The 72,089-nt window shown below is 45.1% G+C and overlaps 1 protein-coding gene across 1 annotated transcript; it reads right to left on the bottom strand.

Moving 5' to 3' along the window:
- Positions 1 to 36,011: 36,011 nt before the first annotated feature.
- On the bottom strand, positions 36,012 to 56,401 carry LOC142256424 (phospholipase A2 inhibitor and Ly6/PLAUR domain-containing protein-like). The gene is made up of 5 exons (XM_075328104.1): positions 56,251 to 56,401; positions 50,390 to 50,503; positions 50,158 to 50,304; positions 36,397 to 36,579; positions 36,012 to 36,222 (listed from the first exon to the last, which is right to left on the bottom strand). Exons 1-5 carry the CDS (start codon positions 56,366 to 56,368, stop codon positions 36,107 to 36,109), a joined length of 678 nt encoding a protein of 225 aa, XP_075184219.1. The 5' UTR covers positions 56,369 to 56,401; the 3' UTR covers positions 36,012 to 36,106.
- Positions 56,402 to 72,089: the final 15,688 nt, after the last annotated feature.

Here is a 72,089-nt window from a genome sequence, read left to right as displayed (position 1 = left end):
ACTCCAATGTACGTGGTCGGGGTCGGAAATTGGATATGCACAATTGACATTTCTCCTGACCATCAGTCATCAGTCAACTGACACCCCAATGCACATGGTCGGGGTTGGAAATTGGACATGCACAATTGACATCTCTCCTGACCATCAGTCATCAGTCAACCGACAACCCAATGCACGTTATACCACCAGTCAAAGCAATTGAATTAGTCAGAATAAGGGGTGTCTTAACACTCCTCATTGTACTATATACAGCATATGATGTGCAGGTTCTACAATAGTCTTACCTGAGCTGCCAAGAGCCGAGATCATGCAAAGCAAAGCAACCAGGTCCTTCATCGTGGATAAATGGGTGGCTTCTCGAATTCTCTTCTGCTCATCATATAAATACCATTTGAAAGGCTTCATGGGATGGATGATATTACGTCTATAACATCATAGCCCACCCCACCTTCCAAGTTTTCCAGGATAAATATTCTTGCCCAACAATGACGTTATGACCAATAATACCAGGAATTAATCAAAATTTGTGTCAATGTGATCTTGTCCCCAAATAAAGAACACTACGTCTCATTTCTCTTTTACATTCTCTGAAAAATTATAACAGGATCTATTTGATTGTTTGCACAAGTTGCTTATTGTTTGTTTCTCTCTCAGGCACTTAAAGTAAGTTTCCAAACACTGGGCAACATTTTTTCTTTTCATTATTGAAATATATTTTGGTCATATTACAGTATATCTCTGAAGGAGTTGCAGTTCTGTGTGTCTGATGCGAAGCTCCAAATTGACCTGCCTAGATAAGGATGGATTTATTAACAGCTTTTTACTAATTTTGTAAAACCATTGTTAATAAAGGCACTTTCACGATTCCTTTATGCAGAACATTCTGTATTGTTCTGCCATGTTCTCCTGAAGAGCCGGTATATGTCGCCTATGGTGCAAAGCATTTTGTAGGAGGAATGCTCTGCAGGTTGTTTCACAGCACTGGTTTTCACGCTGGTCCTGGGAGATGCTCCCACAGATGCTTCTTGTTCCCAGTGATTACTCTGCTTCTTTATTGAGCGTGTTAGCTTAGTATGTGTTACGAACCGGCGCCGCCATAGCCGCAAGCAGCCTGCTGCGGTTCCTGTTGCGCCCAGGCGCCGGCTGCCGTTCTTGGCCGTGCCTCGGGTGGTCCAGTTGGCTGTTCCTTCCACCACGTCTAAGTGTGGAGAGGCGGCTAGTGCGCATGCGTGCACCGATTTACCCCAGCCAGAGTTTAAGCCCGGTATTTTGCCTAGTGAGCATGCTCAGCCTGTTTGTGTTATGTCTGAGACTAAGTCCTCAGTTCAGGCTACTGAGCATGCTCAAACTGATAGTCTGCTTTCTAAGCCTGTGGCTCAGGCTACTGAGCATGCTCAGGCACTTAGTGCATCAGAGGCTAGGTCCGGTAAGGACCTCACTGAGCATGTCCGTGAGGTGGCAGGCCCTGATAGGGCAGAGGGTGTCAGGTGTCCTGATGACGTGGCAACTCCGGATTGGCTCGCAGAGGCCCGCTCCTATGATCTGGCACCTCAGTATTGGTCGTCAGACGATGACTGGTGAAGTGTTTGGGGCGTGGCTGCCATGAGGTCATCAATGACGTGGCGGTTCCGGATAGGTCGCATGTGACGTCACTGATGACATGGCACTCTGCTATTGGACCTTGGTGGTTCCACCCTGGGTTTGGGGCGGACCCAGGTTATAAAAGGGGCTGGAGACAACATGGAGGTGCGCAGTCTTCACTTTTGCTCAGTCAGAGCACACCTCCATGTTAGAGCTTCATTGCGGCATAAGCCTATGTTGGGAAGCGGTAGGTAGGGTTAGGCGAACGGTGCCTGTCACGCCAAGATTCGTGGCTCGGCACATCAGGGTCAGGCGCCGTGCTTCCCTCCTGCCGTTCCAGTCTTGCTATAGCAGCCCAGTGGCGTTAACTGGGCTGCGGCTGCTGTGCTTCCTGTCCGATTGTGCCCCCTACGCACACGGACAACGCACCTGCTGCACCACCTGTCCGATTGTGCCCCCTACGCACACGGACAACGCACCTGCTGCGCCACCTGCCCGGTTGTGCCCCCTACGCGCACGGACAGCGTACTCCAGGACCCTTGTGGAGTTAACAGGGTGTTCCTTATTTTCCTCAGCTTCCCGGTCAACGCTACTGGTGTACCCATCTGGCCTGACGTGTCCTACACACACGTGGCCAGTCGAGAGGTGGCCGGAAACGCTAATCGGAGGACCGCTCGGCCTGACGTGTCCTACACACGTAGCCGACAGGGCGCTTTCGTGGCGGTCTTCCGGTCAACGCTACCTGGTTACCACCCGGCCTGATGTGTTTCCTGCACACGTGGTTGGTGTAGCGCTAGGTGCACCAAAACGCTAATCGGGTTGTCGTCCGGTCTGACGTGTCCCAACACACGTGACCGGTTCCCAGAGTTCCTGGGTTATCTCAGAGCAGTCCAGCTCTATAGTCTCCGCCTAACCCTCAGGTGCCAGCAGCTCCTTTGTCATCTGGAGCACGGTGGGCCCCGACTGGTGATTAGGATATATACCCCCTGGTCCTAATCTGCCGGTCCCCCCGTAACAGTAAGACTGCGCCAGGGTCTGGCTGGCATGGCGGAGATAGAGCAGCTACGTCAGTTCATGCTGCAGCTTGATGCCAGAGTGAGGGCTCTGGAGAAGTCTGCTCTTGCTGCTGATATGGATGATGTGGTGGCTCAAGCTGCTGCAATGGTGTCAGTCACCAAGCCTACTCCAACCCTCCCTCACCTCTCACTGCCCAACAAGTTTACGGGGAACATCAAGGCATGTAGGGGATTCGTGAACCAGTGCTCAGTCCATGTAGAGCTGTTGGCTGCACGGTTTCCTACAGAGAGGTCGAAGGTGGGGTTTATCATCTCCTTGCTCTCTGATAGAGCACTGGAGTGGGCTACACCTTTGTGGGAGAGGAATGACCCCATAGTACAGGACTCTAAAGAGTTTTTGGAGTCCTTGCGACAAGTGTTCCTGGGGCCTCAGGTCACTCACGACTCGGCCCTACAGCTACTGTGTTTGGAGCAGGGGCGTACCTCCTCAAGTCAATATGCTGTGAGTTTTAGGACACTTGCTGCAGAACTGGGGTGGTCAGAGAGGACTCTCATTCCACTGTTCTGGAGGGGATTAGCCTCGCACGTGAAGGACGCATTAGCGTCGCGTGAGGTACCAACTACCCTTGAGGGCCTCATGTCTCTGGCTACCCGCATTGACCTGCGGACCTCCGAACGTCAGCTGGAGCGCAGGTCAGAGGGTCGTTCAGCCACTGTAGTGGTCTCTCCTACTGCACCTCCCTTAGAGGACATCTCTGTCCCTATGGACATCGCTAGGGTTGGTGTTGCTAGGTCTTCGAGTCGCAAGGGCATTTCCTGTTTCGCTTGTGGGCAGTATGGTCATTATGCTAACTGTTGCCCAAAGCGTCAGGGTAAGAGACCGCGATTGGTGACCATAGCTGAAGGTAGACTGGACTCTGCGTCATCCATTAGGGTGACGTTTCCCGCGTCAATTTCCTTTAAGGGGTCAACATGGTCCACAAGGGCAAGTGTGGACACAGGTGCTGGGGATAGTTTCATCTCCTCCTCTTTTGCCCGGCGGCATGCCATCCCACTGGTGCAAATGCCAAGGCCAGTGAGAGTCCGTGTATTGGATGGATCCTTGTTGCCCAAGGTAATTCACCAGCGGACAGTGCCCATTACCCTTGCCATGTCATCTGGGCATAGAGAGACCATTTCATTTCTGGTTCTCCCTAAGGGTGCAGATGATATTCTGCTGGGTATTCCTTGGTTGAAGCAACATTCCCCACATAACGACTGGTCGTCTGGGGTGATTACGCGGTGGAGCGAGTCTTGTAGCTCCCACTGCATGTCTCCATCTTCCGCCCGTCGCTCAGTGGTATCTGTGGCGACTATAGATCATTCTAGTGGGAGGGCCGCTAGAGGGGGGGTACTGTTACGAACCGGCGCCGCCATAGCCGCAAGCAGCCTGCTGCGGTTCCTGTTGCGCCCAGGCGCCGGCTGCCGTTCTTGGCCGTGCCTCGGGTGGTCCAGTTGGCTGTTCCTTCCACCACATCTAAGTGTGGAGAGGCGGCTAGTGCGCATGCGTGCACCGATTTACCCCAGCCAGAGTTTAAGCCCGGTATTTTGCCTAGTGAGCATGCTCAGCCTGTTTGTGTTATGTCTGAGACTAAGTCCTCAGTTCAGGCTACTGAGCATGCTCAAACTGATAGTCTGCTTTCTAAGCCTGTGGCTCAGGCTACTGAGCATGCTCAAGCACTTAGTGCATCAGAGGCTAGGTCCGGTAAGGACCTCACTGAGCATGTCCGTGAGGTGGCAGGCCCTGATAGGGCAGAGGGTGTCAGGTGTCCTGATGACGTGGCAACTCCGGACTGGCTCGCAGAGGCCCGCCCCTATGATCTGGCACCTCAGTATTGGTCGTCAGACGATGACTGGTGAAGTGTTTGGGGCGTGGCTGCCATGAGGTCATCAATGACGTGGCGGTTCCGGATAGGTCGCATGTGACGTCACTGATGACATGGCACTCTGCTATTGGACCTTGGTGGTTCCACCCTGGGTTTGGGGCGGACCCATGTTATAAAAGGGGCTGGAGACAACATGGAGGTGCGCAGTCTTCACTTTTGCTCAGTCAGAGCACACCTCCATGTTAGAGCTTCATTGCGGCATATGCCTATGTTTGGAAGTGGTAGGTAGGGTTAGGTGAACGGTGCCTGTCACGCCAAGATTCGTGGCTCGGCACATCAGGGTCAGGCGCCGTGCTTCCCTCCTGCCGTTCCAGTCTTGCTATAGCAGCCCAGTGGCGTTAACTGGGCTGCGGCTGCTGTGCTTCCTGTCCGATTGTGCCCCCTACGCACACGGACAACGCACCTGCTGCGCCACCTGTCTGATTGTGCCCCCTACGCACACAGACAACGCACCTGCTGCGCCACCTGTCCGATTGTGCCCCCTACGCACACGGATAACGCACCTGCTGCGCCACCTGTCCGGTTGTGCCCCCTACGCGCACGGACAGCGTACTCCAGGACCCTTGTGGAGTTAACAGGGTGTTCCTTATTTTCCTCGGCTTCCCGGTCAACGCTACTGGTGTACCCATCTGGCCTGACGTGTCCTACACACACGTGGCCAGTCGAGAGGTGGCCAGAAACGCTAATCGGAGGACCGCTCGGCCTGACGTGTCCTACACACGTGGCCGACAGGGCGCTTTCGTGGCGGTCTTCCGGTCAACGCTACCTGGTTACCACCCGGCCTGACGTGTTTCCTGCACACGTGGTTGGTGTAGCGCTAGGTGCACCAAAACGCTAATCGGGTTGTCGTCCGGTCTGACGTGTCCCAACACACGTGACCGGTTCCCAGAGTTCCCTGGTTATCTCAGAGCAGTCCAGCTCTATAGTCTCCGCCTAACCCTCAGGTGCCAGCAGCTCCTTTGTCATCTGGAGCACGGTGGGCCCCGACTGGTGATTAGGATATATACCCCCTTGTCCTAATCTGCCGGTCCCCCCGTAACAGTATGCCACTAGTCGTACTTCTTGGTTACAGTTGTGCTGTTGGCTCCCATGGTGCTCAGTATTCAGATCTTGGTCTCTCGACTCAGCATTGCTGTTTACCCATCTCTGCCTGTCCTCTCCTGTTTCTATTGTGACTTCCCGGCTTCTGACCTCAGACTTCCTCCTAACCACAATCTTGCCTGCTCTCAGTATCTTGTATGTATTCTCATGGAACCCTGACCTTCAGCTTGTAACTCAACCTCATCTCTATCTGCCACCCGTGTACTGTCCTGGCCTCCTGGTTTATGATCCTGGCCTGTCTGACTACCTCTCTATGTACTGAATACTAGTAGTGTCTAGCGCCACCTTGTGGCAGTCATCACAGGCACATATCATAACTGCGCTACAATTTGTGCCTTTAAAATAGTAAATAATGTGCTAAAAAAAAACCTGTCAAAAGGCATTTGTACCATGTGTCGTTCTGCCGTTAGTATAGAAAACACATATTTAATCATTCTTTAACAGTGGAATTATGTTTTAGCAAGTAAAAATCCAGGGACTTCTTCTTCTGGAATTGTAAAGCTGTTGTCAAAGTTAAATTTGCTGACATCCTTATCCCTTTTTTTGATGGAATATATCTAAAATGTATATTCTAACAACATAAAAAAGTAAAGAGTGTTAGATAAAATATTTAGATGCAAATTCTATTTTTTGTGTCCCCGAAAATTATGCTAGTATTACTATACTAGAGAAACATGAAAGGTTCCACATTTTAAAATATGCACAGGAACTTATGGTTGAATGTTTTATAGTCAATATCGGATGTAAATCTCCTTTATTTTTTATATACATACATGTAAAAACAGCTATCCTTTCAAAAATATAGTTCCTGCAATACTCACTTTAATCTATCACTTTTCTTTTACAGTCAAACATCGATTCACGGAGAGATTCCATCGTTTGTCATTTTTAAATTCCTTTACAGTGTCCATAAAATGCAAATGACTAGTTAGTGTGATGCCAAACACCTCGGTGTAATGAGATGTTAAACCAGTAGGAGTCACTAGATACACCAGTGCAGGAAATCTGTGGGGTAGTCGAACAAGCCAGGGGTCCGGAGCTGGGGGATCATGTCAGTAATAGAAAGAGAAAGAGAAGATGAAGTCAATGTTCGAACCGAGGGTCAGTAAACCAGGAAGTCGCATCAAGCACCTGGAAGAGAGTGGAGCCGGGGTCAGGGTATGAGCCGAGGTTGGTAGCCAAAAGAACACATCGGGTACACAGGAGAGAGTAGAGCTCAGGGTTAGGAAACAAGCCAAAGGTCGGGGAATCAGGGAGTCAAGTCAGAGTAGGGGGAAGACATGGGATGGGGTTCGAGGAACTAGGTAGCGGGACAAGATCAGGTCAGTCATTTACGGGAATCAGAGACGGACATTGTTAAACAGTAACTATCCCTGGTGGCATTCCAGGTGAAATAGCTCCCAGATAAAGCAAAGCAATCACCTGGAATGAGGCTAAAAAGACAGGCCTTTCCAACACCCCACAGGACTAGACGAGGAATGAGTTCACCGGAACAAAATATGAGGCCCAGTATAGGCTCTAAAAGAGAGCAGAGCACTGCTAATCAGAATCATAAGAGTTAGGTTCTTGGATTTAGTTTATTACAATGTAATACTTCTTCTATGAAAGACTCTGAACAAATGTTTCTAATTTCTTAACCTTCAACAGTTACTAGGTTAACATGTTGCATGTTAAAATTAATATTTCCACACTGTGACAGCACACACATCTTTCAAAAGAAATTAAAGGAAATAAAAAAGAAAATGGATTGACTTTCATTAACTCTATCCAATAATAAACTCCCTTCTAACATATTTGGACATCTGAAAACCAGATCTAACATGGTGATATTGTATTTTTGGTTAAAGAAAACATTGAGTTGTACTCACTCTTACAGAAGAATTAAGAAACAATCATGCATTGATCTCCAGTGCATTAATTTTCAAACTTTCCAAGTCCATATTTACCATTAGGCATTTGAGGTCAAGTGCCTAAGGCGGCACCTTTCTAGTGGCAACATAAGTAACGGTATAAACAAACAACTTTTTTAAACTTTTAAAGTCTATCTACTGCATCTTGCTGGCCTTTCTTGTAAATCTAAAATTTTTTGTAAGAGTAAGCAGTCAGATTTTCTAGTCTAGTAAATATACTAGAGACATGTGCTGCAATGTGGTCCGATCCTGGCGCTTAGCAATAGAGTCCAATTTGATAGATACTGGAGCCAAACTATGACCTTTGAAAAGGTAATCAATAGTAATGATTGATGTTATAAAATCAAATTCATATGCCTCAATCTGATTCTTTATGAGAACGTTAGGTATTAACAAGCAATATGTTTGATTTGCTAATATACAGTAAAGTGTAATATTGCATTATTGCAGAGTAATTTAGTCCTCAATATTGAAGTTACAACAGAGAGAAGGAGAAATCATGGAATTCTGGAAATCACAGAATCTAAAGATGTGTCAATGATATGCAAGTGACAAAAAATGGAAACAACATTTTCAAAACATCTAATTTATTCATTGAGTGTTAGCGCTTTGAGCAAAATGTATCCACCAAACTCATTGTCATGATATCATGGAAGTTTTAGTATTTGTCTGAGGAATGTTTCCAAAAATGAATGAACTTTGTTAAATTATCAAATGTTCTATCAGATGGACATGTGGGAGACAAGTCTGGAGATGCTGCAGGCTATGGTAGCACATACAAGCCAACTAGGCTGCTCACAGTACCAAAAGCCATGTACTGCCTGATGTTGTTGTGTTGAAAACTTTTTTTTATTTTGAAAAAATGGCAGGACCACTGGTTTCATGCCAAAAAAATGTTATGCCAAGATGTTAATATACCTGTAATAAAGACTAGATGGGAACAACTATGGTCCACAGCATCTCTGATGAGGACATCTGGGGTGCCATTAGTCTGCAGTTGCACAGGGAGCTCCCAGCAGCGGTTCTTGATGATTTACCCAAGGTCACGCTTCAAATGATTAATAATGACCTCATTGATATCAGTCACAGCTTGTAAGTGTGTGTATTTCTGTTTCTGGATGTCATACACAATTTTGAATAAATCAAGATGTTTAGAATGTTTGGGATAGTTATTTATTTATAAAAAGAATAATAGTATAGAGATTGGCTTTAATCAACCTTTCATCAACTCTGCAGCAATGTGCTGTGTGTTACCTAAAGAAATGAGTTCCAGCAGAGTCTGTTGTTGCTTCACCAAGGTGGTTCTGCAGTGTTTCCAGCTTGTGACTGAAAGGGATAACAATTCTTAGATGGATGATAGGGAGGAGGAGGGTTGCCGGAACTGGAGTAGGAGGAGGAGGAACTCCGATGGAACTAAGGCTTGCAATTCTAAGGGTGGCGTCACACGCTACGATATATCGGGCGATATGTCGTTGGGGTCACGGATTCCGTGACGCACATCCGGCATCGTTTGACATATCGTAGCGTGTGACAGCTACGAGCGACTATTAACGAGCAAAAATACTCACCTTATCGTTGCTCGTTGACACGTCGCTCATTTTCATAAAATTGTTCCTCCTTCTGCGCACCGGTTGTTCATCATTCCAGAGGCAGCACACATCGCTCTGTGGGACACCGTGGAAACTGCAGCTTACCTGCGTCCCACCGGCAATGCGGAAGGAGGTGGGCGGGATGTTACATCCCGCTCATCTGCGCCCCTCCGCTTCTATTGGATGGCCGCTGTGTGACGTCGCTGTGATGCCGAACGTCCCTCCCACTTCAGGAAGAGGATGTTTGCCGCCCACAGTGAGGTCGTTCGGGAGGTAAGTACGTGTGACGGGGGTAAACGACTTTGTGCGACACTGGCAACAAATTGCCCGTGACACAAAAACAATGGGGGCGGGTGCGATCGCTCATGCGATCGCACGATATATCGTCTCGTGTGACGCCGCCCTTAGTGTTGGTAACACAACACATGTGCCATCCCATAATCTATCTCAGTCCTGGCCTCCACACATTTTACCCAGTGTGCTGTAAGGGAAATGTAGCATCGCTGGCCACATATGAAATGGGTCTTCCCAGTACCTGTATTCGTAAGCACACAGATGATGTTATGAATAGGGATGAGCAAATCTATTCACCACTATTCGGTATTCGACGGATAACAGGCTATTTGCACCATTTGGTATCTGATGAATAAAACTACATCCCCTCTGATACTTTCAGTTTCATTTCTGATTCCTGGTGCTTGTTTTCCAGTAGAGATGAGCGATGTTTGAATCGAACCATTTGTCAATTTCAAATTCGAGATGTTTTGGGCGATGTTCGAGTTGTTCGACGAACTCGAACGATTTGCTTCACTTTCGACAGTTCGAGTTAATGTTCGATAATGGTTCGATCAGCAAAAGCATGGCTTTTCACATTAAGGCTATGTGCGCATGTTGTGTATTTGCATGCGTCCTGCGTCCCCAGCACAATCCCTCTCTCTTTCCTACTCACCAATCAGCTGCATGGCTGTTACAAAGCTCCGGCGGCTTTTCCTCTTTTGAAAATGGCTGCCGCTCATTATTCAATCTCGTATTCCCTCCTTTCCCCGCTTACCGGCACCCATGATTGGTTGCAGTCAGACATGCCCCCACTCTGAGTGACAGCTGTCTCACAGCAACCAATCACAGCCGCCGGTGGGCGGGTCTATATTGTGCAGTAAAATAAATAAATAATTAAAAAAAAAAATTTGATACCAGCCAAGATAAAGCCACACGGTTGAAGGCTTGTATTGTCAGGATGTGGAGCGCCACGTTCTGGGGAGCCCACCACCCTAATAATATCAGCCAGCAGCCACCCGGAATTGCCGCATTCATTAGATGCGACAGTCCCGACACTCTACCCGGCTCATCCCTAATTGCCCTAGTGTGGTGGCAATCGGGGTAATAGGGAGTTAAATAGCAGCTTATAGCTGCCACTAAGTCCTAGGTTAATCATGGCAGGCGTCTCTCCGAGATACCTTCCATGATTAAACTGTAAGTGAAAGTAAATAAACACACACAACGAAAAATCCTTTATTTGGAATAAAAGACAAAAACCCCCTCAATTACCACTTTAGTAATCCACACGACGCTTTCAGCTCTGCTACATGAAGCTGTAGAACACGAGCGCTCTGTTTTAGCTCCACGCAGCAACTGAAGTGATCCACGCTGTCATCAGGTAGTGCCTGTGTGTGCGGGGATGATTATGGGGGCGGTAGTGCTTGGGTGTGTGCGGGGATGATGATGGGTGCGGTAGTGCCGGGGTGTGCGGGGATGATTATGGGGGCGGTAGTGCTTGGGTGTGTGCGGGGATGATGATGGGTGCGGCAGTGCCGGGGTGTGTGCGGGGATAATGACGGGGTGGTAGTAATTGCGTGTGTGCAGTGATGATGGGTGTTATAGTGCCTGCGTGTGTGCGGGGATGATGATGGGTGCGGTAGTGCCTGCGTGTGTGCGGGGATGATGAGTGCGGTAGTGCCTGGGTTTTGCGCGGGGATGATGATGGGGGCGGTAGTGTCGGGGTGTGTGCGAGAATGATGATGGGGGCCGTACTGTCGGGGTGTGTGCAGTGATGATGATGGGAGCTCTCTCTCTCAGCTTAACGCAACACATTATTTCACAGGAATCCGTTGCCTTTATATCGCACTATTTACAACGCATCCATCACATGCGTCACACAACGCATAGTGACGGATGCCATTCAACGCAAGTGTGAAAGTACCTTCTGTTGTCAGCGGGCATAGAGCCGAGCTGAATGGCAGAGCAAGCATCCAGCGCGCATACAGTCTACATCAATTCTGCAGTCACAATACTTTCACATGCGCTGCCACATTGCTGCAGAATTATACGCATGGACACTACGCAATGTGCGCAATGATAATAATAATATCCAAATTCAGTGTAAAGTGTGGGGGGAGGACGGGGGTTCCTGATATAATGTCGATCTCCATTTTTTTTTCCTAACTACGCTTACAGTGGGGCGGTGCAGGCTGTCAGCCAATCACATACAGCAAAGTGCATTTTTTGCACACAATCAAGGGCATGTGTCATTGGCTATGTATGTCACATGTCCTTGCCCTATCAGGACTTCTTAGTAGTTTCACTTTTGGACAACATAGAAGGAGTTTACTCTGTGTATACATACTTCATACCAGAACTGGCTCATCTGGATCGATCCATGCACCTCCTGATTTGTCCTGTGGCTTCTACGCTGGTAAGCTGAACCTTTTTTTTGTGTTTTCCATGTGTTTGTATGTGTTTGTGTTTGCCTGCCATTGTTTTCAATGAGTTTTGAAGGTGTTCGTCGAACGTTCGTCAAACATTCGATACACACACGCGCCGTTCGATGAACCGAACCAAACTAGAATACTAGGGGGTGGCTCATCTCTATTTTTCAGCCTCCAGGTCCGGCATAATCAACACGAGGTCGAGGTCTAGGTCAAGAAAGAGAGACAGAGAGAGAGACTGTGACCGTACTGTTTCTGCCTTTTCCCCAGTCATCACAGCTTGCCATTAGGTCCATTGTGAAATTATTCTGGTTTCCCATAGACTTACATTGGGCGTCGAATATTTGCGAATAATCGAATAGCCTTGACGAATTCGCCGGATATTTGACGAAGCAAATATTAGGATATTCGATCATCTCTAGTTATGAAATGTGCTTATGTAAAGTTGTAACAGCACATTGGGAGAAATAGTGGTGACTGGGGACTGAGTACCAAGGAATGGCCATTGCCATCAGGTTCCGGAAAGCTTCTGTGTCCACAAGACTAAAGAGCAAAATTTCCAGGGAAAGCAGTTTGGAAATATGTTCATTTAGTGTTTGGGCCTGAGGGTTGGAGGCTGCATTTTTTCGCTTGCATTTTAAGCCTATTTGAATTAGCCCTGAACGATTTTTATTGGTTCGGGGCAGCACCAAGGATAATAAAACAATAATCCCTGACTGAATGCCTTAAATACGCTTTTCCTTTTCCAGCAGCTCTCCCTACACTAATTATAGTTAAGATCAATATTATTAGACAATAGAATCTATTTAAATTGGCAATGAAAGGACGTTTGGTTGTATGTGGCAGTAGCTATGTAGAGATAGACAATATTCCCTGTCTAGATGTTTTTAATACACTTTCTTCTGTAAAAGCCTACCTGACACTAATTGCTCTCTATAAGCAGTATTATTAGAGAATATAATTTATTTGAACTAACCCTGAAAGGATATTTGGTTGTACGTGGCAGCACCAAAGACTATAAATGAATAATTTCTGACTACATGGCTCTAATATGCTGTCCCTTCTCCAGCAGCTTTCTCTACACTAATTGTAGCCAAGAGCAATATTATTAGAACATTGAATCTATTTAAATTGTCCATAAATGGACTTCTGGTTGTACATAGCAGCAGTACTATTCAGAAAGGCAATTTTTCCTGACCAGATACCTTTAATATGCTATTCCTTCTCCAGAAGGTAGCCCAAGACTAATTGCAGACTAAAGCCCCCGTCACATTTAGCGACTTATCAGCGATCCCGAAAATGATGCGACCTGATAAGGAACGCTGCTAAGTCGCTGGGTGCTCGCTGGTGACATGTCACACAGTCAGACCTTACCAACGACTCAGTAACGATACAGGTCGCAGTAGCGACCTGTATAACGATCTCTGCTGTCATTGGGACCCTGTCATAGTGTCAAACATAGTGATGCGTCCTGCCCAGCAGGACATCACTTTTGAAGAAAATGGTCCAGGACATTCAGCAACGACCGGCGACCTCACAGCAGGGGCCAGGTCGTTTCTGGATGTCACACACAGTGACATCACTAGCAAGATCATTGTTGCATCACAAAAACAATGACTCAGCAGCGATGACACTAGTCATGTCGCTTAGTGAGATGTGGCCTTAAAGGCCCCTTTACACACTGAGACTTTCTAACGATCCCACCAGCGATCCCAACCTGGCCGGGATTGCTACAAAATCTCTGGTGAGTCGCTGGTGAGCTGTCAAACAGGCAAACCTGGAAAACGACGCAACAGCGATACGGACCTGCAGAATGACCTAACTAGTCATTGGGGACGTTGTAAAGCAGCTTTTTGAAAGGGAAGTCGCTAACGAAGTTGCTGTAAAAGCCCCATTACACACTTAGACTTTCTAGTGATCATGCTGCACAGCAGGAAACAAAGGACCAAAGAATGGTTCTGAGAGATGTGTAGTGATCAGCAACCTCACAGCAGGGGCCAGGTCTCTGATGTGTTTCACACACTGCAATGTCGCTGGGGAGGTCGCTATTATGTCACAAAACCGGTGACATTACAGCGATGTCGTTTGCAATGTTGCAGTGTGTAAAGGGGCCTTAAGAGTGGTACTTTTAGATAAGCTAATCTGTTTGAGATACCTCTGACAACAACTTTTAGTTGTATGTGGCCAAACCAAGGCCTGTAAAGTTTTAATCCTTTCCTACATGCCGCTAATATGCTGTCCCCTCTCCAGCAGTTCTCACTACACTAATTACAGCTATAAGTGGTGATATAAGAGAATAGAATCTATTTGAATTACCTCTAAAAAGGACTTTTAGTTGTGCATGGCAGAACCAAGACCTGTTAAGTTATAATCCTTTCCTTCTTGTCTCTAATACGCTGTCCCTTCTCCAGCAGCTCTCATTTCACTAATTCCAGCTATAAGTGGTATTATTAGAGAATAGAATCTATTTGAATTTCCTCTGAAAAGTACTTTTAGCTGTGCGTGCAGAACCAAGACCTATTAAGTTATAATCCTTTCCTACTTGTCTCTAATACGCTGTCCCTTCTCCAGCAGCTCTCACTACACTAATTCCAGCTATAAGTGGTATTATTAGAGAAAAAAATCTATTTGAATTATCCCTTAAAGGATTTTTTATTTCACATAGCACTAGTAAGCACAGTAGGAGTATAAAACACTATAAAACATTGTCCCTCCAAAACATGGTCTCCTTACACTTTCTCATACAGTGCAGCAAATATGGCACCTCTGGGTGTTACATAGATGACTAGCAAATCACAGTAATGACAGTCCCCAACATGGCTATAGCATTAGTGTGATTGTCAGGCAATCCCCACATGTTTAGTGGCTAGAACAGCTACAAAATATGTAGGGTAGGGCCTTCAGCATGGTTCCTGAGAATGTGGATGCTAGATCAAGCATTGAGCTTCTTGAGCACCCTAAAGTTCTATCAAGTACTGAGCAGGGCCAAGCACGCTTGCTCATCACGATTAATTAAATTTTTATAGGAAATATTTTTTTCTCATTTCATATTATTTAGCTATACCTATAATATGACAGCTGAGATAATACAACTCTGGTATACTGAGCAATTTACTCTCACAACACTGCAGACCAAAAAGAGCGTTGGTACGTAAACACTTAGATGCCTCAGTGGAAGGCCTTATACAATATAAATTATCTAAATAATCTTTATTAGACAGGCAGAAAAAAAATTATTAGGAAGATCATTGGATTTGATCGTGTTTATTCATTCATTGATTCACTAAAGATGACCAGATGATGATAATGAACATCTAACATATTACTTCTGTCCCTGGTCGTTCTGAAACCCCAATGACATTTCTAAAATTATATTTGCAGGCAATATAATTAGCACAACCTTTGCCGGAAACATTTTTCCATGTAGCCGCTGGGAAAAAAAAAAACAGACAACCTTAAGTAGTTAGAATATGTAGATACTTTAAGTAAAATTCTTTAATTACAGTTTTACTATTCTCTGTCAGTCTTCTGATTATCTAATATGCACAGCGCAGGTGCTCTGTAACCCTATTATATAAAAAATTTCTTGCAAGCACTATAAAATCCTATAGGACATACATATTGCTTACCAGGATACAGCACTTGTCCTCTAAATTGGAAACATTTGTTCATAGATCCAGTGCAGTTCATCACCTTGGTAGTGTTACATTCCTCAATAGGGCCGGTACAGAAGTGGCTAGGACATTTTAGACCATTTGGTGTTGGATCTTCAACAGGAACTGGAGGAATACACACAATAAAGATTAAGTATTTACTAAAAACATTTAAAGGGAATCTGTCAGCAGATTTTTGCTATGCAATCTGACAGCAGCATAATGTAGAAGCTGACACCTTGAGTCTAGTGATGTGTCACTTATGGGTCTGCATGCTCTCTTTTTGATACAATCACCATATTCTTTTCTGCAGTCTAGCAGTGCTCAGATTCTTGAGTCCTGTAAATCACATCCACAACACTGATTGACTGCAACTCTTGTCACTACCTTACGGGGTCACATGAACAGAATGGTGGTCATGAGAACCGGGGTCTAGTAACAGGAGGTTAAGTATAATCACAAGGGGTAAACAGAGACGTAGTCAAGACACAATCCAAGGATCACAATACCGAAAGAACACATAGTAGTAAAAGGGAGCAAGCAAAGACGTAGTGAGATAACAGTTTGGGGTTCAAGACAGGAATGCAAGACAGGAATAGGGAGCAGGCAGAGGGAAGTACAATAACAGTCCGGAGTCAAAATATCAAGATCAAACAAGCAGACCACATACTATGGCAACACAGCAGAACCAGAGAATACAACTGGCAGAGTTCTGGGGGAGCATGTTCAGTAAAGAAGCCTAAGTAATTACATTTTAGATGGAAAAGCTGAGTGACCAGCACCTCTAAGACCCAACCTGAGCTCTAGCAAAGTGACCAAGCTGCCAGTTCATTAACAAGGATGAAGCTGCAGAGCATCTCCAAGGACAAGATGCTCTGCACAAAGGAATAAACACACTGCCAGATCTGTAACAGTGCTCTAACCTATAAAAGTAATTAAAGCTCTACAGAATTTCAATTTTACAATCTTGTAAAAGTTACAGGAATTAAAAATATTTTTTGTAAAGTTGAAGAATTTTTCACTTGAATAAGATTTTTTGTTTTTTTTATCAGATTATTATTCTAATATGATTATTGCCATTGGGACACTCACGTTCATATCCATCAATGTTGCATAGGTGTCCAGTGCAGCATTTGGCATAAAATCGAAAAATGATATGACCTATCGCTACTGAGCCGTTGGTTCCACACAAGGATTCATTTGCGCAACTTTTCAGTATTGATTTGAACACATCTTCTTCTATAAAAAAGTAAACAGGCATCAGAAAACAAAAACTGAGGGGGTGACAATGTAATTTTGTTCAAGAAGAAATAGGTTGAACTCACTTCTGTCAAGATATTGGCAAGTCGTCATACATCGATTTCCAAGACATTCAATCTCAGACTCCTTACATGTTGTAGAATTACCAGAAAAGCCAGAATAACATTTATAGGAAAAGGCTAAAATAAAAGGCGATGTTTCAGTGATATTATGGTTTAAGTCATAAAACAAAGGAGCGCCTTGCTGATTTTGTACTTTTGCCCACTGACAAAGACATGAAAAGTCTACAATTTAAGGGTAGGTTAATGTTAACAGTGAGAGATAGAATATCCAAAATAAAAAAAAACAGAAATCACATTGTATAAATTAAATAAATTTATTTACATTTTGCAGAGAGAAATAAGTATTTGATCCCCTACCAACCATTAAGAGTTCTGGCTCCTACAGACACTTAGATGCTCCTAATCACCTCGTTACCTGCATTATAGACGCTGTCTTACATTGTCACCTGTATAAAAGACTCTTATCTACAGACTTCATTAATCAGTCAGACTCTAAGGGTACCTTCACACTTAGCGATGCAGCAGCGATCCGACCAGCGATCTGACCTGGTCAGGATCGCTGCTGCATCGCTGCATGGTCGCTGGTGAGCTGTCAAACAGGCAGATCTCACCAGCGACCAGTGAACAGCCTCCAGCCAGCAGCGACGTGCAAGCGACGCTGCGCTTGCACGGAGCCGCCGTCTGGAAGCTGCGGAGACTGGTAACTAAGGTAAACATCGGGTATGGTTACTCGATGTTTACATTAGTTACCAGCGCACACCGCTTAGCTGTGTGTGCAGGGAGCAGGAGCCGCGCACACTGAGCGCTGGCTCCTTGCTCTCCTAGCTGCTGTACACATCGGGTTAATTAACCCTATGTGTACAGCAGCTACATGTGCAGAGAGCAGGGAGCCGCGCACACTGCTTAGCGCTGGCTCCTTGCTCTCCTAGCTGCTGTACACATCGGGTTAATTAACCCGATGTGTAATGCAGCCACATGTGCAGAGAGCCGGAGCCGGCAGCACAGGCAGCGTGAGAGCTGCAGAGGCTGGTAACTAAGGTAAATATCGGGTAACCACCTTGGTTACCCGATGTTTATCTTGGTTACAAGCTTACCTCAGCTGTCAGACGCCGGCTCCTGCTCCCTGCTCGCTTCATTGGTCGCTCTCTCGCTGTCACACACAGCGATCTGTGCGTCACAGCGGGAGAGCGCCTTTGAAGAAAACGAACCAGGGCTGTGTGTAACGAGCAGCGATCTCGCAGCAGGGGCCAGATCGCTGCTCATTGTCACACACAGCGAGATCGCTAATGAGGTCACTGCTGCGTCACAAAAAGCGTGACTCAGCAGCGATCTCGGCAGCGAGCTCGCTGTGTGTGAAGCACCCCTAACCTCTACAACATGGGGGAGAGCTTTCTAAGGACATCAGGGACAAGATCATAGACCTGCACAAGGTTAGAATGGGCTACAAACCATAAGTAAGACGCTGGGGGAGAAGGAGACAACTGTTGGTGCAATAGTAAGAAAATGTAAGAAATACAAAATGAGTGTCAATCAACATCGATCTGGGGCTCCATGCAACATCTCACATTGTGGGGTCTCCAGGATCATGAGGAAGGTGAGAGGTCAGGTAAAAGTACATGTGGGAAGCCATTAATGATCTCAAGGCAGCTGGGATCACTGTTAACAAGAAAACAATTGGTAACACATTATGCTATAATGGTTTAAAATCCTGCAGTACCCGCAAAGTCCCACTGCTCAAGAAGCCATGTGTGCAGCCGACCCATCCAAAGAAAGCCCATGTGCAGATGGCCAGTCTAAAGTTTGCCAATGAACACCTGGATGATTCTGAGAGTGATTGGGAGAAGATTCTGTGGTCAGGTGAGACAAAAATTGAACCCTTTGGCCTTTATGAACTCACCATGTTTGGAGGAAGAGACATGCTTCCTATGACCCAAAGAATACCGTCCCCACTGTCAAGCATGCAGTGCAAACATTATGTTTTGGGAGTGTTTCTCTGGTAAGGGCACATGACTACTTCACTGCATCAATAAGACAATGGATGGAGCCATGTACTGTACAATCCGGAGTGACAACCTCCTTCCCTCTGCCAGTACATTAAAAATGGGTTGTGGCTGGGTCTTCAAGCACAACAATGACCCAAAACATTTGGCCAAGGTAACAAATGAGTGGCTCAAAAAGAAGCACTTTATGGTCATGGAGTAGCCTAGCCAGTCTCCAGACCTTAATCCCATAGAAAACTTATGGAGGGAGCTGAAGCTCTGAGTTGCCAAGCGACAGCCTCAACATCATAATAATGAGGAGCAAAATTCCTCCTAACATTGTCGCAAACCTCATCAACTACAAAAACTTTCTGACTACTGGGCTGCCAACAAGGATTTTGCCACCAAGTATTGTCATGTTTACCAGATGGATCTAATACTTATTTCTTTCTGAAAATGGAAATAAATGTATATAATTTATATATGTTTTTTTCTGGATTTAATTTTGGATAATCTATCTCTCACTGTTAAAATTAACCTATCCTTAAAAGTATAGACTATTTATATCTCTGTCTGTGGGCAAACTTACAAAATCAGCAAGGGATCAAATAATTATTTCAATCACTGTACATAATATATAATAATTACATATACATACTTTGTTTTTAAAAATCATACCGAGTGAGACCATGATATTAGTAACTGCCAAAATTTGGACCTAAGTTGACTTAAACCAACAAGTTCTACAGGGTTTTTTTTTAATTATAATAGCTCTCTAAATTTTAATTTATTTATTCCCCCTATATAACTACTATGGGTTTGGGATTCTTTTCAAGCCCAATTGTTTCTGTAAGAGAATTATTGATTGAGATCAACCATAAACCCCCCATTGTGTAAAAAAAACTGGTCAAACTAAAACTATCTCTGGAGTTTGGTCTATGTGAACTCATCACTTTATATGTTTAACGATGATTTCATGGTAAAATTTGGGACACACTTATTACGGGTCTTATTTCACCATTGTTTATTTTTCCATGTATGAAAATTGTTACTGCAAACCAGATTTACCAAATATGTACGAGATCTACACAACATTGCATTTTACATTAGCATAAACCTATTTAAAATGATGGAGGAACTTTGCAATAAAGTTTGAAGACACAATATAGTGCACTATCTGGATATGTTGGGTAGTGACTAGATTAGTCTTACCTGAGCTGAGAAGAGCAGAGATCATGCAAAGTAAAGTGACCAGGTTCTTCATTGCGGATGATTGGGCGTCTTCTCGGATTCTCTTCTGCTTGTCCTGTTGTGTGTACACAGGGATCATATATATACTCTTAGGAAAGGTTAAGAAACTATTGCATCATGGGATGGATGAAATGTAACCTAAACACTTCCCATAGCCAAATTCATGGTTGTCGTAATATAGCAATCAGTGATGATGTGTCTTACAAGGAAACCATTGGAATATCTTTCCATTTGATCTTGCCAAAATAGAACAGTTGTATTGTTTGCTTTTTTGCATTGTTTATATCTTGAAATACATCGGGAGAATATATTTGCCTTCCTTGAGGAAGGTTGGGTGGATTTATATTTATTGTCAACAGAAGCTTTTATTGTTTCTTTCTCTCTCACCAAAAGTCAATTTCCATCTGTTAACAAAATTTTCATTTTCATGATTTAAATAGATTATACCCTTTGTCTGATTAATTCATAGTACTGTTTCTAACCCTTATCTCTATAGGGGTTAGAGCTTTGTATTTTTGATTGTCCACATAAACAATTTTGGGAAAATTAATTGACTTTTTATGTGGTAACAACGTTTAAGCCCTTTTACTTATCTGAAATTGTTTTCCTTTATTGTTTTACTTTCCTGCTGAAATGTAGGTAGGAAGGGGGGGAGGTGAATAGCCTCCCTCCTACCTAGAGGTGTTATTGTAATGTTAATATGATGTATATAAAAAGGCAAATACCAGCAGTGTAGAAACAGGTGATGAGAAGCCGTTCCCAAATTACCTCTCAAAATTAAGATAAATATCAGCAGTGAGAAAGGGAATAATACATAACTTTTATTAGAATTATTAAAAAAATTGCGTAGTGCTGCAATTTATAAATTAATTTTTTGTGCAAAAAAATGAAACAATACTCATGTCCAAGAGGACCAACAAAGATAGCGTTGGAGCCCCCCCGGTGGTGTCCGTCAATGATAGACCATAATCACCAGATGGACATTGAGGGGCTTCGACGCCAAATCAGTGTCCAAGATTCATAGACACTGTAAAGTGATGGCTGCTATGAGCCGGATAAATGGGGCAACAACCTATAATCCTATTAGTCAGGTTAGGGTCATGGGAGGATATATTCCAGTGGGAACCAAGCCCCCCAATAGGACTCACCAGTGTAATATACAGTATGGGGTTACTAAATCCCTCAAAAAACAAGCTTTTCATACATGTAAACACCAACAATTACCAACCATAACCTAACAAAAATCCATCCAAGATCACAGTGGTGTTTCTTGGATTTAATTCAGAGTATAATCACGGCAGTAAACATATAGGTATAATTATTGCCTCTTGCTTATAATGACCAGCTCATTTATACATCATGCAATTATAAATAGAGAAATGGAATGGTCTCACCCAGTTGTATGTGCAGGTCAGTAGTTAGAAGGGGGTCATCAGGATAGATGAATCGGGTGGCTGTCCATGGCCGGGCAGGAGCTCTCTCCCTGGCAGGAACTAGCTGAACCCTCAAGCCCCATTAGCTCCAGCCCTTACAAGGACCGTCCCAAACTGACCCTGATTAAATTGGCCCTAAAGATTCATCACCATGGAACCTCCCGACGCGTTTCCTCCGCCAGGATTCATCAGGGGAGATACTGTAGGTGAAGGGCTCAAGATGCAGGTATAGAGACCCCAAGATACAAGTGGTCAGACCAGGTTCCATGGTGATGAATAATTGCATGATGTATAAATGAGCCGGTCATTATAAGCAAGAGGCAATAATTATACCTATATGTTTACTGCCGTGATTATACTCTGAATTAAATCCAAGAAACACCACTGTGATCTTGGATGGATTTTTGTTAGGTTATGGTTGGTAATTGTTGGTGTTTACATGTATGAAAAGCTTGTTTTTTGAGGGATTTAGTAACCCCATACTGTATATTACACTGGTGAGTCCTATTGGGGGGCTTGGTTCCCACTGGAATATATCCTCCCATGACCCTAACCTGACTAATAGGATTATAGGTTGTTGCCCCATTTATCCAGCTCATAGCAGCCATCACTTTACAGTGTCTATGAATCTTGGACACTGATTTGGCGTCGAAGCCCCTCAATGTCCATCTGGTGACTATGGTCTATCATTGACGGACACCACCGGGGGGGCTCCAACGCTATCTTTGTTGGTCCTCTTGGACATGAGTATTGTTTCATTTTTTTGCACAAAAAATTAATTTATAAATTGCAGCACTACGCAATTTTTTTAATAATTCTAATAAAAGTTATGTATTATTCCCTTTCTCACTGCTGATATTTATTTTATATAAAAAGGCATTGCATAAGATGTAGTATGTAGCAGAGCTAAACGTTTGAGGTGTTCTGTTACATCGAGCAGCCGCAAATACTGTATTATATGTTTTATTTTAATAAAGATATTTGATTATAATGAATGTTGTAGAGAACTGTAAATACTGTGTAATGTGTAATGTAGAGTGCTGGCCCCTCGTGCTGTGTCAGGCAGGAAAAGTAGTGTGAGGTGTCAGGAGCACTGTAGGCAAATGCTTAAGGATATATGTAGTATTAATAATATTGGACAGTTAAGTACTTTATATAGGTAGGATGTCTTAGTTTAGTGCAAATAGGGAAACAAGCAGCAGGAGTGGGAAATCAGTGGTAGCTACTTAATAGGATAGAACAGGGACACACAAAGAGCAGAAAAATGGTTACAAGGGAGATGGAGACAAGAAAGGGAGAGCAGAGAAAGTTTAGAAACACAGGGAAGAGAGGTTAGTTAAGCAGCAGGAGCTGAAGTGTGGAGGCAAGGCCAATAGCTAGGGTCTGTCCAGGAAGGGAGGAATCTTCCCGTGTGCCAAGATCTTATCTTGCAGAAGTTCTTTAGGGTGTCGTGAGACCAATGGAGCGTTGGGGTATAAAGACCGCAGGCGTAACCCTGAACTGGTCAGGAACCGCTAAGTCGTCAGAGGGCCCGAGTGAGGTACTGCAGCCACAGAGAAAGGTTACCAGGGAAAAGAAGCATGGTGTGGACTCAGCAGCTGGAGAAAAGTTCCCAGGGCGAGTGACAGCCAGGTAGAGAAGTTTCACTCAACGGAGAGCAGACACAGCATGAGCAGTCCTAAGAGCCTGTAGTACGCAAGAAGTGTGATCTACAATAAAATGGTTCCTATTTGTTTAGAAGAGACTGAAGTATGCTTTATGTCACCTTCCCTGTCTATGATAAGGACCCAGCAGGTTAACATGGAGGTAGCATCATAAATGCCTTGTGCCCCAATGGGAGCACCATACAAACATATACATTTAATGAAGAGAGTGGAAGCACTGCCGGCCATCACCCTTCTCCCCTCTTCAAATGGCGCTGCAGGCAGGGTGAGCCTGCGTGTCCTGGCTGTTACGGTTGCTGTGGCACTGGAGTCTATGTCCAGATTTCTTGCTACTGCACATGTGTGAGCACTGGAGACTATGTCCAGATTTCTTGCTACTGCACATGTGCAAGCGCTGGAGACTAAGTCCTATCTTGGAGCCATTGCACATGTGCGGGTGACATCATCGCTGACACGAGGTCACATGTCTCTGACACCTTCTATGCCGATTGGCCGCTGGTCATGGGCTTGTGACACGTGGTCACATGTCTCTGACACCTTCTATGCCGATTGGTCGCTGCTCATGTGCTTGTGACGCTTTGCTTGGTGATAGGCCAGCGTGACGTCATTCCTGTCGTTCTGGCAGTGGATTGGCTCTGGTGTCCTCCATCTTGGATGAGGCACATAGTCTATATAAGACCCTGACGCACGACGCACGGCGCACAGTCCTCTTGGTTCATGCATGAGAGTAGACGCTCTGTGCACGTTCCTCTAGGCATCTCTCTGTCTATGCTAGGTGAGCACTACCGGCAGGGTAGCGTTCTTATACCTTACAGCTTCGGCTGCAGTCCGTATCCTTACCTCTTAGGGGAGCGGACATAGGCAGGTGCCTGAGGCACATGGTCCGGCTGGGCATTGTGATTCTACTCGTAAGTGGACGTTGCCGCTAGGGTAACGTTCCTTATACTGCGTCTGGCAGTTGTTCGTATCCTCGGACACTAGGGGAGCGAACAGAGGTAGGAGCTTTGTGCGGCTTATGCTGCTGTCCGTCTCTTTTGCACCACTAGAAGAGCGGACCTAGGCAGGTGCCATATCTAGTGGTTCGTGTCCTCGCACACTAGTGGAGCGAACGCAGGTAGGAGATTTGTGCGGCTTACGCTGCTGTTCGTCTCTTTTGCACCACTAAAAGAGCGGACCAAATTTGGTGCCATATCTAGTGGTTCGTGTCCTCGCACACTAGTGGAGCGAACGCAGGTAGGAGCTTTGTGCGGCTTACGCTGCTGTCCATCTCCTGGCACCACTAGAGGAACGGACCTAGGTAGGTGTCATTTCACACTCACTGCCTTTGTCTCTGTGATTATTAACAGAGACCATTCCATACTCCCTCCAAGTAAGGGAGGAATTGCCTTATTTACTAATTATATTCCTCTGTGAGTTTAACAGAGGTATTGCACTCTGCCATAGTCTGCAGCAGAGTCTTTGCACGGTGGACCCTGACTGTCTGATACTCCTTTAGGTTTTATTATCAGACAGCCCCCTGTAACATTAGGACTGAGCCAAGGGTCTGGCAGTTATGGCAGAATATCAGCAGTTACACCGTTACATACAAGTACTTGAGTCACGGCTCAAGAGTATAGAGGATAAACCTCAGACCATGGTGACGTGACATCTGCACATGATCCTCGACTTGCTCTGCCAAACAGATATTCTGGCGATGCCAGATCATGTCGTGGTTTCATTAGTCAGTGTCAGATACACCTAGAGGTCAACTCTTCTCGCTTCTCTACGGAGAGGTCCAGAGTAGGCTTTATCATCTCCTTACTTCAGGACAAAGCCTAAAGGCTGCTTTACACGGTACGACCGATTGTGCAATTTCACAATCGATCATACCCGCCCCCGTTCTTTTTGCATCACGGGCAAATCGCTGCCCGTGTCGCACAAAGTCAGTAACCCCCGTCACACATACTTACCTCTCGTGCGACCTCGCTGTGGGCAGGGAACGTCCACTTCCTGGAGTGGGAGGGACGTTCGGTGTCACAGCGACATCACTCGGCCGCCGGCCAATGGAAGCGGAGGGGCGGAGATGAGCAGGACGTAAACATCACGCCCACCTCCTTCCTTCACATAGCCGGCGGCGGCCGCGTGACGCAGGTAAGCTGCTGTTCATCTTTCCCGGGGTGTCACACGGAGCGGCGTGTGCTACCCCGGAAACGATGAACTACTAAAGTAAACGATATTATGGAACCTAGCGAGCAGTACACGACTCACGATTTGTGAGCGATACTGCGTCGCTAGGAGGTGTCAAACAGGCTGGCATCGCCAGCGATGCCGGATGTGCGTCACAAAAACCGTGACCCCGACGATCTATCGCACGATAGATTGTCTGGTGTAAAGCAGCCTTTAGAATGGGCGACTCCCCTATGGGAGCGCTCTTATGTGGTTACTCTGAGACATCAAGACTTTCTTGATGCTCTTAAGACGGTATTCATGGGTCCGCAGGTTACCCATGATGCGGCCCTGAGACTGTTAGATCTATCTCAGGGTTCGTTATCCACTAGTTCTTATGCCATTGCTTTTAGAACTCTGGTGGCAGAACTAGATTGGCCAGAGAAGGTGTTGATTCCTATCTTCTGGAGAGGGTTGGCAGGCTATGTCAAGGATGCTCTTGCTACTCGTGAGGTCCCTGCTTCTCTGGAAGACTTGATCACAGTAGCAACGAGGATCGACGTACGCCATAGGGAACGTAGACTCGAGGTCTCTTCCTCACGCCCTAAGCATCGGGCTATTCCAGTTGTTGAGGGTCCATTACCATCTTCCTCAGCATCTGAAACATCTCCTACTCCTATGGAGTTAGGTCATACGTCCTCCAGACTATGCAAGTCTGGTCCTCCTATATGTTACGTATGTCGTCAGGCTGGGCACTATGCCAACAAGTGTCCTAGCCATCAGGGAAACTCCCAGGCCTAGTAACCATTAGAGGGGGGTTACTAGAGACGTCTTCTGCACCCTCTAAGTGTAGTATCCCAGGTCAGCTCTCATTCTCTGAGAATACGTGGCCTATTATGGCTTTTGTGGATTACGGAGCTGACGGGACTTTTGTGTCCTCAGGATTTGTAAAGAGACACAATATTCCCTCTATCATGTTAGAGGCGCCTATTCCTGTCCGTGTTGTTAATGGAACTATGTTGTCTGACTCCATTACATTGAGGACAGTTCCCTTGCGCCTTTCCCTGTCTCAGGGTCACATAGAGGAGATTTCTTTTCTTGTTTTGCCTGAGGGTATAGACGACGTCTTTCTGGGTCTCCCATGGCTTCGGACTCATGCTCCTCACATTGACTGGGAGTCCGACAGCATTATTAGTTGGGGTTCGAAATGTCAGTCCCGATGTCTTCCCTTACCACCTAAGGTCAATGCGGTTGCATCAACTTATCTCTCTCCCATACCTACACCCTATTTGGATTTCACTGACTTGTTCTCCAAACAGGGTGCTGAGGTTCTTCCACCCCATAGGCCGTATGACTGTGCCATAGACCTTATCCCTGGTTCGGTTCCACCTAAGGGCAGGGTTTACCCCTTGTCGATACCTGAGTCGGAGGCCATGTCGACCTATATAAGAGAGAGTTTAGAGAAGGGGTTCATTCGTAAGTCTGTCTCTCCCGCGGAAGCTGGGTTTTTCTTTGTTCGGAAGAAAGAGGGTGATTTGCGTCCCTGCATAGATTACAGGGGTCTCAACGCAATCACAGTAAAGAACAAATACCTGTTACCTTTAATTTCGGAGCTCTTTGACAGACTGAGGGGAGCTCAAGTTTTTACAAAGTTGGATCTGCGGGGTGCGTATAACTTGGTACGAATTCGAGAGGGTGACGAATGGAAGACCGCTTTTAACACCCGAGACGGTCACTTTGAATACCTCGTCATGCCTTTTGGTTTATGTAATGCACCCGCAGTATTTCAGGACTTCATAAACGATGTGTTCAGGGATTTACTGTTATCCTCAGTAGTGGTGTATCTGGACGACATCCTGATTTTTTCTCCTGATCTGGAGACTCATCGTCAGGATGTCGTTCGTGTCCTTTCCCGTTTAAGGGAGCACTCATTGTTTGCTAAACTCGAAAAATGTGTATTCTAGCAGTCATCCTTGTCTTTTTTGGGCTACATTATCTCACAAGAGGGCCTGGCTATGGATCCTGTGAAGCTCTCTGCTGTCCTTGAATGGTCCAAACCTCATTCCTTGAAGGCAGTGCAACGCTTCTTAGGATTCATAAATTATTACAGGCAGTTCATACCCCATTTCTCTACTTTGGTGGCCTTGACTAAGAAAGGTGCTAATCCCAAAGTCTGGTCTACTGAGACATCTCAGGCTTTTGAGGCAGTAAAAAGACACTTTTCAACTGCTCCCGTTCTTCAAAGACCCAATGAAAATAAGCCCTTCCTCTTGGAGGTTGATGCCTCTTCAGTGGGTGCTGGTGCGGTCTTGTATCAAAAGAACGGTGCAGGTAGAAAAAGGCCGTGTTTCTTCTTTGCTAAAACCTTTTTACCAGCAGAGAGAAACTATACCATTGGGGATAGGGAACTGCTCGCCCTGAGAATAGCCTTGGAGGAGTGGCGTCACTTGCTGGAAGGAGCGAAACATCCTTTTCAGGTCTATACAGACCATAAGAATCTGACGTACTTACAAACCGCTCAGCGTCTGAATCCTCGCCAAGCCCGCTGGTCCTTGTTTTTCTCCCGCTTTCACTTCTCTATCAACTATCTGTCTGGGAGTAAGAATAACAAGGCAGACGCCCTGTCTCGCTCTATGGTTTCTACCCAGGAAGAGATTGACGAACCTCGTCTAATCCTTCCCTCCAGGGTTTTTCATACGCTCTCCCCTGTGACGTTAGACCAAATACCACCGGGCAAGACCTTTGTTCTGCCTGATCGTTAGAATGATATACTGTTGTGGGCCCACACCTCAAAGGTGGGTGGGCATTTTGGTATTAGGCGGACACGAGAGTTACTGGAGAGGTGGTATTGGTGGCCACACTTAGCCAGCCACGTCAAGAGATATGTCGGTTCCTGCTACTCGTGTGCTCGCAACCGTCCATTACGGCAGAGACCGGCTGGGCTCTTGCATCCTTTACCAGTGCCAGATAGACCATCGGAGGTGGTAGGCATGGACTTTGTGGGTGATCTTCCGTGTTCACAGGGACATAGATTTGTGTGGGTCATTACGGACCATTTCTCCCAGATGGTTCATCTCGTACCGTTATCGAGAATCCCATCTTCCAGGGTACTAGCCAAACTATTCCTCAAGCATGTCTTTAGGCTTCACGGGATGCCAGATCGTATCATTTGTGATAGAGGCCCGCAATTTGCTTCCCGTTTCTGGCGAGATCTTTGTAGCCTTCTGCAAATTGAGTTGAATCTCTCTTCGGCATACCATTTGGAGACCAATGGTTTGGTTGAGCGTACCAATCAATCCATGATTATATACCTTCGACACTTTGTTGCTGAGAACCACGATAACTGGTCCTCCCTCCTACCCTGGGCAGAATTTGCCCTTAACAATTCGCTGGCTGAGGCCACTGGGCAGACACCATTCGTACTCAATCATGGGCATTACCCTAGGGTACCGGTACCGTTTCCCGCTGCTGCACCTCCTCCTCTTGTCGCCGACTGGGCAACTAATGCCAGAGAGGTTTGGGATCGGACTCAAGAGTCGATCCAAGCAGCTAAGGACCGTATGAAGACGGTGTCCGATCGGTTTCGTCGCCCGGCTCCTGTCTTTTCTTCGGGGGACTTTGTGTGGCTCTCTGCAAAACACGTGAGACTTAGAGTGAGCTCTGTCAAATTTGCTCCTCGCTTCCTGGGTCCTTATGAGGTTCTTCGACAGGTAAATCCTGTAGTCTACCAATTGAAGTTACCCGTCCATCTTAGGATCCATGACAATTTCCATGTCTCACTGCTAAAGCCGGCTATTTTACCTAACGCTCGTGAAGTGCACTCTCCTGCCTCTGATTCCTCTCGCTCTAGCTATGAGGTACGAGCCATAGTTGGTTCTAAGATGGTTAGAGGGCACAGGTTCTTCTTGATAGATTGGGAGGGCTACGGCCCGGAACATCGCTCTTGGGAGCCTGAGGAGGCTGTCCATGCTCCCGACTTAGTTGCCGATTACCTGCGTCGCCTGGAGGGGGGCCCTTGAGGGGGAGTGTTACGAACCGGCGCCGCCATAGCCGCAAGCAGCCTGCTGCGGTTCCTGTTGCGCCCAGGCGGCGGCTGCCGTTCTTGGCCGTGCCTCGGGTCGTCCAGTTGGCTGTTCCTTCCACCACGTCTAAGTGTGGAGAGGCGGCTAGTGCGCATGCGTGCGCCGATTTACCCCAGCCAGAGTTTAAGCCCGGTGTTTTGCCTAGTGAGCATGCTCAGCCTGATTGTGTTATGTCTGAGACTAAGTCCTCAGTTCGGGCTACTGAGCATGCTCCCACAATTAACCCTAACAGCCTCTTTGCACAGGTACTTGGACTTCGTGCTGTGTCTAAGTTCTGGGATGTGCCTACTGAGCATGCTCAAACTGATAGTCTGCTTTCTGAGCCTGTTGCTCAGGCTACTGGGCATGCTCAGGCACTTGATGCACCAGAGGCTAGGTCCGGTAAGGACCTCACTGAGCATGTCTGTGAGGTGGCAGGCCCTGATAGGGCAGAGGGTGTCAGGTGTCCTGATGACGTGGCAACTCCGGACTGGCTCGCAGAGGCCCGCCCCTATGATCTGGCACCTCAGTATTGGTTGTCAGACGATGACTGCTGAAGTGTTTGGGGCGTGGCTGCCATGAGGTCATCAATGATGTGGCGGTTCCGGATAGGTCGCATGTGACGTCACTGATGACATGGCACTCTGCTATTGGACCTTGGTGGTTCCACCCTGGGTTTGGGGCGGACCCAGGTTATAAAAGGGGCTGGAGACAACATGGAGGTGCGCAGTCTTCACTTTTGCTCAGTCAGAGCACACCTCCATGTTAGAGCCTCATTGCGGCATAAGCCTATGTTGGGAAGCGGTAGGTAGGGTTAGGCGAACGGTGCCTGTCACGCCAAGATTCGTGGCTCGGCACATCAGGGTCAGGTGCCGTGCTTCCCTCCTGCCGTTCCAGTCTTGCTATAGCAGCCCAGTGGCGTTAACTGGGCTGCGGCTGCTGTGCATCCTGTCCGATTGTGCCCCCTACGCACACGGACAACGCACCTGCTGCGCCACCTGTCCGATTGTGCCTCCTACGCACACGGACAACGCACCTGCTGCGCCACCTGTCCGATTGTGCCCCCTACACACACGGACAACGCACCTGCTGCGCCACCTGTCCGGTTGTGCCCCCTACGCGCACGGACAGCGTACCCCAGGACCCCTGTGGAGTTAACAGGGTGTTCCTTATCCTCCTCGGCTTCCCGGTCAACGCTACTGGTGTACCCATCTGGCCTGACGTGTCCTACACACACGTGGCCAGTCGAGAGGTGGCCAGAAACGCTAATCGGAGGACCGCTCGGCCTGACGTGTCCTACACACGTGGCCGACAGGGCGCTTTCGTGGCGGTCTTCCGGTCAACGCTACCTGGTTACCACCCGGCCTGACGTGTTTCCTGCACACGTGGTTGGTGTAGCGCTAGGTGCACCAAAACGCTAATCGGGTTGTCGTCCGGTCTGACGTGTCCCAACACACGTGACCGGTTCCCAGAGTTCCTGGGTTATCTCAGAGCCATCCAGCTCTATAGTCTCCGCCTAACCCTCAGGTGCCAGCAGCTCCTTTGTCATCTGGAGCACGGTGGGCCCCGACTGGCGATTAGGATATATACCCCCTGGTCCTAATCTGCCGGTCCCCCCGTAACAGGGAGGTACTGTTACGGTTGCTGTGGCACTGGAGTCTATGTCCAGATTTCTTGCTACTGCACATGTGCAAGCGCTGGAGACTAAGTCCTATCTTGGAGACATTGCACATGTGCGGGTGACATCATCGCTGACACGAGGTCACATGTCTCTGACACCTTCTATGCCGATTGGCCGCTGGTCATGTGCTTGTGACACGTGGTCACATGTCTCTGACACCTTCTATGCCGATTGGTCGCTGCTCATGTGCTTGTGACACTTTGCTCGGTGATAGGCCAGCGTAAGGTCATTCCTGTCGTTCTGGCAGCGGATTGGCTCTGGTGTCCTCCATCTTGGATGAGGCACAGAGTCTATATAAGACCCTGACGCACGACGCACAGTCCTCTTGGTTCATGCATGAGAGTATACGCTCTGTGCACGTTCCTCTAGGCATCACTCTGTCTATGCTAGGTGAGCGCTACCGGCAGGGTAGCGTTCTTATACCTTACAGCTTCTGCTGCAGTCCGTATCCTTACCTCTTAGGGGAGCGGACATAGGCAGGTGCCTGAGGCACATAGTCCGGCTGGGATTTGTGATTCTACTCGTAGGTGGACGTTGCCGCTAGGGTAACGTTCCTTATACTGCGTCTGGCAGTTGTTCGTATCCTCGCACACTAGGGGAGCAAACAGAGGTAGGAGCTTTGTGCGGCTTATGCTGCTGTCTGTCTCTTTTGCACCACTAGAAGAGCGGACCTAGGCAGGTGCCATATCTAGTGGTTCGTGTCCTCGCACACTAGTGGAGCGAACGCAGGTAGGAGATTTGTGCGGCTTACGCTGCTGTTCGTCTCTTTTGCACCACTAGAAGAGCGGGCCTAGGCAGGTGCCATATCTAGTGGTTCGTGTCCTCGCACACTAGTGGAGCGAACGCAGGTAGGAGCTTTGTGCGGCTTACGCTGCTGTCCGTCTCCTGGCACCACTAGAGGAACGGACCTAGGTAGGTGCCATTTCACACTCACTGCCTTTGTCTCTGGGATTATTAACAGAGATCATTCCACACACCCTCCAAGTAAGGGAGGAATTGCCTTATTTACTAATTATATTCCTCTGTGAGTTTAACAGAGGTATTGCACTCTGCCATAGTCTGCAGCAGAGTCTTTGCACAGTGGACCCTGACTGTCTGATACTCCTTTAGGTTTTATTATCAGACAGCCCCCTGTAACACTGGCACTATGGGCATAAATAATATAAAATGAGAAGCTCTGGCTTGAGTGCGGCTGAAACTAAAGAAAATAGCCACTGCTGTATGGAGAAGAAAACTAGCCCATTGTGGGCATGCCTGCTGCGCAAAGGTGCAAAGTTGTGTCCGGCCTCAGGGAGGCCAATGGCTGAAGATCCCCTTGGAAGGTGCATCTGAGAATGTTGCCCCCCCAATGATGCACAGAAGACTGCAATGGGCGGAGACGATGAGAAAACAGGTAGAGTGTCAGGAAGAGGCCCCACCTTGCCAGGTGTGGCCTGGGAAAGAGATATACCCGAGGAAGAGGTAGTGACAACAGAGCAAGATGAGTGTGGCCATACGGCCGGTAAAAGACAAGAATAGAATTTGGAACCTGGTGAGCGACCTGCCGTGTCGAAATCTGGCTGAGGCTGAATACCAGTGTAAGTATGAAAATCTGTACAGAGACCCCAATTATCGCCTTCAGTGCAGTACCAAAATTTGGCCACGACTGGCGAGGTGGCCTACTTTGACTTCCACTGCAGCTGCGGTTACCTACAAGAGAATGGGACCCAAGAGTGGTTGTTCATCCAATGGACTGTCGTGGAGCGAGGACACCTATGGTGGCCAGATAGATCCTTCTCAGCAGAGTTTTGTGTCACTTTCCTCAAGATGTATGGTCCACAGTGTCTGCATGTGCTCCAAGTGAGGCGGGCCAACTTAATCTTCAACGGAGGTGTTTATTGTTTTCACAGATGGCAGGAGTAAGAGGCCCTGCTCAGGGGAGCAGCTTAAGGCACTTGCGTGCTCTGCATTAGAGAGGGTATCCGGTCACAGGAGACTCTCTGTTGCCCCTGCGGATGAAGTATTGAGGTAACGGAAAAAAAACAGAAGAAGACATACAGGTCCTGGTTGTCAGATGTTGCCTGTTGCATGGAGCCCAGGAGTGAGTGGCATCCTATGGGGAGCAGCCGAAGGACCGACCCACTGAAGTGGCCTTGAGCAGACAAAGGAATTTTGTTATTTTAGAGCCCCCCCTGCTAATGTTTGTTGTTTTTGTTTGTGAAAATTGCGCTAGCCTCTGCTGAAATGCCAGGACTTTGGGAGGAGATGAGACGGATGGCCTTTGCCCATGGACAATGCCCCTTGTCCCATGAATACTGACCTATTGCACTTGGACTATACCATATTCCCTGAGGACATTTCCCCTTGTCTTGATGAGTTTTCCTCTGCCTTCCAAGAGACTTTTTCCTGGAGTTTTTTTTATCAAAGATTGCTATGGGACAGTCTTTAATTATATGCCTTGGCACTTCCAGAGGAGGTAAGAGGCAGGAGAGGACTTGGTAACTGGTACAGCCCCTGAAAACTCTGAAAGTTAATATTTTATGGTCATCGGACCCTGGAAGAGAGACAGTTTGTTCAGGCCATATAAGCAAAGAGACTGGAAAAAGCATGTGTTGTTATTTAACTTGAGTAATATATATTGGAGCTAATAAAAAAAATGTATGTTTATGTTAAAATGTGTGGGGTGTCTGGTTCTAAGTGCCACGGATAGAACAGGGACACAAAAAGAGCAGCACATTTTTACCAGGGAGACGGCAACAAGGAGGGAGTAGGGGAGAGCAAAGAAAGTTTAGAAATACAGAGAAGAGGGGTCACTTAAGCAGCAGGAGCCAAAGTGTACGAAAAGGGCCAAGAGTTAGGGCCTGTCTAGGAAGGTAGGAATCCTCCCATGTGCCAAGATCTCACCCTGCAGATGGGATGTGGGGTGTCCTTAGACTGGTGGGACATCGGGGTAGAAATACAGCCGTCGCAACCCTGATCTGGTTGGGAACCGCTAAGTCATCCGAGGACCCAAGAGGAGTACTGCAGTCACAGGGAAAGGTTACTGGGGGAAAGAAGCAAGGTGTGGACTCAGGCGTGAAGCAGCTGGAGGATGGTTTTCAGGGTAAGTGCCCGCCAGGTAGAGAAGTTCCCCCGATGGAGAGCAGATACAGCCCTAGCAGTCCTAAGGGTCTGAAGTACGGAAGAAGTGTGAGCTACAACAAAATGGTTCATCTTTGCTTACAAGAGACCGAAGTATGCTTTATATCACCCTCCCCATCTACGATGAGAACCCAGCAAGTTAAGGTCGAGGTAACACCATACGTAATCATAACTGCTTCATGCCCAAACTGGAGCACCATACGAACATATAAATTTAGTGAAGCAAGGTAACCACAGGCGGACATCACATACCTCTTCTCTTCATGTAGATTGGTTTGGTGTTTATTTACAAAAAATAACCAGAGAATTCATAAAAGTTTTCTAAAATTAAAATTTTCCACATCTCAATTGGAGAAGACCATACAAATCTGTTAAATCATAAACCTTATGATTCTCTAGAAAATCAGGAAAATATATTTTTATACATCCATTGACATCATACTTTGCACCATGATAAAGATTGAGCTAGGTGTCATGAAGTCATGAAGAAGGCTTTACGACTGAAAATTACACCAGTCCTGCTCCTAAGGTTAAAATGTGGATGTCATCATGTATGGTAGCTGGACCATTTAGTGTTCATTCCCGGTGTGCTAACAGTTTGGATTTACATTGATTTGGTTGTGGAACCAATTGTATGGCCATTTCTCCAATGTATCTTAGGAGCTGACTTTTAATATCACAGTGCCAGACCACATGTTGCTGATGATACTGTGAATAGCCTATGTGGCCTAAACTTGCTACCATAGCCTGCAGACTTGTCTCCCATCAAGCACATATGAGACATAATGGGTTGAGAAATACAAAGGGAGCTGCCAGCTGCAGATCTTGATGATTTAAGTATCCAAGTGAATTCAGTGTGTAAGAACCTTTTCCAGACAGCCATTAACTCCCTTATTATTGCATGAATATCTGTGCATAGCACTTTTATTAGTGATTGAGTACATCAAGATATTTGAAAATATGTTTCTGTTTTCAATTATTAGTTTATCATTAACATCTATCCATCATATGTTTTCCATATTTTCAAAACTTTTTCTTCTTGGTTTTGCAATTTTTGTATTAAGGAGTGTGACGTTGGATATTAAGAAGTAGACTATTGCCATTATGTATGTATAACCACAATCTGCCACATGAAGCACTTTTAGTTGTACATGGCAGAACCATGGCCTGTAAAGTTTCCTACATTGTTTTAATATGCTGTCCCTTCCCCAGCAGCTGTCACTACACTAATTCCAGCTATAAGTGGTATTATTATAGGATAGAATCTCTTTGAATTAGTTTAAAAGGATTTTTTATTTAATGCAGCACCAGCAAACACAGTAAGAGTTTAAAACACTATAACACAATGTCCCTTCTCCAACATCAGCTCTCCTTACACTATTTCAGGGTACAGTGCAGCAAATATGGCATCTCTGGGTGTTATATAGACGACCAACCAATTACAGTAATGGCAGTAGCCAACATGTCTACGGCATTATTGTGTTTGTCAAGAGATTTTTGCATGTTTAGTGGCTGAAAAACAGCTGCAAAATATGTAACTCCAGCACGGTGCATAAGTACCTGGATACTCGATGGAGTATTGAGCGTCTTAAGCACCTTCATGCTCGTTCGAGTACCGAGAAGGGCCAAGCATGCTTGCTCCTCACTATTAACTAAATTGTTATAAGAAATTATTTTTCTTATTTGATATTATTTAGCTATACCTATAATTTTAAATATATGGCAGCTGGGATAAAATAAGTTTAGTATGACATGCATGTTGCGTGTTTTACTCTCACAATACTAGAGACCAAAAAGAGCATTGGTGCTTAAACAATTAGATGTCCCAGTGGAGGCCTTATACAATTTATATTGTCTAAATAATCTTTATTAGACAGGTTAAACAATACTTTTATTAGGAAGTTCATCAGATTTGATCGTGTTTATTCATTCATTGATTCATTAAAGATGATCAGATGATGATAATGAAACATTTAACATTTTATTTCTATCCCTGGTCTTTCGGAAACTCCAATGACATTTTGAAAATTATATTTGCAGGCATCATCATTAGTACAACCTTTGCCGGAAACATTTTTCCATGTATCCGCTGAAAAAAAAAAAAGACATCCTTAATTAGTTAGAATATGTAGATACTTTAAATAAGAATAAGGATTTTTTTATTACAGTTTTAATATCTTCTGACAGTCTTCTGATTATCTAATACGCACTAACCCTATTATTTTACATGCATATAGAGCAACAAAAATTTTCTTGCACGCACCATAAAATCCTTTAGGACATACATATTGCTTATCAGGTAACAGCATTTGTCCTGTAAATTGGAAACATCTGTTCATGGATCCAGTGCAATTCATCTCCTTGGTACTGTTACATTCGTCAAAGGTGCCGATACAGTAGGCAAATGGACATTTTACACCATTTAGTGTTGGATCTTCGACAGGAACTGAAGGAATACACAGCAAAATATTTTGATTGAATATTGACCAAAAACATTTAAAAGGAATGTCAGAAGGTTTTTGCTTTGTACTCTGAGAGGAGCATAATGCAGAAGCTGAGACCATGAGTCTAGTGACATGTCACTTACTGGACTGCACTCTGTTTTTTTTATACAATCCCCATCAGTGGCTTAACTAGAGTTTGATGGGCCCCGATGCAAAGTTCGGACCTGGGCCCCCCCCCCTCTACGTACACCGACACTTGGTGTATTGGACAATGATGCTGACACTTGGCTCTTTCCCTCAGCACTCAGCTTTCCTATGTTCTGATGTCCATCTTGTCATCGGCACCCAGCTTCCCCATGCTATGCTATATGCACATCAGAGCATGGGGAAGCTGGATGCTGAGGTAAAGAGCCCTTTTCCCTCAGCACAAAACATTCCCATCCCATGCTTGTATCTTTGTCCCCTGTTGTATAAAGTTCTCCAAATACTATAATGGCCCCCACACAGCCTTCCATATAGTATAAAGGGTCCTACATAACTCTTCATAGATTAGAATGCAGCTCCATACTCCTCCATGTATTATAATGCATTTCCCATAGTCCTAAATATATAATACTGCATCACAGTCCTCCATGTATTACAATGCACCACAGTCCTCCATGTATTACAATGCACCCCAGTCCTCCATGTATTGCAATGGATTTCCCATAGTTCTCAATGTATTTTAATTCACCCCATAATACTCCATATATTATACTGCACCCTATAGTCCTCCATATATTATAATTCACCCCAGGCCTCCATGTATGATGCAGCCAGCCCCCCATGTATAATGCAGCCAGCCCCCCATGTTCCTTGTATAACTCAGCCAGCCGCCCATGCTCCATGTATAATGCAAGCCCCCCCACGCTCCATGTATACTGCTGGCAGCCTCTCCATACTCCCTGTATACTGCTGGCAGCTCCACCATACTCCATGTATACTGCTGGCAGCCTCCCCCATGCTCCCTATATACTGCTGGCAGTCTCCCCCATGCTCCCTATATACTGCTGGCAGCCTCCCCCATGCTCCCTATATACTGCTGGCAGCCTCCCCCATGCTCCCTATATACTGCTGGCAGCCTCCCCCATGCTCCCTATATACTGCTGGCAGCTCCCCTATGCTCCCTATATACTGCTGGCAGCTCCCCCATGCTCCCTATATCCTGCTGGCAGCCTACCCCATGTTCCCTATATACTGCTGGCAGCCTCCCCCATGCTCCCTATATACTTCTGGCAGCCTACCCCATGCTCCCTATATACTGCTGGCAGCCTCCCCCATGCTCCCTATATACTGCTGGCAGCCTCCCCCATGCTCCCTATATACTTCTGGCAGCTCCCCCATGCTCCCTATATCCTGCTGGCAGCCTACCCCATGTTCCCTATATCCTGCTGGCAGCCTACCCCATGTTCCCTATATACTGCTGGCAGCCTCCCCCATGCTCCCTATAGACTTCTGGCAGCCTCCCCCATGCTCCCTATATACTGCTGGCAGCCTCCCCCATGCTCCCTATATACTGCTGGCAGCCTCCCCCATGCTCCCTATATACTGCTGGCAGCCTCCCCCATGCTCCCTATATACTGCTGGCAGCCTCACCCAATGCTCCCTATATACTGCTGGCAGCCTCCCCCATGCTCCCTATATACTGCTGGCAGCCTCACCCATGCTCCCTATATACTTCTGGCAGCCTCTCCCATGCTTCCCCGGCCATGCACTGATTTTAAAAAAAAAAACAAAAAAAACAAACAAACACGTTTTTACCGCTCTCCTCGTTCCCCCGCTGCTGTCCTCACGTGTCCTCGTTCCCCGCTGCTCCATCGTCATCTCTCCTCTGCTGCCCTGCACCTGCAGTCGGCGTCCTCCCGCCCTGCGCTCTGAGCACAGCGGACGCACAGGAATGACGTCACCGCGCAGGCACAGAGGGAGAATGAAGGAGCGTGGAGCTGCACGGGCCACTCCACGCTCCTTCATTGTTGCTCTGCGTGATGTTGGGGAAGGGGAGCCCGGTGCTGCTGCCGCTGACAACAGCCAGGGGGGACCGCTGTCAGCGGCGGAGGCACCAGGTCATACAGTGGCCGCGTGGTCTGCACCAGATCAGCACAGCTCTCTCACAGAAAGGAGCTGCTTGCTGATCTGCAGAGCGGGCCCCGAAAAGCTGCTTAGCCCAGTCGCACTCGTGACCTCTGCGACCGCGGTAGTTACGCCCCTGATCACCATATTAATTGAGTATTGATTAAAAACATTTAACCCCCTCACCCGCAACCAATTTTCTGTTTTCGGGGGGGGGGGGGGTGGCTTCCCTTCTTCCGAGAGCTGTAAGTTGTTTAATTGTCCATCAATCTTGCCATATGAGGACTTTTTTTTGTGGGATAAGTTGTTTTTTTACATGAAATCATAAGTTTTACCATGTAGTGTGATGGAAAAATGCAAAAAAATTCCAAGTGTGGAAAAATTGCAAAAAAAGTGCAATTGCATGATTTTTTGGGGGATATTTTTTCACCCTCTTCACTGTATGGTAAAACTAATGTGTCAGGGTGATGCCTCAGGTCGTTATGAGTGCCCAGACACCAAACATGTAAAGGTTTACTTTCATCAAAGGGGTTAAAAAACAACAGGTGTTTTGTCCAAAAAAGTGGCACACTTTTTGCCCCATTTTCCACAACCTATAGCATTCTCACTTTTCAGGATCCATGGCTCAGTGACAGCTTGTTGTTTGCGTCCAGAGTTGCCTTTTTTAATGGTACCATTTTTGCACAGATGCTATGTTTTGATCTCCTGTTATTGCATTTTGTGCAAAATTTGCAGCGACCAAAAAACATAATTTTGGCGTTTGGAATTGTTTTTCCGATGCTGTTTGCCGATCAGATTACTTGATTTTATATTTTGATAAATTGGTCATTTCTGAATGCGGCAATACCAAATAGGTGTATATTTTATATTTTTTAACTCTTTACTTTTCAAAGGGGCAAAAGGGGAGTGATTTAAACTTCTAGGTTTTTTTAAGTTTTCTTTTTACTTTTCTTATTTTACTAGTGCCACTTGGGAACTATAAGGATCAGCAGTCTGATTGCTCATACATTTCTGCTGATCACAACTACAAAGCTGCGATCACCAGAAATGCTCATGTCTTGTAAAAGGCAGGACTCAGCCGGCTGTTACAAGTGAGACATGTAAGCTACAGGAGTCATCACATGACTATGTGCTACCATGGCAACCATCGGCTCACAGTGATCAAGTCAACACACCGCCGATGGCACCAGGGGAGTGCACATTTACCTCGGTGGGCATTTAAATTGCACTGTCACATTTTAAAAGAGGGATTTAAGGGATTAACGGGCATGGGTGAATCCTGGATCCACCCATGCCTGCAAGGCAAACATGTCAGCTGCTCAAATCAGCAGACATGTGTAGGAATCACCACCAGCTTCCACAGCAGCCGCAAGTGATTACACCTATATGGTTTAGGACGTGCCAGTACGGCCAGCGGTCATTAAGGAGTAGAGATGAGCGAACCGGTCCCGGTTCGGCTCGAGGCCGGTTCGCCGAACGGGGGTCCCGTTCGAGTTCGGTTCGTCGAACGTTTGACGAACCGAACTCGAACGTATAGGCTAGAATGGGAGGCAATCACAAACACATAAAAATGCATTATAAATGTACACAAACAGTTAATAAACATTGCCATAACACTTACCGGTCCTCGCGATCCCTTCTGCACTCTGTCTCCTGCCGCTATTCCATCCGATGATCGCTGAATCCTCCCGGTGACCTGCACTGCCAGCAGAGAAGCAGGACCTATCGTGACGTCAAAATAGCCATGTGACCAGTCACGTGGCTATTATCTCATTGGCTACAGACTGGTCACATGACTATGACACGTCATGTAGGACCTGCGAGTGCATCTCTCCGGTACACGGTGCACATATGTGTATCGCCGTGTACCGGCGACATGCTCTAGCACACGGTCGACTCCCCGTTCCGTTAGGGACCGGCTGACACAGCCGGTCATTAACGGAGATCACCGTTGCCATAGCAACGCAGTTAGCGGTGACGTCACCGCTAACCGCGGCTCCGGGAGCACCGTTGCTATGGTAACGCGTCTGTCAGCGTTACCGCTGTTACCGCTAGCAGCCAGCAGTGATCACTCACGGAGTGAAGGCTGCACGCTGCTTCCCGATTGTAGTGAGCATTGTAGTTAGGATGGAGGTTCCCCAGCCCCAAGTGATGCCCCTCACTACAATCGTCACTACTACTACACTAGAAAGAAAGAAGACAGAAGAGCAGGATCGTGGAGGGCTGACAGGGGGTAATAAAGATGGAGTCTCTAATGTGTCTGTGTATTTATTTCTATTAAAGTATTTTTTCTCTGTGTGGTGTCTTTTTTTAACCCTTTATTGGAGATTCTTAATGGCCGGGTCAAACGTGCCTGACATTAAGAATCTCTGGCTTAATACTGGCTGGTAAAACAAAGCCAGTATTAACTCATGATTACCCAACAAGCCACCCGGCTCCAGGGCTGTTGGAAGAGTTGGATACAGCGCCAGATGATGGCGCTTCTATGAGAGCGCCATTTTCTGGGACGGCTGCGGACTGAAATCCGCAGCAGAGGCGCCCACAAACCTCGGGCTAACCTCTGCTGCGGATTCCAATCCACAGCTGCCTAGTTGTACCCGGCTGGACACAAAAATAGGGCGAAGCCCACGTCATTTGTTTTTTAATTATTTCATGAAATAAGTGAAATAATTAAAAAAAACGGGCTTCCCTATATTTTTGGTTCCCAGCCGGGTACAAATAGGCAACTGGGGGTTGGAGGCAGCCCGTGGCTGCCAGCTGTACCTGGCTAGCATACAAAAATATGGCGAAGCCCACGTCATTTTTTTGGTGGGCAAAAAACTTCTGCATGCAGTCCTGGATGGAGTATGCTGAGCCTTGTAGTTCTGCAGCTGCTGTCTGCTCTTCTCCATACAGACAGACAGCAGCTGCAGAACTACAAGGCTCAGCATACTCCATCCAGGACTGTATGCAGAAGTTTTTTGCCCCCTGAAAAAATTATGTGGCTTCGCCATATTTTTGTATGCTAGCCAGGTACAGCAGGCAGGTACGGCTGCCCCCAACCCCCAGTTGCCTATTTGTACCCGGCTGGGAACCAAAAATAAAGGGAAGCCCTTTTTTTATTATTTCATGAATTTCATGAAATAATTAGAAAACAAATGACGTAGGCTTTGCCCCATTTTTGTGTCCAGCCAGGTACAACTAGGCAGCTGGGATTGGAATCCGCACCACCGGTTGGCCTGAGCTTTCTGGGCCCCACTGCTGCGAATTGCAGTCTGCAGCCACCTCAGAAAATGGCATTTTCATAGAAGCGCCATCTTCTGGCGCTGTATCCAACTCTTCCAGCACCTGCCTGCTATACCTGGCTAGCATACAAAAATATGGCGAAGCTCACGTCCTTTTTTTGTAGCTTTTTGGCAAAAAAAAAAAAAAATGCTTCCCTGGATTTTCCATTGCCAGTGAAGGTAACACCAAGCAGTGGGGGTTAGCAGCCAGTAGCTGCTTGGATTACCCTTAGCTAGCAATACAAAAAATGCAGTGGGAGCTAACATATATTTTTTTTAATTATTTATTTAAATAACTAAAAATAAAATGGGCTTCCCTGTATTTTGATTGCTGGACATCACAGTGCTGTAAAAATAAATCTTTAAAAAAATGACGTAGCGCTCCGCGGTATTTTTGATTCTCAGCGCAGATAAAGCAGACAGCTATGGGTTGCCACCCCCATCTGCCTGCCGTTACCTTGGTTGGCAATCAAAATACAGGGAAGCCCATTAATTTTTTCTATTTAAAAAATAGTTAAAAAAAAAAAATTACGTTGGGTCCCCCCATTTTTGATAGCCAGCTAGGGTAAAGCAGACGGCTGTAGCCTGAAAACCACAGCTGGCAGCTTTACCGTGGTTGGGGATCCAATGTGGAGGTCCCCTCAGGCTCTTTTTTATAATTATTTTATAAATATTAATAATTACACAATAAAAGTAGGGGACCCCCCAAATTGGATCACCAGCCAAGGTAAAGCGGACAGCTGTGGTCTGGTATTCTCAGGGTGGGAAGGTCCATAGTTATTGGGCCTTCACAGCCTAAAAATAGCAGGCCGCAGGCACCCCAGACGTGGCGCATCCACTAGATGCGCCAATCCTGGCGCTTCACCCCAGCTCATCCCGTGCCCTGGTGCAGTGGCAAACGGGGTAATAAATCGGGTTGATACTAGCTGTAAAGTCACCTGAGATCAAGCCCAGCAGTTTGTGATGTCATGGCGTCTATTAGATACCCAACATCATAAACTGTCAGTACTAACAAAAACAAAAAATCGACAAAAGAAATTTATTTGAAAAAACAGTCCCCAAAACATTTCCTCTTTCACCAATTTATTGTAAGAAAAAAAATAAAGGGGTCCCACGACGACTCTGGACCGTCTAGAATATGGGGGGGAGACACTCAGGGAACGTATCCCCCATTTTCTAGGAGTGCAGACCCTTCATGTGAGGAGTGTGGGTGCAATGAATCTGCACTCACTCTCCCCGGGTCCACAGCAGCAGAGTCCATGTCGTAATGGTTGCTACCAAAGCTGCAATGCCCTGCTCATGAGGTAAGGGCATGCCTAATCAGGAGAACTACTGTAGAGGAAGCTCTGCTCACTGGTATATAGGTGCTCAGAGGTAATAATAGATAAAATTAGTGAGTAACCTCGGCACTCTATATCTCCCAGACTAAGTCAGTAAGTCACAACGGATAGTAATGCAAAATCACTCTTTATTGGTCCGTATTAAGAAAAAATTTTTTTCATAAGCATATATGTTTTTGTCCAAAACAAGTTACAAATGACGTTTCGGCCTGAGCCTTCTTCAGATTGGACTTATCTGCATGTAATCATGAAAAATGACAATAATCAGTATCACATAAGAGTGAGAGAACAATAACATAAACTCGAACAATGTAGAGGTACAATTGGGATGCAGCAAAAAAATTGCAACACAGCAAGAAATGAAACACATGATACAAATGTCATAATACAGTACAAGGACAATATAGTAATGACAAATATGGGGTCAGAGTAGACTTAGACAGCTCTGGTACGAAAGAGATGTCAATCATAAAGTAACATGTGCAGTAGGTGTAGAGCTACACTATGCATGGCAGAGCTAATGGGTAGACCGACCATAGAAAAAGTAGAGAAAAAGTGGAGAAAAAGTGGAGAATAAGTGGAACATAAGAGGAGAAAAAGTGGAGAAAAAGTGGAGAAAAAAGTGGAGAAAAAGTGGAGAAAAAGTGGAGAAAAAGTGGAGAAAAAGTGGAGATTAAGAGGAGAAAAAGTGGAGAAAAAAGTGGAGAAAAAGTGGAGAAAAAGTGGAGCATAAGTGGAGAAAAAGTGGAGAAAAAGTGGAGCATAAGAGGAGAAAACGTGGAGAAAAAAGTGGAGAAAAAGTGGAGAAAAAGTGGAGCATAAGAGGAGAAAAAGTGGAGAAAAAGTGGAGCATAAGAGGAGAAAAAGTGGAGAAAAAGTGGAGAAAAAGTGGAGAAAAAAGTGGAGAAAAAGTGGAGAAAAAGTGGAGAAAAAGTGGAGAAAAAGTGGAGAAAAAGTGGAGATTAAGAGGAGAAAAAGTGGAGAAAAAGTGGAGAAAAAGTGGAGCATAAGAGGAGAAAAAGTGGAGAAAAAAGTGGAGAAAACGTGGAGAAAAAGTGGAGATTCAGAGGAGAAAAAGTGGAGAAAAAGTGGAGAAAAAGTGGAGCATAAGAGGAGAAAAAGTGGAGAAAAAAGTGGAGAAAACGTGGAGAAAACGTGGAGAAAAAGTGGAGAAAAAGTGGAGAAACAGTGGAGCATAAGAGGAGAAAAAGTGGAGAAAAAGTGGAGAAAAAAGTGGAGAAAAAGTGGAGAAAAAGTGGAGAAAAAGTGGAGAAAAAGTGGAGAAAAAGTGGAGAAAAAGTGGAGCATAAGAGGAGAAAAAGTGGAGAAAAAGTGGAGAAAAAGTGGAGAAAAAGTGGAGCATAAGAGGAGAAAAAGTGGAGAAAAAGTGGAGAAAAAAGTGGAGAAAAAGTGGAGAAAAAGTGGAGAAAAAGTGGAGAAAAAGTGGAGAAAAAGTGGAGATTAAGAGGAGAAAAAGTGGAGAAAAAGTGGAGAAAAAGTGGAGCATAAGAGGAGAAAAAGTGGAGAAAAAAGTGGAGAAAACGTGGAGAAAAAGTGGAGAAAAAGTGGAGAAAAAGTGGAGAAAAAGTGGAGAAAAAGTGGAGCATAGGAGGAGAAAAAGTGGAGAAAAAAGTGGAGAAAACGTGGAAAAAAAGTGGAGAAAAAGTGGAGAAAAAGTGGAGAAAAAGTGGAGCATAAGAGGAGAAAAAGTGGAGAAAAAGTGGAGAAAAAAGTGGAGAAAAAGTGGAGAAAAAGTGGAGAAAAAGTGGAGAAAAAGTGGAGAAAAAGTGGAGAAAAAGTGGAGCATAAGAGGAGAAAAAGTGGAGAAAAAGTGGAGAAAAAGTGGAGAAAAAGTGGATCATAAGAGGAGAAAAAGTGGAGAAAAAGTGGAGAAAAAAGTGGAGAAAAAGTGGAGAAAAAGTGGAGAAAAAGTGGAGCATAAGAGGAGAAAAAGTGGAGAAAAAGTGGAGAAAAAAGTGGAGAAAAAGTGGAGAAAAAGTGGAGAAAAAGTGGAGAAAAAGTGGAGAAAAAAGTGGAGAAAAAGTGGAGAAAAAGTGGAGAAAAAGTGGAGAAAAAGTGGAGCATAAGAGGAGAAAAAGTGGAGAAAAAGTGGAGAAAAAGTGGAGAAAAAGTGGAGCATAAGAGGAGAAAAAGTGGAGAAAAAGTGGAGAAAAAAGTGGAGAAAAAGTGGAGAAAAAGTGGAGAAAAAGTGGAGAAAAAGTGGAGATTAAGAGGAGAAAAAGTGGAGAAAAAGTGGAGAAAAAGTGGAGCATAAGAGGAGAAAAAGTGGAGAAAAAAGTGGAGAAAACGTGGAGAAAAAGTGGAGAAAAAGTGGAGAAAAAGTGGAGAAAAAGTGGAGAAAAAGTGGAGCATAGGAGGAGAAAAAGTGGAGAAAAAAGTGGAGAAAACGTGGAAAAAAAGTGGAGAAAAAGTGGAGAAAAAGTGGAGAAAAAGTGGAGCATAAGAGGAGAAAAAGTGGAGAAAAAGTGGAGAAAAAAGTGGAGAAAAAGTGGAGAAAAAGTGGAGAAAAAGTGGAGAAAAAGTGGAGAAAAAGTGGAGAAAAAGTGGAGCATAAGAGGAGAAAAAGTGGAGAAAAAGTGGAGAAAAAGTGGAGAAAAAGTGGAGCATAAGAGGAGAAAAAGTGGAGAAAAAGTGGAGAAAAAAGTGGAGAAAAAGTGGAGAAAAAGTGGAGAAAAAGTGGAGAAAAAGTGGAGAAAAAGTGGAGATTAAGAGGAGAAAAAGTGGAGAAAAAGTGGAGAAAAAGTGGAGCATAAGAGGAGAAAAAGTGGAGAAAAAAGTGGAGAAAACGTGGAGAAAACGTGGAGAAAAAGTGGAGAAAAAGTGGAGAAAAAGTGGAGAAAAAGTGGAGCATAGGAGGAGAAAAAGTGGAGAAAAAAGTGGAGAAAACGTGGAGAAAAAGTGGAGAAAAAGTGGAGAAAAAGTGGAGCATAAGAGGAGAAAAAGTGGAGATTAAGAGGAGAAAAAGTGGAGAAAAAGTGGAGAAAAAGTGGAGAAAAAGTGGAGAAAAAGTGGAGAAAAAGTGGAGCATAAGAGGAGAAAAAGTGGAGAAAAAAGTGGAGAAAAAGTGGAGAAAAAGTGGAGAAAAAGTGGAGATTAAGAGGAGAAAAAGTGGAGCATAAGAGGAGAAAAAGTGGAGAAAAAAGTGGAGAAAAAGTGGAGAAAGTGGAGAAAAAAATGGAGAAAAAGTGGAGAAAAAGTGGAGAAAAAGTGGAGAATAAGAGGAGAAAAAGTGGAGAAAAAGTGGAGAAAAAGTGGAGAATAAGAGGAGAAAAAGTGGAGAATAAGTGGAGAAAAAAATGGAGAAAAAGTGGAGAAAAAGTGGAGAGAAAGTGGAGAAAAAAATGGAGAAAAAGTGGAACACCCTTTGGTACCTTTCATGTGGCACTAAGGGGTGCTTAGCTTTGTATTTAGCCAAAAAAATGAAAAAAAAATGACATAGGGTTCCCCCTAGTTTTGTAGCCAGCTAGGGTAAAGCAGACGGCTGCAGCCTGCAGACCACAGCTGGCAACCTCACCTTGGCTGGTAATCCAAAACTGAGGGCACCCCACGCTGTTATTTTAAATTAAATAAATAATTGAAAAAAAAAACACGTAGGGGTCCCCCAAAATTGGATCACCAGCCAAGGTAAAGCAGACAGCTGGGGCCTGATATTCTCAGACTAGGGAGGTCCATGGTTATTGGAATCTCCCCAGCCTAAAAATAGCAGGCCGCAGCCGCCCCAGAAGTGGCGCATCCATTAGATGCGCCAATCCTGGTGCTTCGCCCCAGCTCATCCCGCGCCCTGGTGCGGTGGCAAACGGGGTAATATTTGGGGTTAATACCAGATGTGTAATGTCACCTGGCATCAAGCCCTGGGGTTGGTGAGGTCAGGCGTCTATCAGATACCCGACATCACCAACCCAGTCAGTAATAAAAAAAAAATACACGACAAACACATTTTTATTTGAAAAAACACTCCCCAAAACATTCCCTCTTTAACCAATTTATTAGATTGAAAAACAAATCCAGGTCTGGTGTAATCCAAGGGGTTGCCATGACGATGCACACTGTCCCAGTCAATGAAGAGCAGGATGTTCCCCATTGGCTGGGAGAGCAATGCAGTGACCTGAGCTAACATCAATGGGTCAGCCCAGGTCACTGCAGGGGGGTGACAAGTGCTGCTGTCAGTGAGGTACATTACCTGCGCTGATCTCCAGCACACTGACAGCCCCTGTCACTGAGCTCAATGACCGCCCGGCGCCTTCACACCAAGTATCGCGAGAGGTCCGTGATGTCACCGCTAGTCAGTCTCGGGTCGGAAGCGATAGGTGATGTGACAAGCGGCGGCCATGGAGGACAGTGACAGCGCTGAGGTCGGGATGGCGGGACTTCATCACCGCAGGTAAGCCGAGCGAGCGAGCGAGCGAGCGGGCGGGCGGGCGGGCGGGCGGGCGGGGGGGGGGGGGGGGGATGTGGATGTGTGTGTGTGTGTTTGTGTATGTGTATGTATGTGTACATGCCGCGGGCAGGAGGGGGTGGAGCGAGCTGAGCGGGAAAGTGTGGGCTTCCTGCACGTAACTAAGATAAACATCGGGTTACTAACCAAAGCGCTTTGCTTGGATACCCGATGTTTATCTTGGTTACCAGCTTGTGGCAGGCTGCCAGCGATGGCTCCTGCTCACTGTAGCTGTAAAAAGCCCTGCTTTTTGCTGCTAGAACCGTTCTCGAACGTATCTAGAACTATCGAGCTTTTAGCAAAAAGCTCGAGTTCTAGTTCGATCTCGAACAGCCCAAAAATCACTCGAGCCGCGAACTGGAGAACCACGAACCACGAACCGCGCTCAACTCTATTAAGGAGTGAAAGAAAATCTGTCAGCAGGTTTTTGCTTTGTAATCTGACTGTGGAGGCTGAAACCCTAATTCTAGTGATGTGTCACTGATCTGCACACTGTCTTTTTGATACAATCATCATATTATTTTCTTTTAATCACATTCACAACACTGATTGTAAGCTTTCTGTGTACTCTGCATATTGACAGAAATTGGCAGCTGCAAATCAATGGTGTGAGCAAGTTTTTATAAATGAGCAGGACTAGGGGGCATGAGGCAGCTAGTCCTGTTACGGGGGGCTGTCTGATAATAAAACCTAAAGGAATGTCAGACAGTCAGGGTCCACCGTGCAAAGACTCTGCTGCAGACTATGGCAGAGGATAAGGGGTATATAAGTGTGCCACTGTAAAAAATAATAACACAAGTGCAGAGTGCAATACCTCTGTTAAACTCACAGAGGAAAATAATTAGAAAATAAAGCAATTCCTCCCTTACTTGGAGGGTGTGTGGAATGGTCTCTGTTAAAGATCACAGAGACAAAAGCAGTGAGTGTGAAATGGCACCTACCTAGGTCCGTTCCTCTAGTGGTGCCAGGAGACGGACAGCAGCGTAAGCCGCACAAAGCTCCTACCTGCGTTCGCTCCACTAGTGTGCGAGGACACGAACCACTAGATATGGCACCTGCCTAGGTCCGCTCTTCTAGTGGTGCAAAAGAGACAGAGAGCAGCATAAACCGCACAAAGCTCCTACCTGCGTTCGCTCCACTAGTGTGCGAGAACACGAACCACTAGATATGGCACCTGCCTAGGTCCGCTCTTCTAATGGTGCAAAAGAGATGAACAGCAGCGTAAGCCGCACAAAGCTCCTACCTCTGTTCGCTCCCCTAGTGTGCGAGGATACGAACAACTGCCAGACGCAGTATAAGGAACATTACTCTAGCGGCAACGTCCACCTACGAGTAGAATCACAAGGCCCAGCTGGACCATGTGCCTCAGGCACCTGCCTATGTCCGCTCCACTAACACGTAAGGATACGGACTGCAGCTGAAGCTGTAAGGTATAAGAATGCTACCCTGCCAGTAGCGCTCACCTAACATAGACAGAGAGATGCCTAGAGGGACGTGCACAGGGCGTCTACCCTCATGCATGAACCAAGAGGACTGAGCGCCGGGCGGCGTGCGTCAGGGTCTTATATAGACTCTGTGCCTCATCCAAGATGGAGGACACCAGAGCCAATCCGCTGCCAGAATGACAGCAATGACGTCACGCTGGCCTATCACCGAGCAAAGCGTCACAAGCACATGACCAGCGACCAATCGGCATAGAAGGTGTCAGAGACATGTGACCACGTGTCACAAGCACATGACCAGTGGCCAATCAGCTTAGAAGGTGTCAGAGACATATGACCTCGTGTCAGTGATGATGTCACCCGCACATGTGCAATGGCTCCAAGATAGGACTTAGTCTCCAGCGCTTGCACATGTGCAGTAGCAAGAATTCCGGACATAGTCTCCAGAGCCACACCAACTGTAACAGTCCTGTATTGATAATGTCCTGCTGACAAAACACAGAATTTATTAAAACAGAAGAACACAGTCCAGTAAGTGACACATCACTGGAATCAGAGTTTATTTCCCTATGTCGTGCTACTCTCAGATTACATAGCAAAAACCTGCTGAGAGATTCCCTTCAATTTCAAATAAATCTCAGCTTGATGTAATAAAAAGGATCTTTCTTGTTTACATTCTTGATTTGCATTTGTTATTTTGTAATTAATGTTTTGCACATTTAGAAGATCGACAGAAGCAGCGGCACACATTTTTCACTTCTTGATCTGCAGTCCCGTAACCTATAAAAGTAATTATGTTGGTACAGAATTTCAGCTTTAAACATAAATTGTTCACATTTACTAACAAATCTTGTAAAAGTTACAGGAATCGAAAATATTTTTTACAAAGTAGAAGAATTTTTAACTTTAATAAGATTTTGGTTTTATCGGTCTATCATTCCAAGATGGTTATTTCCATTGTGACACTCACGTTCATATCCACCGATGTTACAGAGGTGTCCAGTGCAGCATTTGGCATAAAATCGTAACTTTAAATGACCTATCGTTACTGAGCCATTGGTTCCGCACAAGGTTTCATTTGCGCAGCTTTTCAGTATTGATTTAAACACATCTTCATCTACAAAAAAAGTAAATAAACATCAGAAAACAAAAACTGAGGGTGACGGAGTAATTTTTTAAAAAATGAAATAAGTTGCACTCACTTCTTACAACATATTGAGAAGTTGTCATGCATCGATTTCCAAGACATTCAATCTCAGACTCCTTACATGTTGTAGAGTTGCCAGAGAAGCACGAACAACATTTATAGGACAAGGCTAAAATAAAAGGTGATGTTTCAGTGATATAATATGGTGAAAGTCATAAAATAATGCAGGTGAAAAGATTAATTTTATATACATAATATATAATAATTATATATACCATATTTTTCGGGTTAAAAGACGCACTGGATTATAAGAAGCACCCCAAATTTAGAGAAAAAATGGAAAAAAAAGGGGTCTGTATTACAATCCTGTGGTGTCTTACTGGAGTATCAAGGGTAAAAGTGATGGTGGAGTGAGGTCACAAAAGGCAGGGGTGTTTGTGGACTAGGTCGATCTTGTGGGCGGTGCAGCCAGTGGGTGTCCCAGATGCTGTGAGGTACGCAACTTCCAGAAACTGACATTGGTGTGGCTTCAAAGGACTGGCACTCAAAATCGGCGCGTGCAAAGATTGAGCTATCGGCTCAATGACAAGCCGATATCTCATTTGCACACGCACTACCTTCTGGCGCCGTTTTCCTTAAGTTCACTACTGGGAGATCAAAGGGCTAGTGGCAGCACAAGCGTAGATAAGAACTTGAGCCGAGAGCTCCATCAGTGCATGCGTTGACTCTGAGCGCCATTATTTAAAGCCCACACCGCCAACATCTTCAGGATGTCCCTGCCTCACTGCTCACACTAAAGCAGCCCACAGCCCCTTGCAGGCCCCAACATTGTTTCTACCTCCTGCTTCCCCTCTCCACCACCTCCTTGTAATGTGCATTTGGATTATAAGACGCACCCCTCATTTTCCTCCCAACTTTTTGGTGGAAAAGTGTGTCAATAATCCGAAAAATACGGTACATTTTTTTTTAACCTCATAACGACGGCCGTACGACTTAAAGCGGCGGCAAAACAGGGTACTTATTCTGTTCCGCCGCTTTAAAGCGGCGGCCCGAAAAAACCCTGTAGCGCCCCCCAGCGACCGAAAATCTCGGGGGTTTCAGCTACCGGGGGTAGCTGAGACCCCCCAGATTATGAATCGGGGTGTTTTTTTTGGACCCCGATCATATGATCGGCGGTATACACTGTATACCGACGAACACATGAAAAAAAAAGAAATGGCCGGTAAAACTGATTTCTTTTTCATCTGACATGATCAAACATGTCAGATGAGAAAGAAATCTAACCCCCTAGTGCCCCCAAAGCCCCCGGTACCGGAGAGTCCCCCCACTCCCACCCCTACCCCCACCGGACATCCAAAATGGCGCCGAAGCGCACAGAAAACTGCCGCCGGCGCCGGCTCTGCAGTCATTTCCCTCCGATCTGAAATGATCAAACATTTCAGATCGGAGGGAAATGTCCTCCCCCTGACCCCTCCTCCGGTCCACCGGAGCCCTCTGGTCACCGGAGCCCCCTCCGGTTCTCCAGAGCCACCACCCCCCTCCCCCCTCCGGAAGATGGCGGCGCACAGCGCGCGGCCGCATTCATTCTGCTCTTTCTGCCGCATGTGACACGTCACATGCGACAGAAAGGTGTCCCCAGGTCCCGCTAGGTCACCCCCCGTCACCTCCCCCCCCAAGCCCCCGGTTATACGTTACCTGTCTGCCGCTCCGTCCCGCGATCACGCCGCCTCCTTCTTATTCAATACTGGCGGCGCATGCGCAGACAGCGGCTGTCAGCTGGATCCCTGCAAGCAGGGATCCTGCTGACGTCGCAACTGCACAGGCTACTCCACTGTGGACCGGGGGAGGGTGAGTGCGGTAATCTGCAGTCACACTCCTCACATGGAGAGACTGCTGTTCCAAAAAATGGGGGGTACGTTCTGTGAGCGTGCCCCTCATATTCTGGAATGAGGTTACTGCAGGTCACTCTGCCCTAGGTTGGACCGGGGCAGTGTGAGTGCAGTATTCTCAGATTACTGCACCCACACTGCTCATGGAGAGCTTGCTCTTCCAGAAAATGGGGGATACGTTCCCTGAACGTGCCCCCCATATTCTAGAAGATCCAGAGTCGGCGTGGGACCTCCTCCAAAATGGATTACAGCGACCGGAATTTCTTTATTTTCAATAAATTGGTAAAAGAGGAATGTTTCGGGGAGTGTTTTTTCAAATAAATTTTTTTTTTGTCTTTTTTTTTTCTATTACTGACTGGGTTAGTGATGTCGGGTATCTGTTCAGATGCCGTGACATCACTAACCCCAGGGCTTGATGCCAGGTGACATTACAGCTGGTATCAACCCCATATATTACCCCGTCTGCCACCGCACCAGGGCGCGGGATGAGCTGGGGCGAAGCGCCAGGATTGGCGCATCTAATGGATGCGCCACTTCTGGGGCGGCTGCGGCCTGCTATTTTTAGGCTGGGAAGAGTCCAATAACCATGGCTCTTCCCACCCTGAGAATACCAGACCCCAGCTGTCCGCTTCACCTTGGCTGGTGATCTAATTTGGGGGGGACCCCACGTTTTTTTTTTTTTTAAAAAAATGCCTGGGGAGCCCTCCAAATTGATCACCAGACAAGGTGAAGCTGTCAGCTGTGGTTTGCAGGCTACAGCTGTCTGCTTTACCCTAGCTGGCTATCAAAAATAGGGGGGACCCCACGTCGTTTATTTTAATTATTAATTTTTTGGGGGGCTAAATACAAGGCTAGGCACCCTTTAGTGCCACATGAAAGGCACTAAAGGGCGCCAGCTTAGAATATGCAGGGGGTGGGACGTTATATATGTTTGACATCTATCCATTCATCCATTGTAGCATTTTACGCTGTGTGCCCACAATCAGGGTTTGCAGCGTTTTGGGCGCAGAGTGTTTTCCCTGTGTCCATGACGCTGCATTGTGCTGTAGAAGCACAGTGGAAGGATTTTTAGAAATCTCATGCCCACTGTGCTTCTTTTCTCCGCAGCATAAACCGACCTGTGGCGCAGCTTCCCGAGCCTCAGCATGTCAATTTATGCTGCGGAGATGAGTGTTCTCTGCAGGTAGCATAGAGCTCCACAGCGGCCTGAACCCAAATCGTGGGCATGGGCAGCTGCGTTCTCCCGTGGACAACACTCACATCTCTGCAGGAGGCTGACACTGTGTACTGGACGCCGTGTCGCTGGATCATGGCCACAAAGCCTAAAAGTGAGACATTTGTTGCTACAGCAACATTTTTGTGAAGTACCTGTGGATTCAAAATGCTTACTATACTCCTGAATAAAATCCAGTTTCCAAAATGGGGTCACTTGTGGGGGTTTTCTGACGTATAGGTATCCAAGGGGCCCTGCTAATGTGACATGGTGCGCGCAATTTATTTCAACTTTTCCAGAATTCAAATGGTACTCCTTCCATTCCAAGCCCTCCCATTTATCCAAACAGAGGTTTTTGGCCACATGTGGGGTATCCCTGTGCTCATAAGACATTGGATAACAACCTGTGGGGTCCACGGTTTGTTGTTGTCTCTTGAAAAAGTGAGAAATTTGATGCTAAAGCAACAATTTTGTGAAAAAAATGAAAATTTTCAATATGGCAACCTAAGCTTATCAAATTCTGTGAAGTACTCGTGGATTCAAACTGCTCACTATACACCTAGATAAAAGCCTTGAGGTGTCTTGTTTCCAGAATGAAGTCACTTGTGGGGGACCGCCACTGTTTAGGCACCTCAGGGGCTCTCCAAATGCAACCTGGCGTCCGCTATTGATTCCAGCCAATTTTGCAGTCAAATGGCACTCCTTCCCTTCCGAGCCCTGCCATGCGCCCAAACAGTTGATTTCCACCACATATAAGGTATCGCCAAACTCAGGAGAAATTGCACAATAAATGTTATGCTGAATTTTTTCCTTTTACTCTTGTAAAAAAAAAAGCTACCTGGTTGAAATAACAATTTTGAGGTAAAATTTTATTTTTTTTTTTCATGGCTCAACGTTATAAAATTCTGTGAAGCACCTGAGGGTTCAGGGTACTCACCAAACATCTAGATAAATTCCTTGAGGGGCCTAGTTTCCAAAATGGGGTCACTTGTGCGGGGTTTCTGCTGTTTAGGTACCTTAGGGGACCTCCAAATGCGACATGGTGCCCGCAATCTTTTTCAGGCAAATTTCCTTTCTAAAATTCAAATATTGCTCCTTTCGTTCCAAGCCCTCCCATTTGTCCAAACAAAGGTTTCAGACCACATGTGAGGTACCACCGCGCTCATAAAAAAGTGGTTAACAAACCTTGAGGTCAAATTTTTGGAATTACCTCTTGAAAAAGTGAGAAAATTGATGCTAAAGCAACATTTTTGAGAAAATTATTAAAATTTTCAATATGACAACGTAACGTTAACAAAATCTGTGAAGTACCTGTGGATCTAAAATGCTCCCTATACCCCTAGATAGAAGCCTTGAGGGGTCTAGTTTCCAAAATGGTGTCACTTGTGAGGGATTTCTTCTGTTTAGGTACCTTAGCGGACCTGTAAATGCAACATGGTGCCCGCAATCTATTTCAGCCAAATTTGCTTTCCAAAATTCAAATATTGCTCCTTCTGTTCCGAGCCCTCCCATTTGTCCAAACAGAGGTTTCTGACCACATGTGGGGTATCGGCGCGCTCATAAGAAAGTGGGGAACAAGTTTTGGGGTCCATTTTGTTGTGTTATTTCTTCTAAAAGTGAATAAATTTGGGTTAGAGCAACATTTTTAGGTAAAATTTAATTTTTGCTTTTTTTCATTCCACATTGCTTTTGTTCATGTGAAGCACCTGAAGGGTTAATAAACTTCTTGAATGTGGTTTTGAGTACTTTGGGGGGTGCAGTTTTTAGAATGGTGTCACTTTTGGGTATTTTCTGTCATCTAGGCCTATTGAAGTCACTTCAAATGTGATGTGGTCCCTAAAAAACTGGTTTTGTAAATTTTGATGTAAAAATGAGAAATTGCTGATAAACTTTGAACCCCTCTAACTTCCTAACAAAAAAAAATTTTGTTTCCAAAATTGTGCTGATGTAAAGTAGACATGTGGGAAATGTTATTTTTTAACTATTTTGTGTCACAGAAATCTCTGGTTTAACGGTATAAAAATTCAAAAGTTGAAAATTGCTAAATTTTCAAAATTTTTGCCAATATTCAATTTTTTTCATAAATAAACACAAAAAATATTGTCCTAAATTTGGTACTAACATGAAGTCCAATATGTGACGAAAAAACAATCTCAGAATCACCGGGATCCGTTGAAGCGTTCTAGAGTTATAACCTCATGAAATGACACTGGTCAGAATTGCAAAATTTGGTCTGGTCATTAAGGTGAAAATTAGCTCCGTCACTAAAGGGTTAATAATCATGAACAGAGAAACCATCATATTTATCACTGCCAAATCTTGGACTTATGTTCACTTGAATTATCGAGTTATGAACGTTTTTTTTAATCATAATAGTTCTGTCAATTTTAATGTATTTATTCCCCCTTACATGACTACTGTAGGTTTGGGATGCTTTTCAACCCCCATTGTTACTGTAAGAGAATTATTGATTTAGATCATCCATATACCTCCCATTGTGTAAAAATATTGGCCTAAGTGAAACCATCTCTAGAGTTTGGTCGATGTGAACACATCACTTTATATGTTCAATGATGATTTCATATGATTTGGGACACATTTATTACGGGTCTTATTTCACTATTGTTTATTTTTCCATATATGAAATTTTTTTCTGCAAACGAGATTTACCAGAGACGTACGAGATCTACAAGAAATTGCATTTTACATTAGCATGAACCTGTTTAAAATGATAGAGGAACTTTACAATAAAGTTTGAAGACACAATATAGTGCACTAAGTGTATATACTGTGTAGTGAGTAGACTGGTCTTACCTGAGCTGACAATAGCGGAGATCATGCAAAGTAAAGCGACCAGGTTCTTCATTGTGGATGATTGGGCGGCTTCTTGAATTTTCTTCTGCTCGTCCTGTTGACTGTACACAGGGATCATATAAATACTCTTAGGAAAGGTAAAGAACCTATTGTATCATGGGATGGATGAGATCTAGTCCCTTAGCGGGTTATTCTTCTCGGAGAAAGCTCTGTACTGTTTGCTTTTCGTGCAATGTTTATTTTTTGAAGTGTATTAGGAGAATATATTTGTCTTCCCTAAGGACGTTTAGGTGGATTTATTTTATTTGTCCACAGAAGCTTTTACCGTTTCTTTCTCACTCACCAAAAGTAAATTTCCATCCTTTCACAAAATTTTCATTTTCATGATTTAAAAAGATCAAATCTTTTGTCTGATTAATTCATAGTACTTTATATCTCTATGGAGGTTAGAGCTTTGTATTTTTGATTGTCCACATGGACACTTTGGGGAAAATTAATTGCCTTTTCATGTGGTATCAATTTTTAAAGAGAACCTGTCAGGTGCAATATGCACCCAGAACCAGGAGCAGGTCTGGGTGCATATTAGTAATCCCCGTCTAGCAGTCCTGTATACACTAGCATAAATAAATAGATCTTTAGAAAAAGTATTTCTAAAGATTATTTCTTATATGCTAATTAAGCCAGGGACTAGTCCCAAGAGCATGAGTTCCCTTGGCTAGCCGGCCCACTTAGCATGTTAGCACACCCCTGTGGGCGTACTAACATGCTAATGAATGAGCAGCTTCACACTTTATGGCGGCCGACGGAGGATGGGTGTGCACTGCACTGTGCATGAACTGGCGTCCCTGGGACTTCTGATTATGCGCACTAAATTGAAGTCAAGTGTAAGCTTCCCAGCTTCATTGAGGTATAGTGCACATGACTGGAAGTCCCGGGGATTCCGAAGCATGCGCTGTGTGTATCCATCCTCCGCTGGCTGCCATCAAACCTGAGGAATGTGCGGTATCGCTGTGCATTCATTAGCATGTTAGTACACCCACAGGGGGATTATATGGAATGTTGTAGATAACTGTAAGTACTGTATAATGTGTAATGTAGAGTACTGGCTCCTCGTGCTGTGTCAGGCGGGAGATATAGTGTGAGGTGTCAGGAGCACTGTAGGAAAATTGTTAAGGATAGGGATAGACATAGTATTAATAATATACAACAGTTAAGTACTTTATATAGATAAGATGTCTTAATTTAGTGCAACTAGGGAAACAAGCAGCAGGAGTGGGAAGGAAGAGCAGCAAGGGAGATGGAGACAAAGAGGGAGGAGAGAGCAGAGAAAGTTTAGAAACAAAGGGAAGAGAGGTCAGTTAAGCAACAGCAGCTGAAATGTACAGGTAGGGCCCATAGCTAGGGCCTGATTGTGAATGGAGGAATCCTCCCGTGTGCCAAGATCTCACCCTGCGGTGGGGCTGTAGGATTTCCTGAGACCGATGGAACATTGGAGTATAAAGACCGCTAGCATGATTCTGAACTGGTCAGGAGTAGAGATGAGCGAACCGGTCGCGGTTCGGCTCGAAGGCGGTTCGCCGAACGGAGCTCCCGTTCGAGTTCGGTTCGTAGAACGTTCGACGAACCGAACTTGAACCAATTGGCTATAATGGGAGGCAATCACAAACACATAAAAATGCATTATAAATGTACACATACAGTAAATAAACATTGCCATAACACTTACCGGTCCCCGCGATCCCTCCTGCACTCTGTCTCCTGCTGCTATTCCATCCGATGATCGCTCAATCCTCCCGGTGACCGGCACTGCCAGCAGAGAAGCAGGACCTATCGTGACGTCAAAATAGCCATGTGACCAGTCACATGGCTATTATCTCATTGGCTACAGACTGGTCACATGACTATGACGCGTCATGTAGGACCTGCGAGTGCATCTCTCCGGTACACGGTGCACATTTGTGTATCGCCATGTACCGGCGATATGCTCTAGCACACGGTCGACTCCCCGTTCCGTTAGGGACCGGCTGACACAGCCGGTCATTAACGGAGATCACCGTTGCCATAGCAACGCAGTTAGCGGTAACGTCACCGCTAACCGCGGCTCCGGGAGCACCGTTGCTATGGTAACGCGTCTGTCAGCGTTACCGCTGTTACCGCTAGCAGCACTGATCACTCACGGAGTGAAGGCTGCACACTGCTTCTCGTGGAGCTTTCACGGAGTGAATGCTCCACGGGAAGCAGCGTCTTCCCCCATGCAGCAGTGATGTAGCAGAGCTGCATTTGTTGAACGAGAAAGACAGAAGAGCAGGATCGTGGAGGGCTGACAGGGGGTAATAAAGATGGAGTCTCTAATGTGTCTGTGTATTTATTTCTATTAAAGTATTTTTTCTCTGTGTGGTGTCTTTTTTTTAACCCTTTATTGGAGATTCTTAATGGCCGGGTCAAACGTGCCTGACATTAAGAATCTCTGGCTTAATACTGGCTAGTAAAACAAAGCCAGTATTAACTCATGATTACCCAACAAGCCACCCGGCTCCAGGGCTGTTGGAAGAGTTGGATACAGCGCCAGATGATGGCGCTTCTATAAGAGCGCCATTTTCTAGGACGGCTGCGGACTGAAATTCACAGCAGAGGCGCCCATAAACCTCGGGCTAACCTGTGCTGCGGATTCCAATCCCCAGCGGCCTAGTTGTACCTGGCTGGTCACAAAAATGGAGCGAAGCCCACGTCATTTGTTTTTTAATTATTTCATGAAATAAGTGAAATAATTAAAAAAAAAGGGCTTCCCTATATTTTTGGTTCCCAGCCGGGTACAAATAGGCAACTGGGGGTTGGAGGCAGCCCGTGGCTGCCTGCTGTACCTGGCTAGCATACAAAAATATGGCGAAGCCCACGTCATTTTTTTGGTGGGCAAAAAACTTCTGCATACAGTCCTGGATGGAGTATGCTGAGCCTTGTAGTTCTGCAGCTGCTGTCTGCTCTTCTCCATACAGACAGACAGCAGCTGCAGAACTACAAGGCTCAGCATACTCCATCCAGGACTGTATGCAGAAGTTTTTTGCCCCCTGAAAAAATTATGTGGGCTTCGCCATATTTTTGTATGCTAGCCAGGTACAGCAGGCAGGTAAGGCTGCCCCCAACCCCCAGTTTCCTATTTGTACCCGGCTGGGAACCAAAAATAAAGGGAAGCCCTTTTTTTATTATTTCATGAATTTCATGAAATAATTAGAAAACAATTGACGTAGGCTTCGCCCCATTTTTGTGTCCAGCCAGGTACAACTAGGCAGCTGGGGATTGGAATCCGCAGCACAGGTTGGCCTGAGCTTTTTGGGCCCCACTGCTGCGAATTGCAGTCTGCAGCCGCCTCAGAAAATGGCATTTTCATAGAAGCGCCATCTTCTGGCGCTGTATCCAACTCTTCCAGCACCTGCCTGCTATACCTGGCTAGCATACAAAAATATGGCGAAGCTCACGTCCTTTTTTTGTAGTTTTTTGGCAAAAAAAATAAAAAATGCTTCCCTGGATTTTCCATTGCCAGTGAAGGTAACACCAAGCAGTGGGGGTTAGCAGCCAGTAGCTGCTTGCATTACCCTTAGCTAGCAATACAAAAATGCAGCGGGAGCCCATATATATTTTTTTTAATTATTTATTTAAATAACTAAAAACAAAATGGGCTTCCCTGTATTTTGATTGCTGGACATCACAGTGCTGTAAAAATAAATCTTTAAAAAAATGATGTAGCGCTCCGCGGTATTTTTGGATCTCAGCGCAGATAAAGCAGACAGCTATGGGTTGCCACCCCTATCTGCCTGCCGTTACCTTGGTTGGCAATCAAAATACAGGGAAGCCCATTAATTTTTTCTATTTAAAAAATAGTTAAAAAAAAAATGACGTTGGGTCTCCCCATTTTTGATAGCCAGCTAGGGTAAAGCAGACGGCTGTAGCCTGAAAACCACAGCTGGCAGCTTTACCGTGGTTGGGGATCCAATGTGGAGGTCCCCTCAGGCTCTTTTTTATAATTATTTTATAAATATTAATAATTACATAATAAGAGTAGGGTCTCCCCCAAATTGGATCACCAGCCAAGGTAAAGCGGACAGCTGTGGTCTGGTATTCTCAGGGTGGGAAGGTCCATAGTTATTGGGCCTTCACAGCCTAAAAATAGCAGGCCGCAGGCACCCCAGACGTGGCGCATCCACTAGATGCGCCAATCCTAGCGCTTCACCCCAGCTCATCCCGTGCCCTGGTGCAGTGGCAAACGGGGTAATAAATCGGGTTGATACTAGCTGTAAAGTCACCTGAGATCAAGCCCAGCAGTTTGCGATGTCATGGCGTCTATTAGATACCCAACATCATAAACTGTCAGTACTAACAAAAAAAAAAAAATCGACAAAAGATATTTATTTGAAAAAACAGTCCCCAAAACATTTCCTCTTTCACCAATTTATTGTAAGAAAAAAAATAAAGGGGTCCCACGACGACTCTGGACCGTCTAGAATATGGGGGGAGACACTCAGGGAACGTATCCCCCATTTTCTAGGAGTGCGGACCCTTCATGTGAGGAGTGTGGGTGCAATGAATCTGCACTCACTCTCCCCGGGTCCACAGCAGCAGAGTCCATGTCGTAATGGTTGCTACCAAAGCTGCAATGCGCTGCTCATGAGGTAAGGGCATGCCTAATCAGGAGAACTACTGTAGAGGAAGCTCTGCTCACTGGTATATAGGTGCTCAGAGGTAAAAATAGATAAAATTAGTGAGTAACCTCGGCACTCTAAATCTCCAAGACTAAGTCAGTAAGTCACAACAGATAGTAATGCAAAATCACTTTTTATTGGTCCTTATGAAGAAAATTTTTTTTTTCATAAGCATATATGTTTTTGTCCAAAACAAGTTACAAATGACGTTTCGGCCTGAGCCTTCGTCAGATTGGACTTATCTGCATGTAATCCTGAAAAATGACAATAATCAGTATCACATAAGAGTGAGAGAACAATAACATAAACTCGAACAATGTAGAGGTACAATTGGGATGCAGCAAAAAAATTGCAACACAGCAAGAAATGAAACACATGATACAAATGTCATAATACAGTACAAGGACAATATAGTAATGACAAATATGGGGTCAGAGTAGGCTTAGACAGCTCTGGTACGAAAGAGATGTCAATCATAAAGTAACATGTGCAGTAGGTGTAGAGCTACACTATGCATGGCAGAGCTAATGGGTAGACCGACCATAGAAAAAGAACGGAGAAAAAGTGGAGAAAAAGTGGAGAAAAAATGTAGAAAAAGTGCAGAAAAAGTGGAGAAAAAGTAGAGAAAAAGTGGAGAAAAAATGTAGAAAAAGTGGAGAAAAAATGTAGAAAAAGTGGAGAAAAAGTGGAGAAAAAATGGAGAAAAAGTGGAGAAAAAGTGGAGAAAAAATGGAGAAAAAATGGAGAAAAAGTGGAGAAAAAGTGGAGAAAAAGTGGAGAAAAAATGGAGAAAAAGTGGAGAAAAAGTGGAGAAAAAGTGATGAAAAAATGGAGAAAAAGTGGAGAAAAGGTGGAGAAGAAGTGGAGAAAAAGTGGAGAAAAAGTGGAGAAAAAATGGAGAAAAAGTGGAGAAAAAGTGGAGAAAAAGTGGAGAAAAAATGTGGAGAAAAAGTGGAGAAAAAATGTGGAGAAAAAGGGGAGAAAAAGTTGAGAAAAAATGGAGAAAAAGTGGAGAAAAAGTGGAGAAAAAGTGGAGAAAAAATGGAGAAAAAGTGGAGAAGTGGAGAAGTGGAGATGAAGTGGAGAAGAAGTGGAGAAGAAGTGGAGAAGAAGTGTTTGTTCATGCCAGATGGGAGATAAATAATTTTTTACCGGCGCTGTCATTTACTGTAACGTGATCATCGGTGTACGGTGTATACCTGTGATCACGTGAGCGGGGACCGGAAAAACCGTCCTGAATCATGATCTCCAGGGTCTCAGCTAGCCCTGAAACCCCGGAGATTTTCTGACGCCGGGGGGCGTTATTCACTTATTTCTGCCTGCTGTTTATAAACGGCAGATCAGAATAAGGCTACATTAACACGACCGATCCATTTTTGCGGTCTGCAAAAAACAGTTTTTTTTTTTCACGGGTGCATCCGTGTGGCTTCCGTTTCCATTCCGTAGACGGTCCGTATGTCATCTGTTTGTCATCCGTGTGCCTTCCGTTTTTTTTTTTTGTACTGCAAAAAAACTGAAGGAGGGTAAATGCATAAATTTACCCAGGATCCATAGCTTCATCCTACATGAGGCGGTCACATGTTCACTCCAATGCCATTTTCTACTGCTTTTCACAGCGTAGAGCGCTCTGGTGATTTTCTTGTGCTTGTGCACTTCATATCAGTCTTTTCTGTCATTATAATGGCAGAAAGACACATAATGTCCCACTCTCCTGCATTTTGTAATTTTGCACCCTTTGGTGCCTTTCATGTGGCACTAAGGGGTACTTAGCTTTGTATTTAGCCAAAAAAATGAAAATAAAAAATGACGTAGGGTTCCCCCTAGTTTTGTAGCCAGCTAGGGTAAAGCAGACGGCTGCAGCCTGCAGACCACAGCTGGCAGCCTCACCTTGGCTGGTAATCCAAAACTGAGGGCACCCCACGCTGTTATTTTAAATTAAATAAATAATTAAAAAAAAAAAACACGTAGCGGTCCCCCCAAAATTGGATCACCAGCCAAGGTAAAGCAGACAGCTGGGGTCTGATATTCTCAGACTAGGGAGGTCCATGGTTATTGGACTCTCCCCAGCCTAAAAATAGCAGGCCGCAGCCGCCCCAGAAGTGGCGCATCCATTTAGATGCGCCAATCCTGGTGCTTCGCCCCAGCTCATCCCGCGCCCTGGTGCGGTGGCAAACGGGGTAATATATGGGGTTAATACCAGATGTGTAATGTCACCTGGCATCAAGCCCTGGGGTTGGTGAGGTCAGGCGTCTATCAGATACCCGACATCACCAACCCAGTCAGTAATAAAAAAAATAGACGACAAACACATTTTTATTTGAAAAAACACTCCCCAATACATTCCCTCTTTAACCAATTTATTAGAAAGAAAAACAAATCCAGGTCTGGTGTAATCCAAGGGGTTGCCATGACGATCCACACTGTCCCAGTCAATGAAGAGCAGGATGTTCCCCATTGGCTGGGAGAGCAGTGCAGTGACCTGAGCTAACATCAATGGGTCAGCCCAGGTCACTGCAGGGGATGACAAGTGCTGCTGTCAGCGAGGTACATTACCTGCGCTGATCTCCAGCACACTGACAGCACCTGTCACTGAGTTCAATGACCTTCACAGCCAAGTATCGCGAGAGGCCCGTGACGTCACCGCTAGTCAGTCTCGGGTAAAAAGCGAGAGGTGATGTGACAAGCGGCGGCCATGGAGGACAGGGACAGCTCTGAGGTCGAGATGGCGGGACTTCATCACCGCAGGTAAGCCGAGCGGGACCATGTGTGCAGAGTGTGTGTGTGTGTATGTGTGTGTGTGTGTATGTATGTGTACATGCCGCGGGCAGGAGGGGGCGGAGCGAGCTGAGCGGGGAAGTGTGGGCTTCCTGCATGTAACTAGGATAAACATCGGATTACTAACCAAAGCGCTTTGGTTGGATACCCGATGTTTATCTTGGTTACCAGCCTCTGGCAGGCTGCCAGAGATGGCTCCTGCACACTGTAGCTGTAAAAAGCCCTGATTTTTCCTGCTAGAACCGTTCTCGAACGTATCTAGAACTATCGAGCTTTTGCAAAAAGCTCGAGTTCTAGTTCGATCTAGAACAGCCCCCAAAATCACTCGAGCCTCGAACTGGAGAACCTCGAACCGCGAACCGCGCTCAACTCTAGTCGGGAGTCTCTAAGTTGTCTGGGGCCCTGAGAGAGATACTGCAGCAGGGAAAGGTTACCGGGGGAAATAAGCATGGTGTGGATAGTTCCCATGGCAAGTGCCAGCAAGGTAGAGAAGTTTCCCTTGATGCAGACACAGCATGAGCGGTCCTAAGGCCTGAAGTACGGAAGAAATGTGATCTACAATAAAAGGGTTCCTGTTTGTTTAGAATAGACTGGAGTATACTTTATGTCGCCCTCCTCATCTACAATGAGAACCCAGCAAGTTAAGGTCAAGGTAACACCAGACATAATCATAAATGCCTCATGCCCCAATGGGAGCACAATACAAACATATACATTTAATGAAGCAAGGGGAAGCACAGGCAGCCATCACACACCTCCTTTCTTCATGTACATGATTGGTTTGGTGTTTATTTACAAAAAAGTAACCAGAGAATTCATAAATGTTTTCTAAAACTAAAAGTTTCCACATCTCAAGTGGAGAAGAAGACCATCAAATTCTGTTGAATCATAAGGTTTATAATTTTCTAGAAAATCAGCTAAATATATTTTTATACTTATATTGACATCTTACTTTGCACCGTGATAAACATTGAGATAGGTGTCTTTAAGTCATGAAGAAGGCTTTACGACTGAAAGTTACACCAGTCCTGCCCCTAAGATTACAGCGTGGATATCATCATGTATGGTAGCTGGACTATTTAGTTTTAATTCCAGGTGCGCTAACAGTTTAGTTTTACATTGATTTGGTTGTGGAACCAATGGTATCACCATTTCTCCAATGTGTCTTAAGAGATGACTTTTAACATCACAGTGCCAGACTACATATTGCTTATGATACTGTGAATAGCCTGTGTGGCCTGAACTTGCTATAGCCTGCAGCATCCCCAGACTTGTCTCCCATCAAGCACATCTGATGGGTTGAGAATTGCAAAGGGAGCTGCCAGCAGTAGATATTGATGATTTAAGTGTCCAAGTGAATTCAGTGTGGAAGAACATTTGTCAGACAGCCATTAACAACTTGCTCAGTAATATGCCAAGGAGTGTAAGTACACATATTTCTGTGCATTGCACTTTTTCTATTGATTGAATAAAACAAGATATTTGAAAATGTGTTTCTGTTTTTCCTTATTGGCTTATTACTAACCCTGACCCTATCCCTTACCCTAATCATTAACATCTATTCATCATATGTTTTCCACTTTTCTAAAAATGTCCTTCTTGGTTTTGCAATTTTTTTATTAAGGAGTGTGACAGTCTGGTACTAAGGTGTCTGGTACTAACTGCCACGGAGCGGAGCCCCAGATCTGAATATAGCTCCCAGAAGGCTACCTGTTAAGAAATGCAGTATGGAAAAAAAAATGTTTTGAAAAATTGAAGTTTTGCGTAAAAGTAAAAAGATGTTATGCATCTTGGAGAACGAATAAGCCGGGATGGCCAATATTAAAGGAAGGAGGTGTGTAGGAGGGGGCAGAATAGCGCCCCCCTCTTTGTAGGGGTGTTATTGTAATGTAAATATAATGTATATACAAGGAGTGAGGTAGTCATCTTGCCTGAACTGCTTATTTTACCAATAAATAAATGGTGTCCCACACCCTCTCCAACGCACGTTTCGAACTTGAAGCGCTTCTTCCAGGAGAAGAAGCGCTGCAAGTGCGAAACGTGCATTGGAGAGGGTGTGGGACATCATTTACTTTGTCTATTGTTCACCTGTAGGTATATGTTTGTGATCAAAGAATTTTATGGTTAATTGTAACCGTTGAGTTTTTATAACTGCACACTTGTGTTGTTATTTTGTACTTTACATTTTTACATATATTTTGGTACTATCCCAATAGGTTGTTATTATTCATTATATACTGGGGGTTTTGTATGATTTTGTGACTTGATGTTCCCAACATAAATTAATTATATACTTATTACCCTTGGAGGGGTCTGTTGCTGGACACATCCTGTTAATGTTTGTATTTTAATAACTTTTTATATTCAATAAAAAATTGGTTTTTATATGCAACTACATATTTTGTTGGTGATTTATATCTAGTAGGTGGTTTTCCTAAATATTGGTTGTGATTTTGGTCTGATATCATATAGCAACACAGAAACAAGTAATGAGCTTACTGACGTTCTTACTGTTTCAATCGCTGTCTTCATCTGGGATTACTCAGGTATGCTCCACCATCCAGATATATCACACAAGTGAAGAAGAAAAGGATTCCCACCAAATCCTCTAGATTTAAAAGTATTCTTTTTTTATTCCAGCTTGCATTGAAACATGGTGTGAGGTCATCAACCACGTCTGGCCCTTACGCGTATCCGTCATATTAATGCGCCCTCAGTCATAGGATTATTAGTCCTATCTGGAAGATGCGCCAGGGATCTTTTTCTCCTTTACTTGTGTAATTTTATAAGTTTTCATCTGGACCAATGGTCTTTAAGCTATGGCTACTGAGATACAACTCCCACTGTAGACTATAAACATTGCTGGTCTTCCAATCACCATTCCAACACTGTTTCTCCAATTGGTTCTATCTTAACCTATTTTTTCTTTTATCTTCTTCTGTTTCTGAGCTTCTCACAATGCCATTCTTTATTATGCCCCATGCTGCTACATGGGATGCGCTTGACACAATTAATGTTAAGGCCCCGTCACACGCAACGACATAACTAACGATATATCGCCGGGGTAACGGATTCCGTGATGCACATCCGGCATTGTTAGTGACGTCGTTGCGTATGATACCAACGAGCGACCGTAAACGATGGAAAATACTCACCAAATCGTCCATCGTTGACATGTCGTTAATTTTCAAAAAATCATTAATTGTTGAGGTCGCAGGTTGTTCGTCGTTCCCTAGACAGCACACATCGCTACGTGTGACACCGCGGGAAAGACGAACTACAGCTTACCTGCGGCCGCCGGCAATGAGGAAGGAAGGAGGTGGGCGGGATGTTACGGCCGCTCATCTCCTCCCCTCCTCTTCTATTGGGCGGCCGCTTAGTGACGCCGCACAAAAGGCCCCCTTAGAAAGGAGGCGGTTCACCGGCCACAACGATGTCGCTAGGCAGGAAAGTCCGTGTGATGGCTCCTAACAATATTGTGCACCACGGCAGCGATTTGCCCATGACGCACAAATGACGGGGGCGGGTACGCTCGCTAGCGATATCGCTGCGTGTGACGGGGCCTTTAATGTTTCAAATTGCTAAACACCAATGCGAATGATTAGGAATGAGCTAATCTGGACTGTACCTTTAATATGCTATGCCTTCTCCAGAAGGTAACCCTACATTAATTGCAGACTAATAGTGGTATTATTAGATAAGAGAATCTATTTAAATTACCTCTGAGAAGGACTTTTAGTTGTACGTGGCAAAACTAAGGCCTGTAAAGTTTTAATCCTTTCCTAAATGCCTCTAATATGCTGTCCCTTCTCCAGCAGCTCTTACTACACTAATTTCAGTTATAAGTGGTTTTATTAGAGACTATAATCTATTTGAATTAGCTCTAAAAGGGTTTTAATTTAACCTAGCCCCAGCAAGCATAGTAACACTGTTCCTTCTCCAACAGAATCTCTCCTTACACTATGTCTGGGTACAGTGCAGCAAATATGGCATTTCTGAGTCTTATATTGATGACCTGCCAATCACAGTAATGCCAGTAGCCAACATGGCTACGGCATTATTGTGATTGGCAGGCAATCACTGCATGTTTAGTGACTGAAAAACAGCTGCAAAATATGTAAGGGCAAGGACTCCAGCACGGTGCATGTGCAGCACCCTGAGGTAACAGGTGCAACAGAGGACTGCATTACCCTGGGTTCCTGGAAGACCAATGCTGGCAACTACACCATATACATTTAAATTGCCCGCTTCCCTGGCTGAGCAACAGGCTAACAATGGGTTTGGAGGGGTAGCTGCCCATTGGCTGGGACCTGCCCAATTTTGTAGCCAGAAGCACAGAGAGGGGAGTGGTCAGTTAGTCAGTTGAAAAGGAGAGTTTGAGGAAGTCGTAAGTGAGAGAGGGTGTGTGTGGTCCGGAGAGAGCCTCGGTAAATAAAAGAAGAGATCGGTCGCCTGAAGGGGAACAGAACAAGTACCCCTAAGAGACTGAGCACAACGGGGCACAGGACCCTAGTCTGGGTGGAATTTCCAAGCCGACCCTGTAATCCTGCAGGTGATTGGGGACTATCAGGGTCCGTCACCACTGAAGGTGCAGGACACAGTAACAAAGAGGGAACCTGGGCACTAAGACAGAAAGAAGTATCTGACCCAAGATAGGTTCAAGTTACCTGTTATATGTACCCAGAAGGACAAGAGGGAGAACAGAGAGGGACCCCAAGTTGCTCCAGGCCACAGGGACCCTAATACCAAAAAGTGTCACAAGGAGGTTTTACCAGGTCACCACGCCAGCACTGGGACAAAGGGAACCCAGGACCCTGAAACCAGCAAGAAGCGAGCTGCGGCTACCAGGACTCAGTGAATAAAACTGAGTTAAACCGCAGAACCCGTGTCTTCTGAATCATTGCTATACTTTCCTCAGCACCAACTGCTACCCCTAACATTGATCCCCTGGGGCTTAACCCTACTTGCGGAGGGTTCAACATCTATACTGCACCAAACCAACAGGCCCAGCAGAGAACATTAAGCAGCAGTGGCTTTCCCCTAAATATCTGTGCACCGCAAGTGGCGTCACAGACATTTTGTACATACTCCCTTGTAAATATCCCTTCTTTTTCAAGCTACCCCAGGGGTCATTGAACCAAGCATCGGCCACTTGAGTGACATTGTCCCTCTTTATCCAACGCCCAGATCCGAGTACCCTAGGCCCTGGGGCGCATCACATGACTACCCAGTTACTCGATAGAGTATTGAGTGTCTTGAGCACCTCCATGCTCGATCGAGTGCCGAGAAGGGTCAAGTATGCTTGCTCATCACTATTAACTAAATTGTTATACGAAATTATTTTTGCTATTTGATATTTTTTAGCTATACCTATAATCTAAAATATATGGCAGCTGGGATAATATAAGCAGCGTTTTACACTCACAATACTAGAAACCAAAAAGACCATTGGTACTTAAGGGGGCTTTACACACTGCGATATCGCTAACAATTTATCGTTGGGGTCACGGTGTTTGTGATGCACAGCCGGCGTCATTAGCGACATCGCAGCGTGTAACACGTACGAGTGACCTTCAACGATCGCAAAAGTGGTGAAAATTGTTGGGTTTGGAGAGGTTGTCCAAACACCAAATATTGTTGTCTGGTGAGTAATGAGGTTGTTTGACGTTCCTGCGGCAGCACACATTGCTGTGTGCGACACCGCAGGAATGAGGAAACTCACCGCACCTCGGTCCCGCCAGCAATGAGGAAGGAAGGAGGTGGCCGGGATTTTCGGCCCGCTCATCACCGCCCTTCCTCTGCTATTGGGCGGCCACTTAGTGACGTCGCTATGATGCCAAAAGAACCACCCCCTTAGAAAGGAGGTGGTTCGCCCGGTCACAGCGACGTCGCTAGGCAGGTAAGTATGTGTGATGGGTGTAAGCAATGTTGTGTGCCACAGGCAGCGATTTGCCCATGACGCACAACCGACGGGGGCGGGTACGCTTGCTAGCGATAGCGATACCGATATCTCAGCGTGTAAACTACCCTTTAAGCAATTAGATGCCCAATGGAAGGCCTTATACAATATATATTATCTAAATAATCTTTATTAGACAGGTTAGACAAGATTTTTATTAGGAAGATCATCAGATATGATTGTATTTATTCATTTATTGGTTCTTTAAAGATGATCAGATGATGATAATGAAACATTTAACATTTTATTTCTATCCCTGGTCGTTCTGAAACCCCAATGATATTTTTAAAATTATATTTGCAGGCATCATCATTAGTACAACCTTTGCCGGAAACATTTTTCCATGTATCCTCTGAAAAAGAAAACAAAACATCCTTAAGTAGTTAGAATACGTAGATACTTTAAGTAAGAATCCTTTATTACAGTTTTAATATCTTCTGACAGTCTTCTGATTAACTAATATGCACTAACCATATTATTTTACAGGCACGTAGAGCAACAAAAATGTTCTTGCAAGCACCATAAAATCCTTTAGGACATACATATTGCTTACCAGGATACAGCACTTGTCCTCTAAATTGGAAACATTTGGTCATAGATCCAGTGCAGTTCATCTCCTTGGTACTGTTACATTCCTCTAAAGGGCCGGTACAGAAGTGGCTAGGACATTTTACACCATTTGGTGTTGGATCTTCGACAGGAACTGGAGGAATACACAATAAAAATTTTTGATTGAGTATTGACTAAAAACATTTAACCTTTGCACCCCCAGCCGATTTTTTGTTTTTCATTTCTTTCTCCCCTTTTTCCAAGGGCCATAACTTTTTTATTTTTCCTTCAATCTTGCAATTTGAGGGCTTGTTTTTTTTTGAGATAAGTTGTGTCTCTAATGAAATCATAAGTCTTACCATATAGTGTACTTGAAAACGGCAACAAAATTCCAGGTATTCAAAAATTGCAATTGCATGATTGTCTTGCGGATATTTTTTCACCTCACCCTGTTCACTATATGGTAAAACTAATGTGTCAGTGTGAGGCTTTAGGTTGGTACGGGTTTGTAGACATAATAAGGATAGCCACTGGAACAGTATTAGTTACACATCAAATACAATTAGCAATGTTTCAAAGCAGCACATCAACACCGCAAAAAATAGTCATAAAATTTAACTTTTACTTAAATCACTAAAAATGTGGTCAGAATCACAATTACAAGACAAACAAACAACCAACATGAATTTAAAAGAATTTGGCCCCTCCTTTTTTTTCCTAGGATATATAGTGGCCCGAATTAACACACCACAAATAGAAATCGGATTTGTCTCACCAATTTTTTCTTTCAGTGAAGTTTATAGGGTCCATTCATTAGTAGAACCCAAAAAGGATCTGAAGTATCTCCCGACGCGTTTCAATCAACTCTTCAGGGGAGTATTAAATACATCTCAGGTCCAATAAAGCATGGACCTTGCATTCATTTAACATGCATTTTATATGTTTGTTTGTATAGGATAGGGCGAGATGCACGGGCGTCCGTGCCATGTGCATGTTTGTAGAGGTGACAGGCTCTCTATAATTGGTACCTGTAATGGAATCACCGCAATCTTCTTGAACAAACTTATAAAATGCATGTTAAATGAATGCAAGGTCCATGCTTTATGGGACCTGAGATGCATTTAATACTCCCCTGAAGAGTTGATTGAAACGCGTCGGGCGATACTTCAGATCCTTTTTGGGTTCTACTAATGAATGGACCCTATAAACGTCACTGAAAGAAAAAATTGGTGAGACAAATCCAATTTCTATTTGCGGTGTGTTAATTCGGGCCACTATATATCCTAGGAAAAAAAAGGAGGGGCCAAATTCTTTTAAATTCATGTTGGTTGTTTGTTTGTCTTGTAATTGTGATTCTGACCACATTTTTAGTGATTTAAGTAAAAGTTAAATTTTATTACTATTTTTTGCGGTGTTGATGTGCTGCTTTGAAACATTGCTGATTGTAACGGGTTTGTAGACACCAAACATGTATAGGTTTACTTTCATCTAAGGGGTCCAAAAAAATTGCACAATTTTTGCCCCATTTTCCATGACCCATAGCGTTCTCATTTTTCAGGATCCATGGCTCAATTATGGGTTATTTTTTGCATCTCGAGCTGATATTTTTCATGGTACCATTTTTGTGCAAATGCTCCATTTTGATTGTCTGTTTTTTTATTATTATTATTATTATTATTTGCATTTTGCGCAAAATTTGCAGCAACCAAAAAAATGTAATTTTGGTGTTTGGAATTTTTCTGCACCATTTTCCACGATCCATAGCATTCTCATTTTTTTAAGATCCATGGTTCAGTTATGGCTTATTTTTTGTGTCTTGAGCTGCGTTTTTCAATGGTATCATCTTTGCGCACAGACTATGT

Source organism: Anomaloglossus baeobatrachus, chromosome 11 (assembly GCF_048569485.1).
Source record: "Anomaloglossus baeobatrachus isolate aAnoBae1 chromosome 11, aAnoBae1.hap1, whole genome shotgun sequence".
NCBI lineage: Eukaryota > Metazoa > Chordata > Amphibia > Anura > Aromobatidae > Anomaloglossus > Anomaloglossus baeobatrachus.
This window is presented reverse-complemented; position numbering and strand designations above follow the sequence as displayed.

Bases quoted from the DNA above. Each gene is read 5' to 3' on its own strand.
- LOC142256424 (XM_075328104.1), bottom strand. From the start codon at position 56,368: ATGATCCCTGTGTACAGTCAACAGGACGAGCAGAAGAAAATTCAAGAA. The intron at 50,305-50,389 runs GTGAGTGCAACT...CTTTTTTTGTAG, and splicing joins TTCTCAATATGTTGTAAGAA to ATGAAGATGTGTTTAAATCA. The intron at 36,223-36,396 runs GTGCGTGCAAGA...TTTTTTTTTCAG, and splicing joins ATGTCCTAAAGGATTTTATG to CGGATACATGGAAAAATGTT.